This window comes from Scomber japonicus, chromosome 10 (genome assembly GCF_027409825.1).
Source record: "Scomber japonicus isolate fScoJap1 chromosome 10, fScoJap1.pri, whole genome shotgun sequence".
Classification (NCBI taxonomy): Eukaryota; Metazoa; Chordata; class Actinopteri; order Scombriformes; family Scombridae; genus Scomber; species Scomber japonicus.
In genome coordinates, this window is record NC_070587.1 from 19,497,504 (window position 1) to 19,569,592 (window position 72,089).

Genomic DNA, 72,089 nt, shown 5'->3' on the forward strand with positions numbered 1-72,089 from the left:
TATACGTGTTTTTTTTAAACTTGCGGTGGGGAAACGTAATGGCATTTTCTAGTCCAACTCCTGGTTAGCTGGACTAATTTTTTTTTATTATGTGCAGCTTCGGGGCATGTGAATGAAAAGATTGATTGTGTGAATGCTGTTTCTGTCAGCCACAAACAGGCAATGAAATACCAAGCACACCTGGAGCAGCACTCACTTTTGACAAGCACATACCAATGTAAGCCTCTATTAGGAAAACAATGAAGTCTATCATAAAACATTTATCGTAGATAAAGTGCCTGAGAGTGCTTAAAGGAAGAACATTATGGCATCACATCTACAATAATTTCAGAAGTGGAATTGTAACAGAAAGTAGGTACAAAGATTAAGAAAAGGTGTAAAAAAAAAGAAAAAGATCTACAGTAAGTAATTTCAGCGGATACTGTCTCTGGGTTTTAATCTGATTATTTGTGCAATATTATTATCAATGCACAGTTATGAGTTAATTTTCTGATATTTTTATATTAGATTCTATCTTGCAAATTAGGAAGAGCTGAACCCTCACATAAACAAGAAAACAATCACTTTTTTATTGCACACAGTTTTCAAAGTCATGATAGCAGAAAATAAAGTTGCTTTGTGAAGCATTATGCAGCTTTACTTTTAATGCCATATCAATCATATTACAAAAATAAAGAGCGTGATCACCATTAAAAATGATTAAAGCTCTGATTTTACATTTTTAATATAACAATCATTTCAGTTCAAGTATGATTTCTTTAGTGCAATTAATCAGTTAAATCACAGTTTACTATTACTGACAGAGGGTGGTGCCACTTCCACCACGACCTTGCCCAGGTTTTTTCCAGCATACATGTAGTCTACAGCCCGGAAGACCGACTCTAAACCTACAAACCTCCCCTCCTGTGACAAATCCCCACGGTCCACCTCACACACTAGCTTCCCCTTGGCAAACAACTGCGTCATGCTACCCAGAGCCTCCTTGTAGTCACTGATGAAGTGGGGCAGGAAGAAACCCCGCATACTGGCTGACTTCTGGAGCAGCTTGACTGGTAGTGTTCCACCTCTGAACTCTGGGATCCCCGATGCAGTCTGGTACCCCGAGATGAAGCCAATCACAATCAGCCGGCCTTTATTTGCCAAACAATTCACTGCAAGCTCCATGACGCTGCCTCCAACTGACTCATAAACCACATCTATGCCTTTTGGGTACTCTTTCCTCAGCGTCTTGGCCAGGTCCTCGACGCTGTAGTTGATCGGCCTGTCACAACCAATGGATTTAAGGAAGCCGGCTTTTTCATTGGATGAGCAGGTCCCGATCACGTGACAACCAGCCTGTTTGGCAAACTGCACGGCGAACTGTCCCGTTCCTCCTGCAGCCGCTGTGACCAGGACGGTCTCACCTTTAGCCAGGTCGCCCAGACGTTTCAAGGCGATGTAGGCTGTGGCACCGCTGACCAGCAGGGTGAGGAACTCTGGCTTCACGGAGGGGACGGGCACAGTTTCCTTGGCTGGCACCACAGTGTACTCGGCAAACGCGCCGCTGCCGAAGTAGGCCACGGTGTCCCCGACGGTGTAACAGGAGCTGGCGCTGAGTCCGAGGCCGACGACCTCACCGATCCCCTCGAATCCGGCATCGAAGGGAGGCTTCACCGATGGGTCGTAACGGCCTGCAGTGTAATTAATATCAGAGGCGTTGATCCCCACAAAACTGAAATACAATCAGAGAAAAACAACATGGGTTGAAAGGTGAGAAAATAAAACTGTTATATTACGAGGTGATGAACAAAATTCATACAGAAAATTCACAATATCTTTTATCTGGTCATTAGTGTAAGCACATATTTCCTGAAGTCCTCTCCGAAGGTCAAGACTTCCTTCTCTAGACACGTCTGTATGGGGCAGAGACGCTTTGGTTTGTTTTGGCAATGATTCCTTTTTCTTTTGAGGAGAACAGTCCTGCACTGACAGGGAAAGGCTTGTATCACAAAACACACTGCATGATGTCATGATTCATTGTCTTCAGAGACACCCACAACAAACTGCACTTTTAAAATCTTAGATAGTTGCTTCTTGCCTCAACACGAAGACGGCTGTTTTCATCTTTGGTAACATGTTGGAAACAAATATGTGAGAAAGGAATGTATAAATAAATCATTTACTGTCTTTTAGAGCGGCATGCACGCTGCGCCTCATTACTGTGCATGTCACACGTGTACTTTGAGTCTGTAGATAATGCTTCTGTGGTTTATAGATGGGTCACGATGATATAACAAAACACCTTGATTCGACTGCTTTACCTCTATAGAATCAGCTTCCTCACAAAGAGAAAGATTATCTTATCAACAAAACTTACAACTATTTGGATGCACACAACTAAAAATACTGAGTCTGATACTTGTGATGATAAAGTCTCAATCTGTTCAAACGTAAACCTTTGAAAAAACTTTTAAAACTGATAACGTAGCTTTCACAATCACAGTGTGCTTTAAAATATGATATCATACAATGAACTTGAAAGCCCAACACATTACAGTGACATAGTTGCAAATGAAATGAATGTGAGGAATCAACAATCCTACACAAGAATACTGAATTAAACTTGAAATATTTAATCCATGCTTGTGTTTTTCATTTATAGGTAAAAATGATATTCAAAATTATGCAAATCATTTATTTTTAGTGCACTGTTACATGAAAATGAATTAAAACAAAATGTAGAATTTTGGACCGAGTGCTCACATATGTTAGGTTTAAAAAAAACATCACATAAAAGCATATCATATAATTTGATGCCACTTTCATCTCTCATATAGACGTCATGCATTTGTTAAGATTTGTGACTAAAAGTGAACACGTGGACCAGATTTGATATCAGGAGTCTTGAGGATTGAATGCATTTTCAAAAGAACTGTGATGTCATCAATCAAATCTAAAATAATGAAATAAAGCGTAAATCTTTTCTTGTACGTGCACCTTTCTTTCGCTCCAGTCGTTTCAATCATCAGTTTCTAACTCTGAGATTCCTCAATTAACACTGTCGTATTTTATATTTCATTAAGATTGCATTGGTGCTGTGCAAGGCGCTTTGAGGCGGCTCTTGTTTTGCACCAGAATCCCACCAAGCAAATATTTATTTTAAAACAGCTTCACAGATCCTGGGACTGTGATGCCTCACAACCTAATGGTCAAAGGTCTCATTTCACAAGCAACTGATCGCTGCCTTGCAAAACAATAAGTCACTAATGTAATGTTTTACACTCAGTCTCATGGAAAAGTGAATTTTATTGGCAGTAAATGCCACAATAAACCCTAAAGTGCATTTGTGTTAGGCTAATATAACATTTAACCTCACATCAGACATACATATAGTTGATAATGTAGTGACAAATAAAATATGGGTTAAGATATCACCTCCAGCTTGGATTAAAAATAGAATCCAACTATTTTTAAAACAGCACTGATTCATGTATTTTCAATCTTACATGAGCCAATGTCTAATTTTATATTATTTATCTTCTTTTTTTAATCATCTTTTAGGCTGCCAGGAATAAACGGTGTGTTATCCTGACTTCAGGTGGGTTCACTCTCCCTTAACAGTAAATACACTGCTGTGTTCTGCTGCTGTGAATGAGAGAAATGATGCTGCAATTCCCGCGCCATGTAAAACTGCATCTCCTTCTCCATCATCTCCATCTCTTAATGCCAGTCTGAGCCCCCCCATGACTTTCTCTTTGCAGGTTGGTGACGTAGAGAGACAGGAGGACAGAGAGAGAGAGAGGGAGAGAGAGAGAGAAAGAGAGAGAGATGCCGAGATGGATTGATAGACAAATGCAGAGAGGGCGGAACTTGGATTTACAGTACAGCGCTTATTCCTCACGTATTTTGCCATCTTGTGATGATGATGATGATGATGATGATGATCGCAGGTGCTGGACATGTGTAAATCGAGGTAAGCTGAGACCTTTTTACAACTTCTCACCCATACAGCTGGTGATCGGCACCAAATAATGATCTGCAAATAGACTCATGACACGCTCCGGGTCATCTATCGTTATTCCTAAGGCGCGTGGAGGAAACAGTAGCAGCTATATAGATTTCTGACCACCTTTCCAAAATAACTACTTACCGATTTCTCACCAGCAAGTCCTTGTCTCCGGGTGTCGGAACCGCAACCGTTTGTATAGAAGCAGCCTCTCTGAAATTAGGACTAAGCTTGGTTACGACCAGCTTTTTCATAGTGCTCGGTATGGAGGATCCTTTAAAATCCATGAAGTGCGCTGAGTAGGACATATCTATGATGAAGCGCCGCGCAACCGCATGAACTCCTGAAAGTGCGTCGGTTACTCTGCGCCCTCCGCCAATTACTGAAACCGCTCTCCTTCCGTTTCTCACCAACAACAGGCTGGACATTGCTCCGAAATGTGGCAAAGTTCACGGACAAACTTGAAGTGCGTGTGTAGCAGTAATAAGCTCAGCAGCCATTAGCCTGCGCTATAGGCTGTCCCTCTGCTTATGCAGGCCGTACCGTATCGGGCCGAACACAGCCGGGCCAAACGCGCGTTTAAATAAAACAAATAAAGCCTGTGATGCTTTACAGCTTGTCTCACAGTTACTTAAGCAAAAACAAAACATGCACGTAATCGAGTATAAAGCATTAAAACGTTGCTCTGCCGCAGCCTTGTAATAGCACAGCAGCGCCCCGACTTGTCGTCGGAGTCCCTCCCCTTCCCGGACACAACACTCACTTCCTAGTAAGGTGAAACAAATCAATCCTCATCTCCTAACACATCCTCAACCCTTTTTCCACCCACGAAAGCGACGCCAACCCCGTGGGATCCTTTCAAACCTTTAGAAATCCAAAATAGCCTAATAACCCATAGCGTGTTGCGCATACGCGTTACCGTTTATTTGCGTCTCTGTTCGGAGAGCGCTGTTGCCGAAACACGTTTGTGCCCACATGTACACCTGTAACCGGAGTGTGGATCAGCGATTTGTGAAAGTGTGTGGTTCGCATTCCACTCCTCTTGTAATGTTTCGTGTGGCAGTGTTATCATCTATTGTCACCTGACTGTCATCTTCTGGAAGCCTCTATCCAAAAATCGTGTCACCCTACTTTAAACCATTGAACCCCTGTCCCACCTCCAGAGGCAGTCGAAGTCCTAACTCGTGCTATGTCACTGCCACGATTTTATAATATAAAAAATGTCATGTAAGTTGTAACAACATTGTACTTGAGTAGTTTGTGATACATGTTCATGTAAGTTTGGTTTTAGTTTGGTCTCCAGATAAGTTCCGTGCGGATTCTTTTCTTTGTCGGAGGTTCGGTTTTTTTTGTAACCAAAGGGAGCGATAGAGGGAGAGAGAGAGAGGGGGGAAAACAAGACAATTAAAAAGATTGACAGGTAGGCTCCTCTGTCAGGGGTGACGCTTGTGGAGAGGGGAGGAGTAAAAATGTAGCAGGAAAAGCCACTCGATGCGTCTGTCTATCAGTTGAGACTGTCTGAAACAGCTTCTGGATCCTCCGCGTTTCCATTTTTTCTTTTTTGGGAGACCTCGGATCAGTCCCTGGAGTTTCCCCCCCTTTTCCTGCTATTTTTTTTAAAGAGACAAATATTTTAGTCCATGTCGATCTGATCTGTTGTTGGCGAAGCTTGGATGCGCCTGCGTCTTGTTTGTTTCCCCTCTCTCTCAAGTGATATCCTCTCCACCGCATCAACCACCCCTCCAAAAAACCGACTCTGTCCAAGATGCGATGAGATGAGCGGTGGAAATCATTTCCACGACTCTTAAAACGTAGGTAAGAGAGAAAGCTGGTCGTACCATTTATTTTTTTTTTCAATGGGAGAGAAAGAAGGAAGGAGGGGAGGGAGGAAAAAGTCTCCGCCGGACTGGTGAGGCTTGATCCGGGCTGAGGTGGCGTGGTGGTGACGGGACTGACATTAACCCATCTAATGCCTGTCTATCTATTTTCTCCTCTCCCCTTTCTCTCTTTCAGGTCTCTGGCAAAAGAAGAGAAGGAGACACAAGGATACATTACTTATCAGAGGTGTGCGGTGCGCTCACACGGGACTTATTTGTTTGGTTACAGCCAGAGTTTATTTATTTTTTAGTTTTGGTGTGCGTAAAAAGCGCAGCAAACTATCGTCCCCCTCCAAACAGCACTGGAGATTAGGGGGATTTTTTTTCCGGGGGAGTGAACTGAAAACTTGGGTTTCAAGGTGCCTGCCTTCTTGCTTCTGCTTTTTATCCTGCCATGAGAGAGATGAAGGAAGATGATCTTTGATGGACATGAAGGTGTCAGGAGCTGGCCGAATCCGTTCGTAATTTTTGAGCTTATCGTCGCTGGAGCCGATCCAGCTGTTAAGTCTAAAAAAGCCAAGCCAGTGTGAAAAAATAATTCTAGTCATCTTGAGCTCCGAGATCAAAACCCCCTCCCCTGAAAAACGGGATGATTTTTCAAAACTGACAGACTTGATTTCTTTGTAATTCCTGCATGAGAAGCACCGTGGAAAGTGACGGTCACTATGCCGAGGAGAAAGCAGCAAGAGCCGCGGCGATCAGCAGGTATAACCCACCCCTCCATTACGACCATTTCCCATCCCAGTAGCCAAGTAGTTTTTATTTACATGTGCCAAATGAAAATATCTCCATCCACATCACATTTGTTAGTTGTGCTGCATGCAGCGATTTATTTTACAACTCTGTTTAAATTAGATTTGTTGTGTTATTAACATAGCGCACAACTCACCCCTGAACCACACTTTTAAATGTGTCTAATTGCGCAAATGACGCACATATCTGCGCAATGCCACTTTGAGAATTTTTTTCCCCTTCTTTGCCAGGAAAGTTCTCTTAAGAATGGTGAGATAAACTAAATGGCATGTTATGGGGGATAAAAGGGAGCTTTTGAGGTTCAAGAGTGAGTAATGATGAATAATTGACTGGGGAAGAAGGGGGAGAAAACTGGTGAGAGCCGGTTTTTTCCTTTCTTTCTATTTTATTAGAGGATTGCCATCCTTGATTTGATGCGTGATTGATCGCCTGTCATGTGGCAGTCTTTGATCTATTCATCCCTGATAAACATCAATAAATCCCTCCATGAAGACAGGCATGCCTCTAGAAGGTTTAGCCACTCAAACACACAACCCCCTGTTGTCTCAACAAGGATCCAAAAAGGGGTGAAAAAAGTTGTGAATTATGTTGGAAAATAAGCTCATTTTATTTTTAAGGGATAGTACTAAAAGCAGATGAAAAGACGGTGTATGTGTTGAATAAATCACAGGAGAAATCTACCCAAACACTCTTTTTTTTAATCAGGTGTTTGGGTCCCCTCGAATGCCTTTTCTTCTCACTTATAAATGTTGAGTTTTTTATACGCATTTCCATCCAAATTCACCCCACACTCACTGTAAGAATCAGCCCAGTAATGAAATCAATATCCAGTGCTGGAGGGGAGTATAATATTTGCTATGTGACCAACTGATGAAACCAGGTGTTGGCAGAGGACCGACAAGGTTGACTTCTAGTGGTTTGGATTTGGACTCCCCCTTTTTCCTCTCGTCTCCCTGCAGCCTTTAAACAAATGTAAATGAGTGACAGGGGTTTCTACCTCTGTGCTAATGAGGCCGAGCCTTTGAAGTTAGGCATTAACAACTGGAGTGAACAAAAGACAGTTACAGAATTTTAAAGAGATTTTGAAATATGAGGTGCAAAGCGGGTCGAACAGGAGGGCCAGCCGACGAAGACTTTGAACTCAGTAGGTTTTATCATTTTAAGCAGGGGAGCTGCTGATGATGGTGATGATGATGATGGTGATGAGGAGGAGGATGAGAAGGAGTGTAGGATGGAGAGAACATTCAACCGGTGATCGCTGTTGACTTCTTTCTCCCATTGCATCTTGTCTTTCTAGCAAAGCATTGTTCATATGATTTCTGGCCCACACTGCGAGGAAAGGATTTAGATTTAGATATCGAGGCTGACTTCACTTTTTCTGAGTGTGTGTTCTGTGTGTGTGTGTGTGTGTGTGTGTTAGTTTCGGCTGTTGTTTTGGCGAAATATCCCTCTGGAAAAGGGTCAGCCGTGGTGGGAGCAGAGTGACTCCTGTTAGGTTTCTGCATGTAGATGGAGGCATGAAAACATGACATCCCGTTGACCCCTCCCTCCCCTCTCCTCTCTCTCTCTAAACACACACATACACGTTTTTTTAACACACACACACACACCATTGATCCATTACACTGTCCACTGAGTGCCATGTGCATCATGGGTTGTAATGGTCAATCACAGCTTGGCAGACGGGATGTTTTCCATTCTTCCATGAACATGATGGTCGGTCAGAGATAACGCCCCCCACCCCATGCTCCCAGTAGCAACAAATAACTAACACACTCTCACACACACACACACTCACTCACACACACACATACAATCCAGACTAGCCTGATGCTCCACTGGGAGCTGGTACTGACCTGTGGCTTCCTCTCTGTGCTGCTGCTCAGAGAGGAAATTGCTCATGGTGGGACTGAGCATGGAAATCAGAGCTCAGACAATTAAAACAATAGCAGACTTGTCTCAACAGGTTTCTTTTTTTCTCTCTCTCTGTCTCTCACCTTGTATCTTTTTGAAGAATACTATTTGTTACCATTTTTGTGTTAGTAATTCAAGGCCATAGGCTGCATAAAATATATCACTACACCAGAAGCGGCGAAAGTTGTAATTGTGAATTCTTCAATTGAGAATTACAATCAGTTGTGTAAATTTTACAATTATTTTCCTGTAACATTACATTTCTTGGGCAGCTCTACATTAAATATTTATCATGGCCTTTTAATAACAATGACATTTTTGCATTGCTTGCTCTCCTTCACATTTCAATTTTTCTAAAAATTGTATCACTGCTTTCATATTTTTTGCAGCAGTAAAGAAAATTCTGATTTTGAAACATTTTTTTTTTTTGCTAAACTAGATATTGCATTATTTTCTCAAGGATTACAGTAAATCCATAAAAGATATGAGACACATTTTTATACAGATGAAACTTACACTTACACTTGTTATCATTTTATAGTTTCCCTTTAGAAATCCAAACAGCAAAACCATGAAAAAAAAGCTTTAAAAAAATCTGCATCAGCAACTGTGTGTATATTTTCCCCCACTTCTTTCTGCACTGATGCATGCTCCTGTGTGTGTGTGTGTGTGTGTGTGTGTGTGTGTGTGTGTGTGTGTGTGTGTGTGTGTGTGTGTGTGTGTGTGTTATTACACTTGTAGCCTCACTTCATCATTAAACGACTCAATTTAAAGGTGACGAGGACAGGATGGAAGGCAGGAACAATTAAAAGGCAGAATGGAGTGACGCCGTCTTTCATCCACGGCGGGGTTAGATAGTCTTACAGGAGGAAGACGAGGAGGAAGAGCAGATAAGATAGTCACTCTTATTTCTGCAGAGCACGATGGTTAATTATAAGAGAGGCTATGTGTGTGTGTGTGTGTGTGTGTGTGTGTGTGTATGTGTGTATGTGCATATATGGGGAGTGGTGGGGGTAAGGTTGCTTCCCGTTGGCTTCATTAGAGAGAGCCCTAATTATCTGTGGAGCTGATGGATTTGTGACAGGCCCTAACGATTAATGCTGACAAATTCAGTAAGGTGTCAAGTCCGCAGCTGCCTTGATGTAATCAAGTTGATATTATACAGTCCCCATAGCCCCTAGTGCAGCACCAACTCAATTTGCCTGTGCAGGTGACAAATGGACTTTGCTACCTGACTAATCACGTCAAGAGACAATGCCAGTTAATGACCTCAGTGAGCCCCCGCCACCCCCACCGCCACCACTCTTATAACCTTGCAATAAGCAAGCCAGACCAGCCACAAAACATCTCAACCCCCCCACTCTCCCTTTCTTCTCTTTTTTATTTTCTACCGTTGCCTTTTTGCTTTGGTCTCTTTTTTAATTATAGCGCTCTCGTGTCAGGCATTTTCTTAAAGTTTCCTCGTGTTTTTGAATGGAATGTGAGGGTGGAAAATTTTCATCTGTTGCAAGAGATTTATTTATTTTTATATTAATGACACGGCTCAGGGCTGTTCTAACCACTTGATATATAAGCACTCCAAAGTAATCCCGTGAACCATTTTTAAAATATAGACATTCTGTTGAAGTGTTTACACTTTTGCGTGTGTTGCAGCTCTGCTAGTAAATCACCACCACATCATAACACGGTCTCCACGTAGTTTGGCTGCATGAAAGTGAACGTCCTCCCAACTCGGTACTGGAGCCGCTTCGCTGAAGGCCTCCAGTTTATTCCGAGCTGGAGAATCACAGTGCCCAGGGATTAATGATTTTGCATGCCCAGGGTAGCTAAGATTACACAGCGACCTTTGTGCTCTTTCTTGACGATGCTGTTATGTGATATTCTCCCCTCGAAATAATCAGTATACTGAGATTTATGTGCCCCCCACCCGTCTGTCTACACCAACGTCCTGAGGAGTACAGCAGTGTATTGCCTGTATGTGAGTGTGTGTGTGTGTGTGTATTTTTTCACTTATAATGTTGCCGGATTTTAATACCACTCTCCTTCCTGAGAATTAGAACAGTCCTGTTTTGATGAAAAGTTAATTTTCAGCAAAGGAACTAGTGTTTTGGCTTGAAAGTTGGAGCAGCTTAACTTCCGATGGCTTAAAGGCTCCACGGCTTCTGAGAAGTGAGAAGTTTATGTTAGAATTCAATGAAAAAAGTGTGTACATGTTTGTGTGTGTGTGTGTGTGTGAGTGAGAGAGAGAGAGAGAGAGAGTGAGAGAGAGAAGAAGGGGAGAAAGACAGAGGCAAAGAGAGTGTGTGTGTTTGTGTATGTGTGTGTGTGTTTGTAGCTTAGCACTGACCGGTGTTAGTTTTCCCGGAATGAATAACTTGAACGAGTGTAACGGTAACCATGCCATGTTAGTCATCCTCTTTAGCAGGGCCTTGCTTCAGATGGCCTGTCTGCCCCCCCCCCCCCCCCACAGGAGCAGGAAAACAACCTCCTAACAGCAGCCCCACATATTTCTCACTTCTGACTGTCATATCTGTTCACTATTCCCAATCAAAAGGAGGGATATCAGACAGAGCAGGAACACATATTGATCCACCGCAGCCAGTTTTATTTTTCCCTCCTTCACTTGTACTGTATGTTTCCTGGGCGTTCCCTGCGAGTGTGTGTTTGGCGGTCGGGCTCGGCTAGAGGTTACTATAATTGGAGCGGCGGTGCCGTTAGCAGGTGGCATCGATCGACCTCGTCGATAGCCACTTTTGCTCCAGCGCCACCCTCCGAAACTAATAGTTAAATTTACATCTGGGATTTGAGCCAGTCAAAGGTCAAACATGCTCAGCTTGCACTTCTAATGCGTCGAGTCACTGCAAGTGCCCCTATGTGTGTGTGTGTGTGTGTGTGTGTGTGTGTGTGTGTGTGTGTGTGTGTTTGTGTTTGTGTTTGTGCCCATTGGTTACTTAGTTACATGCATCCACTGCCTTTATAATCTTCATAAAATGTTATCTATTTGCACAGGCACCATAAATGTGTTATTAGCTCATATATGAAATAGTAGAAAGATCAACATGAAAGGTTTTTTTTTGTATTGATTATTAATGAATATCTAATATAATGAAATGGAAGGTATTAGCGAGGTTTAAGCGGCGTGTGTTAAACTTTTTCTGTTCACACAGATAAGGATATATTTCACATCAACAGTAATGCCCCTCCTTCTCTCTCTCTCTCTCTCTCTCTCTCTCTCTCTCTCTCTCTCTCTCTCTCTCTCTCTCTCTCTCTCTCTCTCTCTCTCTCTCTCTCTCTCTCTCTCTCACCCTCTCTCTCTCTCTCCCTCTCTCCTTCTGATTCTTTCTGGGGCATTTTCAACAAAAGCTGCCCTGAGGGCACGCTGCTGCCATCACTAGCAGTGTGTTGCCTTTGCCGCACTTTAGACACACACAAAAACACACACCGTCAACCATAAACACAGACAGCCAGACTGACAGACAGACAGACACACACACACCTACACCTAATGCTTAAGTGCAGCCAGCATGTCTCTGTGGGAGGTCATAATGGAGGTGGCTTAGTATGATGGGAAATCATATCATTAAAGCAGCCAGATGTGCTTTGTTGCCTGCCTTGCAGCACATAAAAACAGCAGCAAGTCATGGGATCCAAAAAAGAAAAAATCCAAGTCTGAGAAAATCAAGTCTGAAACAGATAGAAAGCAGCCCTCTGGGACTGGGCTGACAAGCAGTCTTACTCCTGACTGCCATAGAAAAACAATTTCCCCCCAAATAAAGAATTTTTGTTCTCATTTTTCAATGTTGCAGCAGCATAACAAACTTGTTTTTTTTTTACCTTTTCGTGAAATTCAGATTGGACTTAAAGCTTTGATAAACACAGCGCTGGTGCTGTTATCTGCTCTTTGTTAAGTGTGCTTAATTACTATGTAATATTTGTGTTGTGCTGAGTAATTACATTTTGTTAAGGCTCCACAGTGGGGATGTAAGGCTTAAGAGCTCATTAATGAAAATGTGTTGATATGTTGTGCTTTCTTCGTTTTTTTTTTGTGTTTTTTTTTCCCGTTTTTTTCCGGCAGATAATTTAAGACATGAGGAAGATAAGAGGGGAAGCGTTTCAAGAGAAGTAGTCGTGCAACATTTAAGGCACAAAAATTGACATCTCAAATTTTCTTAAGTAAAGTATTACATTTGCCGAGGGTAAATTTGCTCTCTTGATCAGTGCCGTGCCTCCTCGAGAGGCTATGGGAAAGTCTGCTAGAGCCAAATTTAACATGTTACTTCTATCAATAAAAGATGAGCAATTACAGAATATTTTGTCTAATAAGTATTTGAATTCCTCAGCGCAGAAAAAAAAACATGTAGCTTACCCACTCATTACATCAGTTAGCAGGGGGAGTGAGAGGCAGCTCTTTGATGCCAACAAACAAACAAGACAAACGAGATGGGCCCACTACAGAAGAGCAAAAGCCCTATCCAGGGACACCCAACCCCTGCGCACTCCTCCCTCTCCTCCGTCTCTTCTTCCTCTTTGCCTCTCTACCTCTTTTTCTCTCTCTCTCTCTCCGTCTCTTTCACGCACCTCTCATCTCTCCACTCATTTCTCGGCACTCCCTCTCCCTTTATTTTGTTGCTCTTTTCCCCTCTCCAGCGTCTTTCTCATCTCACATCTCTCCCTCTCTTCTAGATAAATACTCGTTTTTTTGCCACTCAAAAGCAAAGAGAAAAGAGAGAGAAGTTCTAGTGGTAGGAGAGGAGGGGGGGTGGGGGGGTGGGTGATGGGGTGAAAGAAAAACGGGGATGAAAAAAAATGTTTTTTTTTCTTTTTTCTTTTTTAAACTGCGCTCCCTGTTTTTCTCTCCTCATATCAGTTGTGCCTCATCAGACAGAGTTAGGTGGAGATCGTAGAGGAAATGAAAAACTGAAAGGGAAACAAATGAGGGAAGGAGTGTAAGAGTTTAACTGCGCATTCTTGATTTTTTGGGAGCTGCTTTTCCTCCAAATAATGAATCATCTCAACATGGTTTGACTGCATGCAGCAGTGTGAAGAAATAGGTCTGTTTTAGCATTATTTGTCGTACATTCTGTTGATAGAGAGAGAGAGAGAGAGAGAGAGAGAGGGGAGAAGAATGGATGCAGGGTTTTGCTAGCAATGTTTAGTCCCTAACTGCAGCATCAAAGAAGGTGGTGTTTCTGGGTGGGGGTCTACGGGGGTGGAAGGATGGCATGAGGAGGGGTGGTGTGGGAGGGTGAGCAGCTTTTAGGACGGGTATTAGAGCTGACAGATGAACGGGACGATGGACAAATTCTCCCGCAACAGCTGTGACTGCCGCCATTATCCTGACAGGTGTCAATTAAGAATTACTGCCCGGCCGGCCGAATGCCCCCTCCCTCACCACCACTACCACCCTCCCGACTTACACACACACACACACACACACACATACACACATACACACGTCCCTCCATCCCAACAACACCCCCCCAACCTCCTCCCACCCCATGTCCAGCTGTCGGCGTGCGAGAGAAATAACACTTTACCCTTGTCAGTGTTGTCACAGGCCCTGCAGCCCCGGTTCTCTCCCTCTTTGAAATGGCAGCCCAGCGGCAGACGCTCGCTGATCAATAGCTCTGCGTATTAGTGATCATGGTGATGTGTCTGTAGGTGGATGGGTGGGGGGGGGGTTGGGGGGTGGGTGTCCTGTTTTGACCGTTTATTTAAAGTGTGACCTACAGTTTGTAGCACCGCTCTGCTGTCAAGTGGTAGCCCAAACCAGAAAGATGCAATGACACCTGCAAACAATGGTTTGACTACACAATGGTAGCTAACACAACTACCAATCTAAGTAAAAACCCTGTTAATGATATGTTTTCATATCACTTCCATAGCACTTCCATCAGATTGTCACTGCTTTAAAAAGACTTCCAGTATGCTGTTTAATTCAGTTCTGCAGGTTAAAAAAAGAGGCCCTGTCATTACATCACTGATATGTGTGTGTGCATGTGTGTGTGTGTGTGTGTCTGGGTGCATTTGTACAGTGTGCTTCTGCAAAAAAAAAAATGCCGGCTGCAGAGTAACCTAGATGCCTGTTCCCTTGATCCTCTGTTACTCACTCTGTTGGCTAATATAGGGCCGCTTTTATTCCTCATTGTAAAGTAGGGAGTTGAGGTCAATGAGTGAGAAAATGAACAGTTGCCATTGCTCATCTCAGTGGCTCCCTTCCAGTAAACCCGCTGGCTGACGTGCACATTTTGGGGTCGGCAGGCTTCTGGCTTTGCAGCAAATAAAAAAAAAAAAAAAAGAGGAAAAAAAGGGAAATTTAAGGTGTGTTCTCCATATGCCATAATTTCTGCATTTTTTTTTTTAGGGTTTAAATCAGTGCGGTGGCATGCAGTTTTACATCCCTTTACTTTAATTAAAGTATAATATAAAGTATTATGTGTATAAGACTTGTATTCAGTTAGCCAAAGTGGAGAGAGAGGGATAGGGAGCTTATATAACTAACTAATAGAGAGGTAGACATAAAGTTTAGTGTTAGATTTTCTGTCACATACCCTTATTTCTAATTATAACCCATACAATTTACCCTTACAGGCACATATGTTCTATGAATTTTCAAGTTATTATGTGCTCATGTGCCACGCTGTTGACACTGTGTAGTTATTACTTGGCTTCTGTAATAAATGCAGTTTTTTCGGTGCCAGCGCAGAATAAACATGAGAAGCTTCAATCAGTAGAAGGAAGAAGCAAAAAACAGCAACGCGAAAAAAGCAACATGAGAGTGAGTTGCAGAAGGCTCCCCAGGAATACGCAGATGGATTTGCATGTTCACTTGGGAGTTACAGTTTTGGATTTCCTCCCTAGAAATCATTTGCCACAGAAAATAACCGGGGAAGATAATATCAGTGTTATTTCGCTACTCCTGCTTTATTTGCATATCTCTTGTTTTAAATAAGGCAACCCCTCGGAGTGAAATTCGGTTTGTTTTTCTGAGTTCCATTCTACATCACCTTTTTTTTTTTTTTTTCCTCCCCTCATCACAAACCTAACCTATCCCCCCTTTCTCTCTCTCTCTCTCTTTTTTTTATTTCATTCTTTCTTCAGGCCTACCTCCTCTCTTCTGTCTCACACTGGCACTAGACTGCTCCGAGCCATTATCAAACCTGAGAATATTTTCCATCCCCATGCAAATCACCCACCATGCTCTCTTATCATTCCTGCTTTGCCCCCCCCTCTCTCTCATACACACACACACCCCACCCCACCCCCAAACGGTTGTGTGTAATCAAAGTAAACGGCAGCTAAAGCTAAAAGGGAAATGCTCTTTGTGGAGATGGATGGAGGGATTAAATATTAACCGGATGCGGCTGACTTAAGGCAAGTGTTTTACATAGCTGCTCCCGCCGCGGATGCCGCGCATTGATCCCCTCGCCCTGGCGCCTTTACTTGTTTGGCTGCCTGCCGTTAATTTTTCACCATCATCTCGCTGGCCAGGCCTTTTAGAACGGAGAGGGAGGTCCAATGACTGGTTCACCCATCCACTGCACCCCGCCCCCCCGCCACCACCACCACCACCTTCTCTCCCCGTGCTTTAAAAAAGGGGGCAGGTGAGATGGATGATAGCAATTTGAAATTTTGTTTGTGCATGTGATCATGGAGATTGTTTTTGGTATTACCATGGTGTAACAATTCCAGTGATTAATTGAGGTGAATGCTCGACTAGGATTTGAGGAAGGTGGGGGGGGGGGGGGGGCGGAGGTTTCAGGTTCTCCACCTTTCTCGGCTCTTAAATTGTGAATGTGGTGTTTATCAGCTGACCTTGGAGTCCAACAGTGTTGCCTTCGTACACATACACACACACACACACACACAACCGCACACTCCCAGGATCCTGCCTCTACACACTGCCCCTCTTGTCACATCACTTCCTTCATTTCCTCATGCCTCTTTCTTCCTCTCCTCCAGCTGTGATTAAAAGAGAAAATCAAACCGCTCAAACCAAACTTTGGGCAAAACGGAGACTAAACAAAAACAAAATGGCTACAGTGGCTTCACTATGTATGTAGATGGACATTAGTGGTCGGAATGTTCTCCCAGTAGCAGTGGCGCTGTGTGTTTTCAATGTGTTTGTTGTCTACATGTGTATAGCAATATCCTGTGGGTCACAGAGGCAGCTTGTTAACAGGGGGGGGCTCATACCAAAAGTGGTTCAACCCCCCACTAGCCCAACCACACACACACTCACACACACATACACACAGTTGTTGCTTGGGTGCTGTTGACGGCATTGTAAAGGCCTCCTGGCATTTATAAATGCAGTGTTGGTCCTGCGGTGGAGCTCTACCCTGCAATAGTCCGTCATGGTCACCACTCATCACTCAGCTCTAATGATGCCTATTTGTCCCGCCCCCACCTCTCATGCAACCCCACCTCCCCCCACACACCCCTCACTCCCACTCCGGCCAGAGTGCACATCTGACGGGGTCGTAGGCAGGTCGTGACCCCCAGGTGGCCGCAGTCTGGACCATCGCTGCACTTCTCCTATGTGTTTTTTTGTTTGCTCTCTTTCTCTCCATCTCACAGTTTCTCCCTCTCTTCCTCAGCTGGCTTTATATTTCATTTAGGTAGATTTGAACCCTTTTTTTAACAGCAGACGTAGATATTTTTAGGGACTGGAAGTCACACATAGCAGATATTTACGGTGTTAATTTGCCGATTTTCATGCCACTAAAAATTACAAACATTTTGTGTTTTAACCAGAATTACATGATACTAAATTTCTCTCAGCCAACAAACAATAATAGTAGTGGTGATAATTATAATAACACCCAAAATATTGTTTCCTTGCCTTTAAATCCTATCAAAATGACTCATTCCTATTAAATGTGCTTAAACAAGCTTTGAATGGCGGACACAACACTTAGAAAGGGTCATTTTTTAGTAAATTAATAAATAGGTAAAGTGATTTATTGATATTACTTACACTACTCTTTCTTTTCTGTCTTTGTCTCTTGGATCCTCACCAACTTCTCCTTCCTTTTCATGCAGCACCCCCCCCCCCCCTTCTCTCTCTGTGTCTTTCTGTGTCTCTCACTCTTTAGCTCTCCTTTAGTCAAAGTAACCCTGGTCCCCATAGCAACACATAGTGAACTCTTACTCATTAGTGTGTACGCAGCCTCCTGAATGGCCTGAATCCTTTTCCTCATTCCTGTGATTTCATACCAACACATCCATCACCTCATCATGATATTACCGGGTGAGACTGAGAGATATCCCCAGTGATGATATTTAGACATTTTTCTTGATTCCAAATCAGTGTGTTTGTCTTGAAGTAACGTGCAGATTGTGTGTGTGTGTGTGTGTGTGTGTGTGTGTGTGTGTGTGAGAGAGATCATATGAAGATTGAGAGGCGACACTGGGAAACGTCCCTCCGTCACGCCTGACTCACGCTCGGCTGTTTTTTTTGGCCGTTAAATCTCCAGAGCGCTGATAACAGGTCAGCCGTTGAGAGAGAAACGAGAGGGAGGAGGGGTGTAAAGAGAGGGAGGGAGAGAGAGAGATACAGAGAGAGAGAGAGAGAGAGAGAGAGAGAGAGGGGGAAAGAGAGTAGAGTAGAGTGAGGAAGAGAAAGAACCAGGATATGATTAGAGTAAGAGTAAGAAAGTGTGTATGCAAGAGAGGGGAGGTGGAGGGGGGGGTGGAAGGGAAAGAGAGATTGGTCTTCTTTATGCTGGCTCACCCATTGCGTGGGCGGCGCATGTAGTGGAGGGGTCAGTGGGATGCTGTGATAGGCTAATCTGCCAGGAAGGGAGGCTTAGGGCAGGCCTCACGGGAGCAGCTCATTGGCTGGACTCATTTGCCCTGTGAAATAAAATCTCATTGCGTCTTTGTTTTCATTTTTCTTTTCACCGTTTGAAGATTGATAGTGCGGGTATTTGCTCTGAAATCTCTTTTCGAGTGTGAATATTTATCTGCCTGCATCTATACTGTGCATGTGTGAATGTGAGTGTGTCTGTGTTTGTGTGTGTGTGTGGCATACTTTTCTTAGTTCATCCCAGTTCCTGTGGGAGTGTGTGTGTGAGTGTGTGTATGTGAGATGTTTCCAGAGCTGTGTGTGCTCGTCCTCCAGTCAGACACATGGATGACAGATGACCCAGTGGGAGACACCAGCCATCCTGCCCAACCGGAATCTTGCCTCCCTCCACCTGCCCCCCCACCCTCCCCCCTTGCCTACTAAAAAGTGCGTACTTTGTTTACTTCCTCGGCTTTTAGCCATAAATCCTGGATCCACCTCCGATGCTGCGTTGCCCCCTTTTCCTCGGGTTACGGCTTTCTACACGATCATAATAGCTGTGTCACTGTGTGTGTGCATTTGTGTGTGTGTGTGTGTGTGTGTGTGTGTATGCACGGTAGAACAAACCAGCAGTAACCTGGCTGCTTGCATGCCTGTCCCTTGCTGTGGGGTGGGGGGTTGGGGGAGGCGGTGGGAGCTTACTGGACCAGAGGAAACCTAAATCCTCATATAAAAAGGCCATGCACTCAGCCAGGGCTGTGTGAAGGAGGGAGGGAGAAAGAAGGGAAGAGAGAGGGAGACAGGAACAGGGGGAGAGTGAGAGAGAAGGGAAAAAAGTTGATTTCCTTTTTCAGCAGAGCCATACATCACAGGGCCTCCCAGCTGCAGTGTCACAAGCTGACAGAATGACATGTGTCATTTATCAAAGGGGCCAGGCGGGGGCCTTGGGAAACGTGCACCACAAAGCCTGAGAGAGTTCATTCCAACGCTCAACCCTCCCTCCCTCTCCTCTCTCCCTCCCCTCGCTCCCTCATCTCTCTACTCCTTCAGCCCGCCCCACCGTTCATTCTCCTCCTCGTTTTCTCTCCTCTCTGCCTCCCCCAACCACCTCCACCCTCCCAACTCACTTTGCCTAGTGCCAAAAAAAGGGCTCTGTAATGTTTTCTGTCTTCCCTGTACTCACAGCTGCTCTGTGTTCATGTACGTGTGTGTGTGTGTGTGTGTGTGTGTGTGTGTGTGTGTGTGTGTTTGTGTGTGTGTGTGTGAATGCAGGCTTGCCCCACTGAGAGCAGGTACTTGCTATACCTTAAAGCCAAAGTCAGTACCACTTACAGTAATATCTGCAAAAATGAATCACATTGAGAGAGCATTTAAAAACCAGTGTATCTTTCAAGCTGATAGTTTAGTGAGCTAGAATGTTTTTAATACAGTCATTCATAAGATTATCACCCAATGATGATATTAATATTTTAGTCCTGAAGTTTAGGTGCTGAAAGTTATCTAATGCAACAACTTTACCTTTCCATGTGGGTCACTGAATTTACACTCTTTCATGTGTGTGTGTGTGTGTGTGTGTGTGTGTGTGTCATGTTCCTCTGGGTCAAGAGGTTGTTTCTCTTACAGTTGCTGATTTGGTTAAAGATTGTTTATCTTTTTTGGTCGTTATTATTATCTCCTCTCTAAGAATGTAGCTGTTAGCACCCTCCCCATATCATTCTTTACTTACTTTGCTGTCATTTTCATTCATTTTATCTCCTCATGGCCTGGAAACATTTATATGCACACACACGCACACACACACACACATATACTCTCCATACCTGCTACTGAAGAGTTGTTTGACAGAGAGATTACAGCTTTCCAGGCTGGTCGGGCCCCAGTCGGAGGTCCGCGGGGTCACGGCGCTGATCGCTCGGGGCCCGTTTAAGAACGCATTACGTTGCCGAACAGCTTGTACACAGGAACGCCTGTTGTAACCAATGTGTCAGTTACAATAGCAAGCTGTGTCAGTCCAGTCATGGCATGCCTATCTACAACTTTTTTGTGTTAATGTCTTACCTAACCGCATGCACTCCATTTCCAGCTTCCTCTCATCCATCATCGGTTCACCTTTCATCCGAACCCCTCATCGACCCCCATCATCAGCCCCAGCTAGGGTTAACTCCATCCCAGCCACTTCCAGAATCAATAAACTATCTCACCTGGGTGCCCTCCCCTTCCCCGCACCCAGGCCAGATTAAATGTTAAAAGAGGCTATGTTTTTAACACCATAGTCTGCCTCTTTACGTGTACTTAGCAGTGTAAAAAAAAAAGCAGGCCTTGTTGCTATATTTGTCATGCGCCATTTTAGTCAAAACATTTATACAGTACAATTAAGTTAAATCAGCATAATTTATCTGGAAACTTCATATTATGAAATCATATAAAAGTCACAAAGTTTCAGCGGCTGCCAAAATTAAATATGTGGAAATTTCCATTGGCAAAGTTATTTGACCTCTGACCTGATAGAAATTTATTACGATGGACGTTTTTCTCCCATTACAATGCAAAGTCATGTAAATGCATGCTATACATACAGTTTTTATACATATTGCATGCACACTCTTCTTTGAAAACTGTGCCCGCCCGCTTATACTTTTTGCTTTCTAATACCAGACAGTCAGAATCCAGCTAGGTCCTGGCAGATCAGACTGCCCTGAAGAGCAGCTGAAAAACTCTGGATGAAATTCTCTGTTCAATAATTAAAAATCCAACTCGGGGCAGCACGAGCTGGTGAGCAGACAGAGTGAGTGAGTGAGTGAGGGGGGCGGAAAAAAAAAGAGAAGGAAAAAAAAAGAGAAGAAGACGTGGGAGAGCCCTCCTGACAGTATAATGTTTCCTTGCTTTGTCTGCGGGGGTTAAAAGACGTGGTACATCATTAAGAGGAATATTCAGTGGCGGTGTCACTGAGAGGTGACCTTTCCAACAGGTCATGGATAGTTCACTCTTCAAACACCCCTCCCGCCCCCCCAAGCCCTCTAAATCCTTCCCTGCCCCCTCCTCTGTACACACAACTAAAGGTATGAGCTCAATGCTTCAGTCACACAGTGAGTTTCAGTCACAGTGGCCATTTTGATATCTTTGTTTTCCTCTTGATTTTCATGCAGAGAGCCTTTTTTTTTAGCTATAAAAGATTTTAATTACTTGCAATTTTCTAGTAAGTTCAGTGTAAACATAAATGATGGAGCTATACAACCCTGCAAATGCTTGGGGAAACATATTTTGGCACCTATGAACGACTCAGCTCATCTAGATGCTGCGTGTGTATTCAACAACATCAGTGTTTACATGGAGAATGAGTATTATATAAATGCATAGAGAGTTGTATCTGCTCAATCCTTGTAACATGATTACATTAATGAATGCCCTTTATCTCCTCATACCTTGCACATTTAGCCTATTCATCTCTCTTCTTTGTCTTTTTTTTACCTCCTTGCTCGGCCCTGTCTTTGCATTTTGGCTGTCTGCGTGTGTTTGTGTGTATATGTGTGTGTGTGTGTGTGTGTGTGAGTGTGTGTCAGGGAGGTGGGGGATTGGGAAGGCAGCCCCTTTTCATTTGTCTTCATAAGCCTCATTTATTTTTGCAGCCAGATGTGAGCTGACAGACATCACTCAGTGGCTCCCTTCCCCTCCTCTCTACCCGCCTGCCTCCCATCAGCACCCTTGAGCCCCCCCCCCCCCCCCACCCACTCACCCTCCTACTAGGGGGTCAGATGAGCACCCCACCACCTCCGTCTCCTCTACCAACCCCCCCTCCACCATCAGCATTACAGAAGATGGATGTGTCTTTAAAGCAGAGATTGATTGTGGATATCAGAGTTATGGCGCCATTCATCACGGCCGATATTATTCAGACGAGCGGGATTGAACAAGGAGGTGGGACTCCCGAGCCCATGGGTGGGTTCTAGAGGGGACAGCGTGAAGTTTAATAGATTGTAGATGAGAGTGTGTGTCACGGTGTGTGTGTGTGTGTGTGTGTGTGTGTGTGTGTGTGTGTGTAAAAATGAATGTGTGTGCTTATGCTCATGTACTCGTTTGCACCTTCATAAGTCGGCCTCACTTGGGAATTCTGGCATGTGTTTGCGTCTGCCTGTTTCTCGTCTTTATTCTCTTCTGTGTGTAAATGTGTTTGTGTGTGTGTGTGTGCGTGTGTGTGTGTGTGTGTGGCTGTCTGCATTGATCTCCAGTGATGTGATCCTCCTTCAGAGTCTGTTCTCATCGGACTCTGATTTACGGCTTCATTAGGATCCTTGCGCTACCTCCCCTTCTTTTTGTCTCCCTCCTTTTGCCAGGTCACTCTCAGAGAGACACACACACACACTCACAGGCAGACAACACACACTCTGTAGATGGAAAGCTGCAACTAAAGGACTTTTCATCCCCAACACTTTGTATAGTTTGTTTCTGTTCTGTTTGTCATCTTTATGAATAATCTCTTATTATTCAGTAAGGCTTAGCACCTCATTGTGCCCCGTGAGCTGAAGTGCTGTGGCGGTTTTGGAGGTGCTTCCCTACCCCTCCGCCCCCCCCCCTGCCCCACTCGGCTGAAAAGAGCCCTCATTGTGTGTGTCGTCTTTTATGGTGCTGTCTGAAAGAGAGGGATGCACTCCAGTCGGCATTCAAATGCACGTGGTAAAGCAGCCAGCAGAGCAGGACAAACACCACAGGTTGTAAACGCTTTGAAAAGGAGTGTGTGTGTGTGTGTGTGTGTGTGTGTGTGAGTGTGAGTGTGTGCATAAGGATGTGTAAATGTGAATGTGATTGTGTGTGTGTGTGTGTGTGTGTGTGTGTGCATGCTCTTGACTGAAAGGTTTTCACTCTCTTTACCTCCACTGTTTTTCTCCTGATACAGTTCTCCACTTACTTTGCTCCTTTTTTTTGTCCACCTGTCTTCTGTAGTTGCATGAAATGACTTTCTTCTTCCTCCACTAAGAAAAGAACCTCCTAAGTTTTTACTACCCGTGTTTTTAAAATCCTCCCCATCATTATCAGGAGTCAAGTCATGCAGAAATGTAAAAAATAAGAAGGTAATCACACTTTGTGCTGGTGCTTTTGTCGTCAGTCCGTGATGGAAATGGGTCTAAATATGAGATTAGAACCTGCCGGTGACTGATGCTATTAGGCAGATATGCCATAGACTTTACTATCTCCCATGAAGGATTAGCGCAAATTATACTGGGAGACAGACTTGATTTCTCCTCTGCCTGGCTGGATGTGGGCATTTGAGGCACTCTAAGTTGACAGCGTCTGTCTCTGCTTAGTTCTCCGAGACAGGTTGTGTGACAGCTGATGCCAGGCGAGGGCTTAAAAAGTGTGTATGTGTGGGTGTCTATTTGTGTGTTGGACGTCGTTTGGTCTGTGTGCGCAAGTGTGTCAGTGTCTGCGCGTGTGTGTGTGTGTGTGTGTGAGAGAGAAAGTAGGAGAGTTATAAACTGACAGGCGAGTGTGTTTGAATGTGATTGCGCGTCAATGACGTTTTTTTTTTTCGTTTTTTTTTCTTCTTCTTTCAAAAAACAGGTTCTCTTTGAGTAGGGTGACAATTGGGAAAGGCTAATTTTAAGCTTGGTGGCTTCCTCTTTAATTCTACACACTCTTATCTACCGTTATTTTAAATAATTAAACTGTCTGTAAGACTGTCCAGGTGATGCTGTTTTTGTAGCTATGAATAAGTAAGAAAGCTGGTCAGACATCTGACCAGGTGCTGGATTTCACTGTTTAAATCCATTTGTAGGAATGCTGATAAAAAAAAGTCTAGATAACAGGAATTGTAAGTTTCTCTTTGCATTCAAACCCTCACTTTGCTTCATGACAGCAAGCCCATGGCATCCATCATGTAGTGCGTAATCTCAAATTGAAGTGTTTGAACTACGATGTTGATATAACTGGAGGAAGGTGGTCGAACGGTTTGTTCACCTCTCAGGAATGTTTGAGGGAACATGCAAATGCTCCCTGTTTTAGCCCTGCTGTCTCCTCTCGGCCTGCTGATTTAGGAGGGTGACATGTCCTTTAATGTTGGGTAGTAAACTGGAGGGGTGGATTTATAGGCTCAAGCCTTGTTTTTCCCCCACTGTCTCTGTCTGTTGGCTCTTATGACGACTGAGCAAACTCCACCTTCGCTGCATTTAAGATATTTTTTAGGCTACAGCAGTTGGTTTCCACCCGAAGACCTCTGACGTACAGTACTGTATGTCACAGAGAAACTGGACAGAGAGACATTTTCCCAGTGTGATGGGACCCAACTGCAGTAAACTCTTGGGTCATTTTGGGTTTACCATTTCATGAATTACAGTTTAATGACAAGTTCAGCCTCAGAACAAAGACATTTCCTGCACCAAATTCCTGACCTTGCGGCTTTTGTTGATGAATTTCGCTTTGCTTGACATTTTACTCGTGAAATGCAACAAAAGCAAAGCCTAATCGCAGCAAAGCGACAAATCCACCCTCAAGCGCAACCAAAGCAAGCGATCTTTTACTGCACGTTTGAAAACACTCATATATTCACCGGCAGCTCATCTTTTTGATTCAGCTCGTCCTTACTTTTCCTTCACCCTCAGATTTCTGCTCTATCTTCCCACTCATCATCCTCCTCTCTGCTCTCTCCTCCTTAGTTTGTGAGGTATGATGCACAGCAGTGCTTCGCTATGTCAGCAGGATTGAAACAGGTCAAAGAGTAGTGTGACTCAGTATATAGGTGTAGGATTGGACCGATATATATTTTAGCTGATACTGGATTCTTCTCTGATATGTTGGGGATAGGATTTGGGATATGAATGTGTTTGTTATGTTTTTATTTCAGGTGGCTGACCGGAGAATGCACCTCACTGTGGTGTGGGAGGATTTACTCACCAACTTAAGTGTGTAAATCCTGCAATGAAACCTGCATTCCCTACCTTGACGAGCCGCTAATTCTAAAAGAATGTCATTAGTTTGGCTTTTGGGAGACTTTCAGAGAGGCATTTTTTAAACTGGCAGGAATACATTTTGAGGTTGAAACTCTTAACTGGCAATCTGTCTAATATGATAGAAGTCAAACCCAACACTAGTATCAGCATCTTAAGAACCCATATCGGTCTCCTCTACACAGGATGCTCCAAATCAGTCTCATCCTCTCCTCGACACAGTTTGACTGATCAGTCTGAGGCCTAGTTTGCCTCTGCCAGCATGGGACTCGATGTTCGTTTCTCTATTTATTTCCACGGCCCATGCGTTTTTCCCCATATAAAGACAGTCTATGTCCGACCGTGTCACTGCGTGATGGATTGCATAGTCCTCTTCTCTCAGGAAGAGAAAGGGGGGATGGTGGAAAGAAGGAGGGAAAGAACTGAGTGAGAGAGGGAGGAAGCGGAGTGGTGCGGTGCGGTGCAGCAGTGAAGGACATGGCAGCTTAGCGCTGGCCAAAAAGACTGTGCTGAACACCTGCTCCTGTCTCCAACGCCCCTTCAACCTCCTCATTACCTGTCAATCTATCACAAGGCAGCCAGATCAAATGTCTGCAGCAGCCAGGACTCGCACAGGGAGGGGGGGGTTGGCGGGAGGGAGGGAGTGGAAGCAAGGAAAGAAAGAAGGGAAAGAGAGGGACAGATTGCATGTCTAGGAGAGCAGAAAATGAAGGGGAAGTAAATGGAGCAGCTGCGTGTGCATATCGAGAATCTGTTGATGATTTGGAGTAAACTTTGCTCAGAGTGCAATTATTTAAACTTCTGGGGGTAGTTTGTCCTTTTGCTAAATTTGGTATACACACAATGCCGAATGCATGTCTATAATTATGTAAATGTGCTTTAGTGTTGTCAGTGGAGAGTTAAAAGATTATGGACAAGCCATGAGAAATCAATTTTGTAGTTAAAAAAGTCAGATCATGGGTATGCTCAGGTGCAGTTAATAGCTGACATTTTATTATTAAATATATAAGACTGGCCATCATAATGGCTTCATGGGTAAGTTGTGTTCTTGCCATACTCCCTTCTTCCTGTGGTGTTAGACCCACCCTATAGCACAGTCTGGCCTTTCATTGGCGCCTCTGTGTAAAAGAGGTGAATCTCTGACAGACAAGCGCCTCTGTAGGGAGGCGGGGCCTGGGGTTTCAGATTACAGCCACAATGCTGCCAATGTGTATCTTCGAGTGCATGCGTTTGCCTGTGTGTTGTGTACATGACAGAAAGTGAACGTGCACATTTGCATACATGCAAATGTGCAATTTTATGAACGTCCTTATATAGATACAGGTTTATTTTGTGTGCCAGTGTGCTGGAGTGTATCGGTTGTGTATGTCTTGACATGAGAGTGTGCACTGAATGTGTGTGTGCTTCAAAAGGCAGATGAATTTGAGCTCATCAAGGTGCATTAGTGCACACATGACCAGTCCCGGTCCTCTATTTCTGATCCCTACTCTCTTTCTCTCTCTCTCTCTCCTTTCCCGCTCTCTCTTTCTTTCCCAGTCTTTCTGTAGCTCTCTCACCCCTCTCTCTCTCTGTTAGTGTGTGAGCTGTGGTGATTTACAGTAATTATCCATCGTGGGGTCATCTATCAGGCTGGCCGTTGCTAGGAGATGGAAGCAGCTGCTGCTGGCTGTTGTCTTGTCAGGGACATTGTATGTGTGTGTGTGTGTGTGTGTTTGTACATACTTAACACTTGTGTGTGTTTCCTGGGATTTGGGTCCAGGTTCGTGCATGAGTTTATGTGCTTGTTGTGCTTATGTGTGTATTCATTGGCAGTGTGTGTGTGTGTGTTTATGTGTGTGTTCAGGTGAAGTGGTCCATCCTGATGCGGGGATTTAAAAGCGCAGGTGGTGGTGAAGAAAAAAGGAAGCAAAGGAGTCGATGGATTGAGAGAGGGATTATAGGAAGGAGGGAGACTTGGGTGAGGGTGGGGTCAGAGGTTGAAAGAGGCCAGGTGGAATTTGAGTGTGTGTGTGTGTGTGTTTGGAGGGGGGGACAGGCAGCTTAAAAGGCACAGGTGTGTGTATGTGATAGACAGGGGAGCTGTATGATAAATTTATCTAGGCAGATGGAAGTTGGAAGAAGTCGGGCCTTGGGGAGTAGTTTTAGTGGCGGTGAAAATTGTGAGATTGGGGCTGTGTTTGTGTGGGGGGGGTGCAAGGCGGAGTCTGTTTTCTATTGGTAGGTGAATGTGTCCCACAGATGGGCGCTGGTTGTGTTGTAATCCACCTCAGCCCATTGTGTTGAAGCCGTCTCAGGTTTCATGATCCATGCAAGCCATTCATGTTCAAGCAGACTTCAATGTTCCTAAATCCTACACACACGCATACAGGCTCTCTCTCTCTCTCACACACACACACACACACACACACACTCAAAGGTCAACCGCAAACATTATAGTCTTAACATTCTGCTTTCCGCTTTTGAGAAAAATTATAGGGGAAAATATGTCAGAGGTGATCTGGGACTTTGAGATAAGACAGAAAAATGTCATTGTCAATGTAAAATAGGGTCCTCTCAGTTTCTGCTCTGTGCATTGTAATAATAATTACAGTATACAAGCCATCATAATAGTTATTATGTTTGCATAAAAACTGGCGTAAACTAAGTTCTAAAATAAACAAATGTGACAGCATAAATATGTAAAACTGCAACAATAAATAAACAGTTCTCAATTCTCAACCAAAATTGATAGTAATAATAAAATAAATTATAATACCAAAGAGCTAATTCACAAACTAATTAAAAATACAATTAAAAATGCATGCCTATACTGCCCAGACTGAGAACAACATAAAAAAGGCTGCTGACACATTTGACTAGTACTTCTTTTTGCTTCCTGTTAGTTTCACTAAAGTTTTATACGCTTAACCTGTTGGCACATCTGTAAAAAAAAAGGCAGCTGGATATAAGCCACACGTCTATATGAGTCACGGCAACTGTAAATACAATCTCTACTCTCGGCTCTCCATACAGGCCTAATTAGCACCAGTTAGCATTTGTCATTGCGTTTAGGGGTGAAGATTAGGAACACCTCTCAATTAATCTGCAATCAGCCTGTTTGTTAATTAGCTAACCTGTTCTAAGTGGCCTTCAGGGCTCTTGTGTAATTAGCTAAGCTGCTGGGAAGCAGACCTGTGTGTTGACATTGACCTAAAACGTACACACACACACACACACACACACACACACACACACACACACACACACACACACAAGCATATATATAAACTGTATAACACACACAGTTCTGCAGACATCTCCAGTCATGGTCAAGAGGGACAAGAACCCCTGACTCCCAATAAATTACATACAAACAGAAACACACCTTCCTGTGCCGTCTGTGTGCTCAGGAAAAACAAATGCTTAAGCACAAACCCCCCCCCACACACACACACACACACTTTCAAATATACTTTATTAGTTGTTGCAGGCACACCGTGCTCATCCAAATATACATATTTGCACATAGTCATGCTCGCAGCGATACAGTTACACTGATTATTCCTCCTTTCACTCTACAGACAACCTGCATCCCTCAAAAGCATTCTTAGAAAAGGCGGGAGGGAAAAAGAAATACGTACTGTACTCCATACTCCCATACACGTACACTCTTTTGAACATTTCATCCTTTTCAAGTGCAACAACATCCCTACCAAAATGAACAGCTTCTCCATTGCTGTGTCGAAGCTTCTTTTTTTTCCCCTTGCTCACTTCAAAGCCATTTGTTTACTCTGCTGCCTCCTGACATTGTCTGTGGTAATTAAAGGAGCGCACTGAAATTTATGGTTTAATTATACAGGCCTTGTTATGCAGAGAAGACCAGGATGGACTGATATGCTCAATAAAAATAAATAAATTCCATACGGGTTTATTGAACCCCCTGGTTGCATGGAGGGTGCAATCGTTTCAGCCACTCAGGTGTGTGTGTTATTGTATTTATGTGTTCATATGTATGCATATGTGTGTGTATGTTTATTTATGTATTGCCTCACAGGACAGCAGCATCAGCTCAGTGCACAGTGTGAGTGGGTGAGAATGAAAATTTGAAAAAAAAAAGAAAAAAATAGCCAGATGAATTGCAATCGATTGGCGCTGGTTCACTGTATTGATCCCTCAGCATGTTAAAGCCTGCTGTACTCCATGAAGAACACTCAGTCAGTCAGTGTGGGCTCACACCCCCCGACCCCCACCTACCCCCTTAACCAACACACGGCTGGATATACTGTAAACTGTCTCCTTGTGTTGTTACTGCATGCATGTGTAAAAAGCGGAAATGCTGGTGCTTGCAGCCCAAGTTTGTATATGAGTGCAAGTGTATGTGTGTGTGTGTGTAGGTGTCCCTGTGTGTGTATACGTGTGTGTGTGTGTGTGTGTGTTTCTGTGTTGTGCATGCACAGTAATGGAGAGTGATCTTGGCTGTGGCCCACAAGCTGCTTCTCTGAACTGATCTTTGAGTTGGGTATAAATAGCGCTCATTCTATAAATAAAACAGCAGTACCTTTCACACTCACTCTCTCTTTCTCTTTCTCTCTCTCTCTCTGTCTTGAACCACACACACACACACACACACACACACACACACACACACACACACACACACACACACACACACACACACACACACACACACACATGCCTCTTGGTTCTTACACATGCCTGAACACAATCATATGCACAACATTCTCTCACACGGGTCTCTCATTAATCCATACATAATTCTCCAGAGGTCGGATAGAAGGATGTCTGTGAGACATATTGACATATTTACATGAGAGCGTGACCTGTACAAGCTTAGCACTAGCTACTTGTCTGACCTCTGACCCCTCCTTACCCCGCACAACAATAATCTGATTAGATGTATGCCCATCATAAATTTATAAAGCATACCTTGTGGTATTTAGCTGATGCTTTCATTCAGAGTGACCTGCAATGTGCACAGGTACCTGATCAATATCTTCCCCAAAACATTAACAAAATGGCATCAGCTGGTAAAGACACTGAACTTGGCTAGCCGAGAGCTAGGAAAATATTCCTCCATATCTGTCTGACCAGCAGTGACAGACTATCCAACACTGCTCTATGCTGGCAGGGCAAAAATACACTAACAAATGGTTTTCTCTAAATAATCTGTGCTGTGACTTAACATTATGCTATTGGCCTACTGTAACAAATCATGGCTTATTTTTAAAGTGTTTGCATGCAGCCACGAGTGCAAATGATCACCGGGTAGGCTGGTGGTTGACTCACTGAATATCTGCCAATAATACAGAATTTCAACACTAATCCTGTTTGCACAGCATTTATTCACATTTACACCACTTTCCACGTCAGTCCATTATGTAGCTATGTGTCTGAAGAACAACGTGTCCCATCCGCTGCTGTCTGCTGAGCTCAACTCAGGCTAGAAGTGTTTTGAAATGGGGTGGAGAGCGGGGTGAGAGATAAATTGGTACAGCGAGCTGGAATGCTGCAGCAGTTATTTAAGGCCCTGTAGGTGCTGCCTAGGCCATATGCTCCCATTATTCCGCTTGGGAGGGGCCCATGTGGGCGTGTGAGCAAGGCTGGAAAGAAGAGGAGGAGGAGGAGGGTGGGAGAAAAAAAAAGAAAGGGGGGGGGGGTGATGGAGGTGTGTGAAAATGAGAAAGGTAGCTGAGGTATTATTTTAAGGAGAGCCCCCCTATCAAGTGCAAGGAGGAATGTTACGAACGGGATACCGGGAGAAGCCTGAGATGAGATGAGAACGAATTAGCTTCTAAAGTAAATGATCGCCTTCACCCTCAATATCCGGCTCTTTCACCACCGTCTTTGCATAATTCATCTCGTCAAATTTTGAGGTGTGACAGAGTATAATTCATGAACTCCTGAACTTTTCAGGTTGAAAGCTTCTCTTGGTCAATCATTTTCATATCATGGAGCTGCACTGCATTGGATTCTGTGTGACAGACCTCCTCGCAGGTGCTTATTTTGTTCCTTTTTTTATCAAATCCAACAGGATTCCTACAACTTATCATCTTTTACATACCTGACTGCTGCAGTGAAAATTAAATGTGATAAGTATAACATGAGGTAAACATGTTACCCCCCCCCCCCTTCCTGCAGGCATTGGATCCCTGAACCCAGCTGTTAAGGAATCATTTAAATTCTTCTCCTGCAGATATAGCTTGATATTTGTCAGTTAAGGAAACAAGGACCAGATAGAGCTTTGTGGTTAGCTTCGCATATCTTTCCCTCTGTTGTTTCTCCCTCTCTCTCTCTCTCTCTATCTCTCTCTCTCTCTTTCTCTTCTTCTCCCTATCTGTACAGTCTCTTGTCAAACTGAGGCCCGTGTTCCTGATCAGGGCATTGCTCTCATGTTAGCCGCTTCACGGGAAGCACATCCCAGCATTCCCTCTGACACGCCGGCAGCAGCATTACCATAATTGGCTTTTCTACATGACGGGACAGAGGAAATAATAATGTCATTTTATTTACAGCCCTCTTGTCCCGGTCCGAGAGCTATCACCCCCTCCTCCCTTCTCCCTCCTCCTCCTTCCTCCATCCTCCCTCCTCACCGCCGCACTCTTTCTCGTCTCTGCACATACACTGACATACACTCCCCCTCCTCCTCTTCTTCTATCTCATCTCCCTCTCTCCCCATCTCTCTGTGCAGGGCGCGCATGTCTCGTTCTGCCACGGCGTGTAGGTCAAGCGATGGCTTTTTGATCAGCTCCTGTCCAAAGCCATCAGGGTTGAGAGGCACGTAATGGAGAGCAGGGTGACAAACAGAATCTGGGGAAGGAATAAGACTGCCAGTTTCCTATTAGGGGCCGGCCTAAACGGCCTCTGCCCCCCCACCCACCAAACCACCACCACCTACCCCCCCATCATTCTCTGCCGCGAACCCACTCCTGCACTGCCTAAATCACATGAGTGAAGGGGCCCGTGATTGGACATTAGTGCCGCAAATGACTGCTGTGATTGCCCCCTCTTCCCAAACTCACATCAAATAAATAAAGAAATGTGTGTAAATAAATAGAAGGAAGGGTGTTGGAGAAATGGGGCTGATAGTGGTGGAGGTGGTGGTGAGGGGAGGCTGACTGGTTTCATCCCCTTCTTTTCCTTCTCTCTCTCTCATTTCATCGCCTTTCTGCCTTTCTTATCTGGTTTGTTTGGCTTTGACAGCGGCCAAATGGTGAAGCTCCGTGAGCCTGACAGAGAGTTTTATTGATTTAACAACCAGCAGACTCTCAGCAAAGAAAAGGGAGAAGGCAAAAAAATGGGTAGGGCGGAGAAAGATAGCAAAGTTTTGAAAAGGAGTGATGTGTTTCTGCTTTACTCCATGCCAAAATGCTGACGTGTTCCATGGTTGTATTTCATTTGGTATCATTTACAAAAATCAAGTCATACACACAGTCAAGCTTTGTGGGAATGTTTTAGAGATGATCTGTACGTAGGTCGAGCATGTTGTCACATTGTGAGGCCCAGTGTTGTGTTGAGGCAGGATACAGGGCGTTCACCACACTCTTTTCATCTGAAAAATATCATATCAAACTGTCTGTTTGTTCTGCACAACGGGGCTGCACACACTCCGCTCTGGTCTGTTCTGTGAGAACTAGTGTTAAATGCACAAACCTGAGTTTCATCGGGACAGATTGGAAACGGAAAAGCTGTAGTGACGCCCCAGCATTGTTTAATCTGTATATATTAGGTACAAATCAGAATCGAGGGTGCTTCACGGGTACTTCGGTTGGGGTAGTCCTCCAGGTACTCTTTCATTTAAATGAGAATAATAATAAATGAGGCAGATGAGGAAAAAAAAACACTTCAGCTCTTTCAAGCTCTTACATCTAATCAAATAAGGGTCTGTAGCCCAAAGTATATTTGGTAGCATGAGACATGAAAACCTTTGATAACACCTACTTTTACAGCACCATAAAGTGGGTATGTCAATCCATTTGTGCATTATGCATTTTTAAAAAGGGCTCTTTATAACATCCAAAGGGGCCAGTACTCTTTTTGATACTTAACATATTTTACATCCCTTTTTATTAATAGTGCATTAACCATATGTGTAGGTATTGGGAGATCAGTGATACATTAGGATGCTCATTCTGGCTTTCTTGGTGTGTGTTGTTGGTGATCTGGCGTGGCTGGTGGCGGGCTTGATCGCTGCTGTTTTTGACAGTGGGTCTGCGGTGCTATCCTGGCCACGCTGCCGCCTGTCTCCTTGATGGCGGCACGTCCCCGAGCAAAAGTGACAGGCGCTTTGGCGCCCGTGCAGATGGCCCTGCTCACAGCCATCACCCACTCGGCAAACCAAACCGCCAGGGACGGCACGCCAGCCTTACCCCTTTCCAAGCCCACCCCTTACTGCTGGTGTTGCTTTGCATATGAGCATACAGGACAAGAGAAGGAGGTTTAATCTGGTCACCAGTCAGAATCACACATTGTCAAGTAGCAGTGATTGAACAGATACAGTTGATGTGTAGCCCTTAATATTTTTCCTTCCTCGTGCTTCAGACTTGCGCATACTGTCAGAACAGAGAAGCATGTCAAAACGGATGCAGATATTTTATTTCAGGATAACATTTATGATGTTTCATCACCAATGTTGTACATTTATGGTTTGCGAAGCCGTCCACTTGCTGCCTGTGATTTTTACAGATGTCTGTCTCTGCCAGTCTTTTGTCTGTGTGCTTTTGATATCTCCCTCTTTGTTGTTTCCATGACAACATGGCAGGACAGGCATTGATTGACAGGGATCGTCAAAGGGTTCCCTGGCGACCTGCTCATCGTTCGAAGCCCCTCCCTGCTGCAGTCTGTGTTTTGTCACTCACCCAGGGATATTTCTGATCTGCTGCTTCTCATTCCTGCTCTCTCTGTGTGTGTATGTGTGTGAGTGTGTGTGTGTGTGTGTGTGTGTGTGTGTGTGTGTGTGTGTGTATTAAGCACTGCCAACTATTGGGGTTTAGCTATTTTTTGGCTGCAGCTGATCTGAGTGACTCAGATAGGTAATTCCTACTGTATGTTTGCACTGTTGGTGCAGGTTTGTGAAGAATGGATAGCCGTTCTGCATGGTGCCTTGTATATTAAATGGCTGATATGTATTGATAGCCTCATGTTCTAGAAGCGGGTTAGTGTAGGGGAAGGCACTGTAACAGAAGACACTCTGCAGATGTGTTGTACAGAGTACAGCACATAATGCTAATCTGCTGTGTTAGGGATTTTCAGGAGTTTTAGAAACTGTCTCGGTCTCAGTCTGTCAGTGGGATTGAAGCGCAGCCAGGTTCTCCTGTAGTGCTCTCATTTCACTGAAATCCTGTCAGACGTTGGGGGAGTATGTTGCTCATTTGGAGAAGGGTGTATCAGTAGCACACACTGAACTCAGACTTATAGGCAGTATTATGGTTGTGGGTTCAGGTTTGCACTGTAAGAGCAAACATGTATGAGTGTGTAAAGTACACACATAGGCATGGGAAGGTGAGCATGCCGGCAAAAACGCATTTGCAAACAGGCACTTACCGAGGCACTCACACGCACACGCATGCACATCATCACACAGTCACAGTGGATGGTGCAGCTGCTCACCTCCCCCACCTCCTCCACCCATCTCCTCTCAGGCAGCAGTAAATGGTGCCAGTGTATATATATCAGGTATTATGTCCACTTAGATTATGATATGACAGGTTAGCGTGCCGTTTGAAGCTGACAGCACATCTGTTTCATCAGGAGAGACTGATACTGGCATCTAGGACACACATCTCACCATGCAGGAAGGAGATAAAGGAAGAAGCTAGGGGGCCGTCTTTCCTGTCTCCCTGCCTCCCTCACCCTCTCTCTCTTTTCTTTCTCCCTTTTCTTTTACAGCCCCCTCCCCGCCTACCAAACCCACCACCTCCTGCTCACTTTTTCTTCCTCCCCCACGTCTTCTTTTTATTCACTTGTTTTCCCCCTAACCACCTCCTGTCTTTCCTACTTACTGATGCTTACTGTGTCTTCCCGAGTATGCAGTTGCATACACACACAAGATCTGGCCTTCTATCTCATTTGCCTGGTAAACCTGTTACACCTCAGCCTTGTTTAATTCCCTTTCTCCACTACTTCATCTTTGATCGCATGTTTGTGTCTTTTTGTTATTCATTGTCCATGCCATTTTGGATCATAGAACAGTAGAAGACTTTGCAAATGCATATTCTATCTGCCCCTGACTCCCTGCCTCAGCCATCACTGTGGCAGTTTCAATCCAAGAATCACTGTTATGTCAGTTTTTGTGCTTATTAGCTCAAGTGGAAGTGACCTTCAGCTCATCGGAGTGGGATAGGAAAAGCTGCAATATCCAAATTAGTGAGTTTTTTTTTGCTCTCCCTCCCGATCAGTTGCATAACATGAACATGTGAGGAGCTGAACTTCATGGACTGGATGAGTGAGAGGCAATAAAGCTTGGGGAAGAGAGAAAGAAAGAGAAAGGGGGAGTTGAACATGCAAGCATGCAGCTGGCTAACAAGGCCAAACAGCCAGTCAACTCCTGGGGAACATGAGGCATGTGTGGAGGAATAGGGAGTTGGGAAGGAAAAGGACAACTGTCAGAAGCTCAGTGATTTATTTTTCCCTTGGAGGCTTTTTTCACCACAGGCTTTCAGAGCCACATGTGTGTAAAATACACACAAACTCATGCATGCATGCATACAGACACATACACACACTCACATTGGTTGAGAATAAAAGCCTACATTTCCCATCATTGAGTATTCATTCCATGTTATTTTGACAGTGGTCCTGTTAGTGTGCTGTAAATCTTTAATTTCACTGAGCTGACCTCTTTTTCCTCTCTTCTTTTCTCCCCTTTTTTTTGTCTTCTGTCTGTGCTCCAGCGTACATGCCCGAGGACGAGCTTAAGGCAGCCCCTCACGATGAGGAAGAGCACCTGCAGGACGACGGCCTCTCTTTAGACGGTCAGGACACTGAGTTCCTGTGCAATGAGGAAGAGGAAGATGTAGACGGAGGCCAGCCACCTAGTTACAGAGACTCTCCACTCAGCAATGGCACCAACCCTGATGCTGGATACGGGTCTCCGCTCAGTGATGCCAGCGACCGACTTACGGACTTCAAGAGCACCTCCTCCAGGGACGGTCATGACCGGGAAGGCACCCCTTTGCCCTTCCGCCCCAACAACGGCCTCTCTTTCCAGGATAGCCTGGCTCAGATGAAAGCCGTCTATGCAAACCTCATCTCAGATGCCTCTTGGTCCAGTATCACGATGGACATCATGAAATCTAAGCCTGCAGCAGCTGGCAGTGTCAATAGTGCCCTTGCCACTCCAGAGCCTGCTTCTACTGCCCCTGTATCCACAACAACAACCATTAACAAGACCAGTGGGGTTAGCATGGCTAACAGTCACCACAATGGCAGGAGCTCCAGTGCCACTGTCAACCACACAGGCAGCACAAGTGGCAATACTAATGGCACAGCAGCTAGCTCTGTTAGCAGCCATAGTGCAACCAGCAGCAGTGGGAGCAACACTGGTTTAGCTAGTAATGGTAGCGGTGTAGCCTATGACTGGCACCAGGCAGCACTTGCCAAAACTCTTCAGCAGACCCCCTACCACCTTTTACCAGAGCCCAGCCTCTTCAGCACAGTGCAGCTCTACCGGCAGAACAATAAGCTGTATGGCTCTGTCTTCACTGGTGCAAGCAAGTTTCGCTGCAAAGACTGCAGTGCTGCCTATGACACTCTGGTGGGTTTGACGGTTCACATGAATGAGACGGGCCACTATCGAGATGACAACAAGGACAAAGAGGAAGATCAGGGAAAGCGCTGGTCCAAACCACGTAAGCGCTCTCTGATGGAGATGGAGGGGAAAGAGGATGCCCAGAAGGTGCTGAAGTGCATGTACTGTGGCCACTCATTTGAGTCTCTGCAAGATCTCAGTGTTCATATGATCAAGACCAAGCATTACCAGAAAGTGCCTCTCAAAGAACCAGTGCCAGCCTTGGCCACTAAGCTGATGCCCACTTCAGCTAAAAAACGAGCTATTCAAGATGCTATAGTCTCCCCATGTTCCCCAGACTCTCTCCATGCAGGTAGTGGTGGTGGCAGCCTATCTCTTGGGGATATTGGCAAAGATTCAAAAGCAGCAGCTAACCCCTATGTTACGGCAAACAACCGTTATGGCTACCAGAATGGTGCCAGCTACACATGGCAGTTTGAAGCTCGTAAAGCCCAGATCCTCAAATGCATGGAGTGTGGGAGCTCTCATGATACACTGCAACAGCTGACTGCCCACATGATGGTTACAGGTCACTTTTTGAAGGTCACAAATTCTGCATCTAAGAAGGGCAAGCAGCTAGTCTTTGATCCTGTGATAGAAGAGAAGATTCAGTCTATCCCACTGCCGCCAACCACCACCAGACTCCCTGTTCCCAGTAGTGTTAAGTCCCAGCCAGTGTCCCCTGCCCTCTCCTCTGGTTCAGAGGAAAAGAGAGAATCATGTGAAGATGAAAAAGTGGTTGAAGGTGGTGAGCCAATGGAAAGAAAAATCAAGGAAGAGAAAGACGACTCAGGTGAGAAATCTGAGACTGACGCCACATCATATAAATATCTTAGAGAAGAAGATTTGGAAGAAACACCCAAAGAAGGTTTAGATATTCTAAAATCCCTTGAGAACACAGTATCCAGTGCCATCAGCAAGGCCCAGACAGGCACACCCACATGGGGAGGCTACCCTAGCATTCATGCAGCCTACCAGCTGCAGGGTGCCATGAAGAGCTCCTCTACTATTCTCCCCCCAACCATCCAGAGTGTCCAGATGCAGCCAATGTTTAATAGTGGGCTTCGAGGCCTGGTGACTGACCCCAACTCAGTCATCCACTCACCTCGGAGTCCTTCTTCCCCTACTCCCCTCAGGAGCAATGTCACTGCCATGGAGGAGCTTGTGGAGAAAGTGACAGGGAAAGCTGCCACTGTGAAGAAAGAAAAGGAGGAGAAGATGGTGAGCTTGGAGCGATGTCGGCCCCCGTCATTAGTAAAATCCCCCTCTCCGGCAATGAAAGAGCAGAGAGAGCAATTAGCATCTCCAAATGACCTTTCTGTAGGTAAACTATCTGGTATGAGAAGTAGCAGCCCAGGCAGTGTAGATTCAGAGCTCATCTGCAAGAAAGAGCCCAAGGAGAGCCTAGTAGATGTCCATAACAACCATTCAAAGAACGGTTCTGAGGCATGCCAATCCCCAGTAACTAATGGCAACAGTCTCGGCATCATCACTGATCACTCACCGGAAAGTCCTTTCATCAACCCTCTCAGTGCACTCCAGTCAATCATGAACACACACCTGGGTAAAGCCTCCAAACCAGTAAGCCCAGCTGCAGACCCACTATCTATGCTTTACAAAATCAGCAACAGCATGATGGATAAGCCAGCTTTCAACCCAACTCCTCAGGGCAAGGTAGCTGAGCCCATCAACCACTATCAGTTGTATGATAACAGTGACCAGCCCATAGACCTGAGTAAAAATAAGGCCCCTACTAATAGCAACAATAACAATAACAACAGCAGCAGTGGGCTCTTGACCAACAATAGTGTAAATGGTAACAAACCCCTCATTTCCCTCCCTGACACAGTCTCATCCCCTCTGAGAGAGAATGCTCTGATGGACATTTCTGATATGGTCAAAAACCTCACTGGAAGACTGACGCCCAAATCTTCAACTCCCTCCTCCATCTCAGAGAAGTCAGATGCAGATGGCAGTGCATTTGAGGATGCCCTAGAGGATCTGTCCCCAGTACAGAAAAGGAAAGGGAGGCAGTCCAACTGGAATCCCCAGCACCTCCTCATCCTACAGGCACAGTTTGCCTCCAGCCTGAGGGAGACCTCAGAGGGCCGCTACGCCATGACTGACCTGGGCCCTCAGGAAAGGGTCCACATCTGTAAGTTCACAGGCCTCTCCATGACTACCATATCCCACTGGCTGGCTAATGTCAAGTACCAGCTGAGACGGACTGGGGGCACCAAGTTTCTCAAGAACATGGACTCGTGCCAGCCTGTGTTCCTCTGTGGTGACTGTGCCTCCCAGTTCAGGACTCCCTCCTCCTACATCAACCACCTGGAGTCTCACCTGGGCTTCAGCTTGAAGGACCTGTCCAAACTGTCAACTGAGCACCTACGGGAGCAGCAGGCTGCCTCAAAGGTGATCACAGACAAAATGACATTCGGCAGCCCCCTGTCAGCCTTGACCACGCCAGAGGACGACACAGGCTCTGTGTACCAGTGCAGACTTTGCAATCGGACATTCGTCAGCAAACACGCAGTCAAACTGCACCTCAGCAAGACCCACGGCAAATCTCCAGAGGACCACCTGGTGTTTGTCACAGCTTTGGAGAAACTGGAGAAGCTAGACAAGATGGAAAAGGTTTAAGTGAGGTCTCAAGTTGAGGGTAGAGACTGACAGCTGTGGAACTGACTAGAATTTCATTGCACTAAAATGACATTGTTCACAGTTACTGCACTGGGCCGAACTGAGCCGCCAGAAGAAAAAAAAATCAGTCTTATTATTTTTGTTGTGATAACTGCCTGACTGGACCATGTCTTTTCATGTTGATTTGTTTTTGTTTTGCCAAGCTTTTTTACACTTATTTTGTAATATATTTATATGCTATTTGTCTGATCTGTGCATGTATTTTAGTGAATCAAGGTTAAACACAAGATTTTAATCTTTTCATGGCAAAAATACAACTACTGCTTCAATGGTAAAAGTGGTGTGTGGAAAAGAATTGGGGAAAGAGGAAACTGTATAATACTTGATATGAAGAAGATGAAAATTAAATGTATACACCAAAAGAATGAAAGAATATCCTGAACGACTGAAGTAGCACCTTAGACAGTTGAATTTTGAATTTGTAAAGAGAACATGTTTTTAAACATCCTGCATTTGTCAAAATCAGATTGATTTTTAAAAGATTAAGGATTATCATTTCCCTCGGTCCTTTTTTGGATTCCTGTCATTGCAATGTTTTTGATGATGAATGGCCTGCTCATAAATCTGTCAGTGTATTAGAAAAAAGATGATGTGAACATTTGGAAAAACTGAAATGCTGCTTCTGGTTACGAGTCAATCAGTAAAAATGAATGGCCGTCAGTATGCAAGTTTGCTCAAAAAACTTTTCCTTGTTGTGAAGTATCACCTTATAGCAATTTTCCAGTTGTATGGTTTGTTAAAACTTTCTCTTTCTAAATTGTGTCGCTTTATTCAACTGTAAAGAGAACAGTCCATTACATGTAAATGATTACCAGTGAAATGTCAGTACTCCATAAGACATATCTTACCATTTGAAACAGCTCAACATTCTTTGTATCTTAAGGTGTGTGCATTCTCTAACTTTTATATTGTCATTTTATATACAAAAATGATAAAAAATAAAAACAGATGATGTATATAGATATATGCTGTAGAGCTACAAAATGTCCTTTTTTAAAGAAAATACAAATTTAGCTTCTTTGGCTTGGTTTACAGAAATGATTTTAATTATACTTGCATCCAATTTGATGCATGAAATGGTGTGGAAAATAAATAAGCGATGCACAATGACTATACATTTCAATGTTTTATCGACAATATTGTAAAAAAAAACAAAAAAACTTTTTAGCACTGATTAGTTTGTTTCATTTATTTCTCAATTGTAAAATAAACCCCAAAGCAGTTGTTAACAGTCATACATTTGTGGTCGTGTGTTCATTTGTCATGGTGGTGCACCAAATCCAACATGTATAACACTATAATACTCTGTAGCATTGGCTTTGCAGCAAATTAAAGCAATCACACCAATCTCAAATCCTAACCCAGTGTAATAAGATTTCTTTTTTCGTTTACACTTACTGCAGAAGTGAGATTCAAAATCTCCTTGTCTCACTGTAAGAACACATTCTGTGTTCTGCAACAGGCTTTTTGTTATGTGTGCAACATTTTAAGAGATAAAGAAAAGTCACTGGTGTCATACTTAAAACTGATGACTGAGCCGCATCATACCACTGATGATTATTATAATGATGAAGATGACGGGGGTGATAAGCCTGTAAGGGTGCCTATTGTACTGTAAGAACCCCATGCTAGGCTTGTGACTGGCCTTTGGAGGGCCCGCTCTGAAAGAATCAGTGTTATATTAATGACGGCAGTGTACTTTCGCCTGTCTTCTTGGAACAAAATCAGATGGGTGTCTGTTCTGCTTGATATAGCCTCCTGACTGGCGACATTGAACCAACCAATAATTAACTCAACTATTCAGATGATAAACGGGCAGCAAGCTGTCCTCTCCTCTGATCAACTGCAATGCCGTTAACAAGAAAGTACACTGCTTATCTCTACTGTGAATTTAAAAGTGACATATTTTTGTGATGGGAATACTACAATCAAGGGTACAATTAAAACTGAATTATAACTTTAAATGTGTTATCTCAGACACCACTCGTCAATGTGGTGTAAAGATGATGATGATGATAATATTGACCTAGGTGCCTTTGGTTTAACACACTTGCCACACTTAGATGCATTTTAGCAGCTTTTTTCAGATAACATGACATGAAGTGTGATTTTGGTGTCATGAGCATGAACAGGACCTTGCTGAAATTTCTTCTCACAGCAGTGATTGTCTGAGGTCAGTCAAAAAAGTAGTTTTTAACAGAAAAACCATTGACATTTCTCTTTCCATTTCACTGACATTGTTTCCATCTCTTCTCAATGAATGTCTGCATAGTTGCTTGCAGAGCATGACAGAAGATTTCTGCACCTTTTTGAGAAATCAAACAGCTACATTGCCAGAGTCCAGCACCAGCTTTTATGGCACTTTGGCGACAGCTTTTTCCACACAACTTTCAATACTTTCTCTTTGCTTTGTGTTTTTTAACAGTCTAATCTGAGCAGTTCTGATTTCACTAAATGTATACCACTGCCTTAACATTCAGCTTTAGCGAGAGCTGAAAGAGACTCGTAATGTACAGTAACCTCCAGATGACCCCCAGCTAAAGGTACTATAAGCAGCAAGTTGTGGGGTTTTCTTCCTCAGGCAGCCCTGCAGGTAAAGTGTCTGCATCAGGAATTTGATCTCTCATCTCGCCCACATGTCTCAAGTTTCTGATAGAGTACTTACAGTACCACCCTTTGTATGGGTGAAGCCATGCTGCAGTGTTATGACTTCCATTCCTCACACTCACAACATGTCTCGTGTCGGCTGAGTCAGTCACACACACTCACTCTCCCAGCTATATTAGCATGAGTGTCTTTGTGCAATTACACACCTCCTCGATCTGGCTGCACCTCACTGTGTTGATACATGGATTCACTGACAAAGGAAACACAGGCAGAGGGCAGATTAGCCCGGCTGAAGATGCAGCTTCCTCGGAAAGGGGCTGCTAGAGTTGGGTTATAAAACAAACAAGGCAGATAAACAAGCAACATTTGGAGGAGATAGTGTTCCCTGCACACCAGAAATAAAAAACACCTTGTAGGTTTAATACCCCACAGCTAAACCTGTAATTTTGCTGTGCCGTCAGATAGCTGCTGAGCCGATAGAGACTCTTTCCTGCTTTGTTAGAGATCAGTGCACTGTTTCCTGTGCGTATTCTATGTAAATTACATGCGATAATCGCCACGCACGGCACAATGCTGGTTCCCGTGGTGCAAACGGAAACCGAGGGTAGATAAACGCAGGCTGGGCAGATTTGCATAGCCTTTGTGTTTTGGGCGCTGCTGAACGTGAGCCCTGAGGATTGGTAGGGATTTCCTCAAGGTTTTGTATAAGTAAATGCCTGCTTCCTCTCAGGGCTGGGACCATTATGTACAGCAGACAGGGGTGGGTGTAGACAGAGGGCACAAACGAAATAACAAAATTACCTGGGCTGGTGGGAACATAGGGAGGGAGTATTAACCCCCATAACTCGTGTCTGCCTTTGCCTAGATAGAACAGGGATACACTGATGTTAGCACTGAAATGTGTGCTCTGCTTTACACTTTGATTCTATACATTACATCAAGCCAGTTTGACCCATAGACCTGAGATACACAGCATATATTTGTGTCATCTGATAAAGGCAATGATAGAGAGGTGTCACTCTGTTGTTACAGTCACATAGAGGAGAATGTAAATAAGGAAGGGGTATGTTTATCCCAGTGCATGGGATGTTTGATCTTTTCTTCGAGGTTCACCTCTAAAGCTTCAAGGTGTGTTATTACCCTAAATGTATGTATGCTCACTGGAAATACACACACACACACAAACACACACACCTGTGGTTTCCTGACAAGTCTTTTGTAAGGCTTCATATGTCGTCGTTCCTGGCTTGTATATGATAGCAGCATGAAGATCATTGTCAACCATGAAACAAAGACAAAGCGCCTGCTGAGGATCTCAGTGTGTGCGTGCCGTCTGTAAAACCTCCAACTTTGTACACAACTCCGATGTATGGTTTAATACCCTTCCAAAATACCTCAAACCAAACAAACAATGTCTGACGGAGAATCAACAAACAAAGCAACACCGACTGAGAGCCTTTGTACTGGATCAGAAACCAAAGTCGGAGAAATCTGTTTGGATCCTGATAAAACGCTTCATTGTGGAAATTTCATTCAGGAAGAAGTTATCAGTATTCACGTTTTGCGCAAGATACCTGCCTCAGTCTATTTTTATGTTGATTTAAGTCAGTTTGTGGACTTGATTCAATTATGTTGCTCAGCTTCATACTGTAAAATGTGCAGGATCGGTGACAATTCTACTTTCTGTACACACTATGGAAGATTCTATATAGACACAGGTTATGTTTGCAGAGCTCTTTTTGGAGCTATGAACACTTAGGATTGTGCAGTCTGTATTCTTGTTATACTAGTAGCATTACAGAAACTTTAAAAGCTAATTCTGATTGCTGTTTTCATTTCAAGGAATCAGTTGCTGCCAAAAAATATAAAAAATAAAAATGAATCACACTAAAAATCATTAAATACTTTTTTTTGTTTTTACCACAGCAGAATTCTGTTGGGAAATAAACATGTAATAATAAATGTAGACTGGTAAAATCAGTTGTATTACAGGAGTTCTTCAAGGATATCACTAAGTCTGCAATTCTTAATTGGCAGTTGTACATATTTTATCAAATATTTCCTGAGTTGAAGGACCACAGAATGACTCTTGGGCCTTGATAGCAACATAAGTTGTAACACTATAAAAAAAGCACATTATAATATTTTAACTAGAAAGTTTTTTTCCAAACAGCTTCAAATGAAAATGTCTTTAAAGAGCCCTTGTATTGTTGAGCAGAGCATTTGATGGTTAAAAAATGCAGGTTAAAAAAAACCTTACACAGCACACTTTTTATTTACCAACACAATTTATTCATTTTTTATTTCTTTTTATTTTATTTTATAGGCCTTGTGTTGATTAGCTTGAGGGAGCTGAAATGCTGTGAAATTTGGAAGAAAAAATAAAAATAAAAAAGACAGTCAAGCCACATCATTTCAAAGACCATCACTTTACAGTATAATACTCATGTCAGTGTAACTGAGAGTGCAGCGTTCCAGCTGGTGTCAGTAGTAGTGTATTTGTATTTTTTTGATGGACACGCGGCAGTCTTTCATCAAGGTGGGTTTATTTTGTGCTGGGAGGGTCGATGTGACAGAGTTGTCTTTGGAGAAAGATTGTGTTTGACAGCAGCAGCCTAACGGATGTAGGAGATCATCTCAGTCTGCCAAGCCTTTAGTTATGATGTGGTGGTGGATGAGAACTGCAGGTGTGTGTCACTAGGCCCTTCATCCATCACAAGCCCGGACAAAGCATACTTGGGATGAAATGGTTTCTCCATCTTGTTGGATGAGGGATGTGGTTTTACAAAATAAGATGCAATACCTTTTTTTTCATAGACTCTATTTTTCCTTTTTTTTTTCTTTCCTCTTTTTTTCTTTCTTTTTGGGAAGGGGACTGTTTGTTTTGTTGTGTATCTTGGTTTCTTCTTCTTTCTTTTTTTTAGATAGATATATATATATAATGGAACATGCTTAACCTTTTCATGAAATATTTATATGAATTCTTAATCTGAGATTCAAATATACCATTATAAATATATCTGTTACATGTTTTTTCATTGCATATCTTCTCTGTATAACAGCTAATATATCTCTATTTGCTTGATCACCTGGGGACATGTCTATAGCTACAATAATAATCCGTATATGAAAGATTAATGACATATTTCCCATTATCTAGTGTGTATATGTATGATTTAGTCATTGACCTCTCAGGGGTTTTTTTTTAATATGAGAACTACCATGTCCCTGTCATTTCCTATTTGAAATCAAAGAGGTCAACATAGAAAATGTCTCAAAACCAATTTGTGTTTCAAAAAGACCCTTGAGAAATAGTGGCTGGTGTTGTGTTTGATATGCACAAAGACACTTATCCCTTATCTATCTTTTCAGAGAGAAAGAGGAGATAGAGGGTGAAGTGCTCCAGGAATCAGAGCTGCCTCCATGAGATATGATGCTGCTTGATTTTGATCATTGACATTTGCTTTTTCATGCATCCCGAAAAACAAGGCCTCCCTTCCATTAAGGAATTATTCAAATGACCTTCAACAGTGCATGTTTTCCTACAGTTTTGTTGTGGGAATATGAGAACACATACTGACATCTCAATTACTTATGCAAGGCTCAGAGTAGGCCCAGTGGATGCAATCACCGTGTGTGCAATCCTCAGTCACTCCGAATCACAGAGGCTCCCGGACAGACACACATAATTCAGACAAGTCAGACAGGATTTGCATACAAAGACTAAAAACAAAAAAAAGAGCATAAATAAAAAATGCACCATCTTGAGAGGGAAGAGAAGGTAAAGATTTGAGGGGAGGGGAGGGGAGGGGAGGGTGATGGAGGGAGGGGAGACTGGTAAATTGTTTTAAAAAGGTCTTACATGTCATGTTGTGTATGTAAAAGGGTTAGACCAGTATACAGAGCTGATACTGGCATTTCATTGAAAAACAGGATTAGTTTAGTCTTGTATACCTCTGAATAAAGAATATAATACAGGTATATTGATTAAAGCATAACTGATGAACCCAGATTAGATCATTATCATTACTGTTTTCCTGTGTTTTAACTGATCATTTTTTTCTACATGAAACTGGACATTTTAAATTATTGAAATGTGGCCCTTCATACCGTTACTGACCTTCAAAATTCCTCATTGGTTAAACTATGCGAAGGCCCTCAGCCATCAGCCAACACAGTCTCACACTGGACCAGACACTGTTGTCCATCTTTATCCCCTTAAAAACTGAGTTTTTTTTCCTTCCGCCCTTCTGGAGGTGACACGCTGTCTCATCGTCGGCTGATGGGTAGGGGGGTGGTGGTGGAGGAGTGGGTGAAGGGGTGGAAGGGTTGGGGTGGTTGAGGGCAGGCGGAGAGGTGGGGTGGGGTGGGGTGCATTGGAGGCTAACCCGGCATCACGTCATTAGCGTTGTGCTGCGGAGATGCAGGGGCACCCTGACACATGTCACGGACAGCCAGCCGAGAGCCCACGTATGAAGCTGACACGCTGCGCATAATTTATCCCGTGACACAATCTGCATGCCGAGTTGTTGATCTGTTGTGTTTGGTTTGGACATGGGCGCTCTGGCAGGGAAGATGGGGGTGGGGGGGTTATTATGCAGGTGGGGGTGCAGGAAGAGGAGAGAGAGGGCGAAGAGGTGGCAGTGTGTATGCGTGTGAGCATGTGTGTGTGTGTGTGTGAGCATGTGTGTGTTTTCAAGAGGCGCTGGAAGGCGGCGTCTTGGTGTAGCACACACTGAAGTGGCGACACACATTTGTCATGTCCACTGAGAAGCAACATATACATAAACAAGTGCATTCAAATTCACTAATGCAGACACCCAGACTTTGACACACAGGCACCCACACACACCCACACACACACACACACACACACACACACGCATACACACAAGCACATTAACGCTTGTGATATGCAGGTTGAATCACAGTGAAATCACAGCCATTATCTTGTTCTTTAAGACATCTGTTCATGAGTGAGAATGACTAATACTGTTGAAATGACCCTCTTTCATATAATTGGATGTGATTGTATTCCAACCTTCAGCTGCAGTGAGGTGTTAAAACACAGCTGACACCACTGTTCATCACACTCAATAAAGCATATGTAGATGAGTGTGTCTGTTTGTTGTTTTTGTAAATACCTTAAAGATATAAAAGCAATATTAAACCGGTATGACTATAAAGGTTATGGCACATAAGGCAGGAAAATGGCTAGATTGACTTAGAATGAGCGTGTGTGTGTGTGTGTGTGTGTACAAATCATTACATATTTACATTAATATTTTCAAAAGATATCTATTCATTTACAGTTAGCTTTTAGTGATATTTGTGAATTGTGTATGTGTATGTTTGCTTGTGTGTCTCTGTCTTTGATTGGGGAAGTGCTCATCAACCATCAACTACACCTGCCCCCCTCCTCGCCTGGCTCGTTTACATGAATTATGCATATGACCAGTCTCGTTAGAGGAGCCCCTCCCTCATCATGCTCCTAATCCCTACTGTTGCCGCGGTAACCAGACATGACTGTGAGGTACAGTACGGGCCCTCGGGGGCCTTTTTCTGGACAGGCCTCATCCAGTGCAGGCATAGATGAGAATCCGTAGGTCCTATAGGCCTGTAGGTCACCTGTCCACTGGTATTACTGTACTGATGCCGGTGGATGATGGGAAATATTAATTTCAGTTCAGCTCAGTATGTTGTCATGAACCCTAAGGGCTATCTAGGAATAGTGGCAAGGGTAAAGATGGAAACAAAAAAGTATGCACTAAGAATTTCAATGTGCTGTCACATAATGAGGGTTAGAACATTGCAAAGAAACTTACAAACATCATTTTATGTTGGGCGCTGAACCCAAGTAATCAGAGTTGAAGGCTGTGCTTATGCCCTAGTGTTTATGCCTGTTTATTTGGTGTAAGTAAGAGGCATTTTGTGCATTTTTTCTTGTCAAATCAGTTTCTCTTAGTCTCCCTCTTAAGTGAGCAATCTGTAACTTCACTTGTCAAACACGCAGCTATTACCTAACAAACATGATCAACATGGAAATGGAAATCAAGGTACAGTATGCACCATTTTTAATGTCACCAATCTCCAACATACAGTAATAGGTATATAACATCATGGATTTCAGATGTAATATAATCCTTATGAGAAAAGCCTTTTTTGTGAACACATTTGTGGGTTTGTGTTCATTTCTAAATGACTGTAAGACCGTGCTCACATTTATGTCCTGTTCTATTCGCTGTGTGTCTTGTAGCAGTAAGTGGCCATTATTTTGCTTTGACACATCTTTGCACATATAGCACAACAGTCCAGTGTCCCAAGGAATTATGTCCACATTAGGCAACTCTGCAGCTCATGATTTAGATGCAGTAACAATGTTCAGTGCCAATGCTGGAAGTTGAGAGTCCTTTATGCGGCAAAGCAGAAACTCAGGGTTTGGAGGTTGGAGGTGTATAAGCATGTTTACTTCTGACTCTGGGAGATTATCACAACCCAAAATTTAATGCTTATGTTTTTGTTTGTTTGGTTCTTTTTGTCAATCTAACCTTAGCCTGAAGTGTTTAAACTTAGTCCCATAAACACAGTCTTCCCTAAAGCAAAAATATCTAAATTCCATATGTTTTAGTAAAAAAAAATGTGATCCAAAAGGAGCACATTCATGTTGTCAATTGGTACATTGTTCATCAGACTGTATGGAATTTAGACCATTTAGCTTTAGGATTTTAAAGTAAAACTGTGTTCCATTTACAAAGCTGTAGTTGTTTTCTAAATGTGTAAATGTAGTGCCAACAGAATAGAGGTTTTCTTGTGCTTACTTAAGACTAAACCTGTGGCCAAACAACACAATATCTATTTAGCACAAGACCCTTAGTAGAAAAGACAAAACATTAACTCATATAGGACAGGATAGGATAAGATGATCTAACCTCTATGACCCTGATGGTTGTTTCTCTCTGACCGCAGCTAGTCAATATGTTTTTCATAATATTACTTTACAATCAGATGGGTGGCCACAGGAATAATTCCAATGCGGTGTGGGAGATTTTTTTTTTTTTTCAACAGTCTGGAAAACTTGCAGTGAATGTTTTTGTTATTTTTATAGCTTTTAATGGAGAGTTTTAATGTTCTGTAAAGCTCTGAATGTTGTTTCCAAGACTTATATAAACTGATCATTTCCCAGGGGATTTGGACGTCAGGGGCATGCATTGTACATTCATCTCTTTTCTTTAAAGAACTATAATGTGTTTGTTTGGAAGTAGTTTCTCGGCATTAAACCCCCACCCCCACCCACCCACCCAGCTCGATCACTGTTCCCTGGAGGCGCCCAATTTACACTATGTGGTTGATGACAGACTTGGACTGCAATGAGGACAGAAGACTATCAAAGAAGGCCTTTTTGGTTGCTGAGAACTACACTATAACTGTGTATTTGGGCTTTGTCTGGCATGAAGGCAGTGATTGTTATTTCAGATTTTTATGTGTTGACCATGGATAAGTGTTAATTTGTGGGAAAAAGTTCAACATTCACACTATGTATGACTCAGCACAACAATTTTATGCAACAGCTAACCCCAACTTGGTAATGATGTCAAGCCATGATAAGGTATTTGATGTAAGTGGTATACAACTGACTGTTTTACAACTGTTTTTTAATAATCCTGTAGTTGGTGAGATAACAAAAGTGAAACCTATTAAAGTACTAGAGGACCCTTGAGTGGCTCTCAGACTTAACTTTTAGAGGTCTACTGTTAGTTTTACAGTACAAAGGCAAAAATCAAGGGAAAAAGAAACAGAATGCCGCTGAAGACAACTTGCACGCTATCACCCTGTTGTTATTTAGTCTATTAATTCCACAGCGCCAGTTGGAGTTGTCCATCTGTTTACTAAAGGTTAACTGCCTCCACACTTATGAAGTTCTCACAGTTCTCACAGTCCTCGCAGCGTACAACTTGCAGTGGCTTGTCTCTGACGCATCTGAAAAGTTTAACTTCTTCTCTGATAAAAGAGTAAATGACAGGTTTTGTCACAGTATGTCTGGTATAAATAACTGAAGACTCAACCTGAACTTGAAAAGAAATGAAAGGAGAGAAAAGAAGTAAACATAGACACACATAAGAAATGTACCTTCATAATTTCTTTTTCTTCTTACAAATGTAAAAATGATTTGCATGTTAGACTGTCAGAGAGAAGACTGTTTATGATATATTTCAATTGCTTTTCTTATAGAAGCCTTCAGATGAGTGAAAGCTTTGGTGAATGTGGAGAGTACAGATGGGCAGACAGTCCAGTTAATGGCCATGCTGACTGGGGCCTCATCACCATAGTGGTAAGAAGGTAGGAAGCTGCAGCTCCTAGGTGTTGTTTAATAGACAGCCTGTCACATAGTTGTCACTTCTCCAAGATAATTTCACTTCAGCCATTGTGTGTGTGTGTGTACTGTATGTGTATTTTCAACAGCCATTACGGACAATTTCCAATAAAATACACGGAATGATCGAGAAAATATGCCAAGGACACCCTTTCTGGGTGTTTTCACAGTAGTTGGTTAAGAGATATGATGTCTTTTTGGTTTGTTTTTCCGAACATGAACACACTAATAACACCAAAAAAGAAAGAAGCCCTGCAGAGCTTTGTTTTGACAGTGAATCATGTGATCTATCTCTTTAAAACACACTGTGAATAATGGCTTAAGGCAAGTTTTTACAAAAGTTCTTCCCCATACCAAATTTCTGACCTAAGAAAGAAATGACTGCTCTCTCAAGGCACTTGTTGATAATGTCAGGTTTGCTTGGCAATTTTTCCATGTGAAACCCAGCTGAACAAATGGATAAATGCAGTGAAGGTGCAATTGATTTGGTCCAAATGTGACATTCTGGATTCTCATGTGGCAAAATGAACCTGACAAACCTTCAGCAGTAGAAGCAATTACTATAAACACCTGAAATGTAACTGATAGTTAAACATCAGTAAGCTGTTTGCAATACACAAACACACAGGAGGAGAAGAGTTTAAAAAGAAGCTGGTTGCCATGGTGACTTTTTTGCCCCACAGAGTGTGTGTGAATTCTGCTTCCTGTTCCTGAACTGTGGATGGAAGTGACACCATGTGACTACGCCACCAACACATTTTCTCCAGGGCTAGCCCCACCCAGCTTCCAACATCCGGCACCCAGTTACCCCCCCCACCCATACACCCAACCCCACCACCGTGCTTCTCCTTTGTTAAGCCAAGCTCGGAGTGCCATAGACACAGATGAAGGCGTGGAGAAAACACATGCCAAAAAGGCCCCCCTGCCACTCTCACTCTTGCACAGCGACAATGATAGGCTGTCATCACACAGCGATCAGCACTGTCACCCACAACATTGGCGTGCACAAACACTCACACGTATACAAGTGCATGCATGCACACAGATGCACACATACACACACACACAACTCCAACATGCATTTACACAGGCGTACACACACACATACACAGGACCCACGGCTGTGAAAATCCGCACCAGCCTCGACAACACTGACAACCAAGTCACTGCTGTCACTTCAGTTATTTTTACACTGGGGCCTGACAACACATCAAAAATCCCTCTCGCTATGGGAACAACATGAGACCACTGCATCAAGCCCATTAGACGCCACGTGTCACATCAAATATCTAATTATCTGCTATTCAATATTCCCAATTAAGTTAGAGATGTTCACTATGCACATTCACACAATAATTTACCACAGTGCGGTGTATGCAAACTGAGATGATATGGCTGGCCTAAAAAAAACGAAGAAGAAGAAAAAAATCACCGCTGCATTGCTGTCCTGGTGACAGCGAGAAGGCTGAGGTGGATCCTGGAGAGAGTGATCGCTTGCTGTGGTTCAATCTTGTTTCCTGCAGATAAAATCTGACCACAAACAAAGAGAACGAGAGACCTAGAAAGAGGGAGTTATTCTAGTATTTTTGTCCAGGCTGGTGGAGGAAGAGTTAACTTTTTTGGCCCTGGCTGCTGTCAGCAAGCAGAAGGCAGCTATGTGATGAGTCTGATTGGCGGCCGATGGCGGTGAGATCAGTGGCAGGGCTGTGCGATGGATGCCATCTTGGCCGGCTTGTGATGTGCAGTTTGTCGCCCAGGCTTCACTAGGAAGGAAAGCCTTGAAAATACTGCTGGCTGTCACTCAAAGAGAAATGTGGTGTAGTTCCAAAAAAAAAAACCCTTCACCAACTACCTTTTGTGTTTGCTATCTCTTCCCCTCACAGTCGCTAGGACGTGATGCACCATGTTATAGTAATGAAAAGGTGTGAAAACTCTGCTGTCGGTGGTAATCAGAAGGCTCGCCATTACTGGAGAATCACTTGTAATTTTCTTCTGTTTTACCATTAAAGTAAAAACAACAACAATAAAAAAATATAAGTTCTCATACAGTAACTGAATGCCTAAACTAACAGTATTGTAGCATTTTATGATCACATATGGTTCAAGTTTGGATTTAGTTAACAAAAACTAAATTCACAAAAAAAAAAAAAAAAAATCTCTTTTCATGCACTTTATAAGGCCAATCATTCACCCTGACCTCCTCTTTAAAAGGGTTTTATGGCTTTATAACAGCATCACACTTCTTGCACCTTTCCTGCTCTTTATTCACATGCTGTCAAGGAAATTTAAATACAGGTACTTTTAAGCTTTTAAACTAAAAATGCAATGCTGTTATGTTTTCTGGTTGAGGGCAGAAAATGAAATAAAATGAAACTCATGCATAAGCAAATCAAATTTGAAAATCATCAATGCCCTGTTGCTGTTTATGAAATCAGCTGGTTGTTATCCTAAATCCATAATATATTATTTCAATTACAAATTAAATGTGCATTTTTATGTTTCAAATGGTTGCAGATTTGGCTGTGTGGAGAATACAAATATGTGTCCAAGCCACTAGTCAACTGGCTCCCTAGACTTCAGGGAAAACCTCTAAAACACAATACCCCTACCCACCCCCAAAACTGTCACCCCATTTTTCCCCATTAGCCCCTTGTTTGCCATGACAGAGTGGGATTAAACACAGTGTAAAATGTTACACTTCGGAGCAGCTCCCTATTTAAATTTAGTGACAAAACAGGCAAATTAAGCCTTTGCCCCATGCAGCCTTGCCCTCTCCCTCCGCCTCTTCCTCCCTCCTATCATCCAACCCCCCCCCCCACTTATATGTTCGTAGCCTGAAGCAAGGATCGCCGCCTCATCGCAGACAGTCGGAAGAGAGCGGCGGGGTCAGCTTTGCCTGCAGGCACGGGGCCCCTTGGAGCCGCAGCAGGCGCTCATTTCAACCCTTAACCAACATCTACAAGAATAGAGGCCCTGGCTGCATCTGCTGACCAGGAAGTAACACCATAACATCATCAAAGCAAAACAGATAAATGAGGACAGGATCAACGCCTGACATAATGAAAGAGGTTACTTTGCCATTAACCTAAGATTGTACAGAGTGGACGTTTAAGACATTTTAAAAATATTTGCTTAGACTCAAAGAGGTGTCCATTTAAGCATTATTATAAATAGCACACACATACATTTACACTGCATGTTATGATCAAACTGCAGCACACTCCTGCTAATGACAGCAACGTAAGATAATACATCTTTCAGTGTATTTGATTGTTTGATTTAAATCTAATATTTTGTGTCCCTGCAAACAACAGTTTTGTTTCCTTTTGATTAGCAAGAAACACACTTGTTTACCTCCATTGAATAAAGTGCAGTTATTACAGTACATACTACAGTATTTGAGTCCTATAGGGCTTCTTTTTCAATCTGCAACATGTTGCTAGAAACAATATAATATAAAATGTTTATAAGGCAAATTATAAGCACATTGCTAGTGGTATTTAGTATGTAGTCAGTAATCATCATCTAGTAAACAGTGACCAATAAAAAGCAGCATATTTTCAGTAATGACACTAATTTATATTTCCCCTTACAAACACTAATGTAACTGTTGGCAACACAATTCACAGTCGAAAGTCTTAGGTTTTCGTTGTTTTGTGTGTGTGTGTGTGTGTGTGTGTGTGTGTGTGTGTGTGTGTGTTGTTTTTTTTTTTTGCTGGTTATAAAACTAGACGAAGGGCATATCTATATGACTTTGGTCCTTAATGAGGCCTGTTCTGGCTTTTTAAAAACCGAGACAAGGTCCTTATCAGACGCTTTCTCCCTGGGGATTGTCACCCTTTGCGGAGTACGTTTCCACGTAAGAGAGATTTCCCTGACACAAAGGCATCTCTCGTCTATCTGCAAAGCTTCTTGAAGTGTTTATCCACCAGAACTGACAGAGAGCTGACTTTAATTAGCACCGTCTCCCTTTTTACCCCCCCACCCCCACCCAACACACACACCCCACACACACACACACACCACCACCACCCCCATTCTCCACCCTCCCTACCCTCGTCAGATTGCATAACTTCGAACTGAACCGTATATTTGGTTTTTATTCACTGATGTTTTTGAAGGACCGGTTCATAGAGAGAGGGAGAGCGAGCCGTCTGCTCTCCTCATTTATGGCACATAATTAAAACCAAATGACAATTCCACTCTGCTATTTAATTAACCACTTTAGATAACGCAAACACACATACACTATGGTACAGAAATTCATATACACTTCACACACACATTCTTACAAGTGTGTGCTCATACACACACACAAACCACATCCAGAAGACACACACATACACAAACCAAAGCGCAGAAACAGGTCACACCCCCCAAGTCTTATTAAACTCCCTCATATTTCAATCTGGGGCTTTACTGACTTTGATAATATTGGAGAAGGAAAGCTGCCCCTCCCTTAACGCTCTTTTAGAGGTGGGGGTGGGGTGTCAGTCAAGTTGACACCCTGTAAATACTCTTTCAAGCTCCTGTTTCAGCTATTACCCCCTCTGTCCAATCATTTGTGAGTTTTTCTCAGTGTTAATGATGAAGGGTTTAATTCATCATAACAGTATTCGCACAACCTCTAATTAGCAGCAACACTCGTACAACAATGCCAGCGTTATCTCCTCATGCAAATGAGCTCTCAGTCTGTTGCGTTTGCTAATTTTATGAAACGGCAGGGCGATAACTACGCAGCCTGTGCTAATCTTCCCTGCGTTTAACCCTGGTTTTCTTTTTAATCCGCCATCCATAACAAACAAACAACAAACAATAATCCTATTATCGGCTTGATGATTCTTCTTCTTTTTACTGTTTTTTATTTTACTCCAATTTAATCTCAATTATGGGCTGAGAAAAACATTGACAGACATGCACCTTCTCTAGATATTTAGATCTTTACTCCAGATGAGCTTTTGAGCTCATCAATACAAGTCCCCTGATAGAGGCCTGGTGATAACATCCATACAATATTATGTCACTGAAAATGAACGGTTAATTATTTGCCATGTTGTGCCTTATACTACTGTGGAGCCTGGAGTATAATGGATAAAATTCAATTAGCACCAGACTGAGGTGTATTAAGGCATGTGTACAGTGTATTTTATCTGATAGTCTGAAATGATATTTGTAATGCTCATGTTTGTGATCAAAGCTAGGCAGTGTGTGTATTGTGTGGGTGTGGGTGAGGGGTATGTGTGTGTGTGTGTGTGTGTGTGTGTGTGTGTGTGCGTATTTGGGTGGTTGGGTGGTGGGGGTCTGGCTTGTTATGGCCCTGGGTTCACTAACCTTGTCCATATTGACAGCTCCTGCTATTAGGGGCCACAACTGTGAGGGATCCCTGTGGTTAGATTAGTGAGAGATGAATGCTCTATGCCTGTGTGTGAATACATGAGTGTATTAGTGCATGCATGCGTGTGTGTATGTGTGTGTGTGTAAAGGCTTTCGCAGTTTTTGATTACCCTCTACCTGTTGTGATTGTGGGAGGAAAATATCATGTATTGTCTCATTTGCCTCAGCGACACAGCAATAACGCTTTCAGCACCTATGGTAGTTTATACTCTAATTTGGCCATTCAAATACACTTAAAGTCACAGTATGATAATCATCAGTTAGACATGAATAACATCACTAAAACAGGCCTGCTTATCAGATATTTCAATGACAATATCAATTGAGCATGTGCCTAATTCAAAAATGTAACAGATACTCTGCTTTGACAAGTCATTTTCACTGACCTTAAATCAATCTTCATTTCACAAAGCCATACATACCTATGTCATGCCATATGCCATTTTTATGTCCAATTTACAAAATTACAAATCAGGCTGTCACAGAAAGCAGAGTAGCTGTGGAGCCTCCGGCTATCTTTAAATTCTGGTTGACCAACACACTGAAATATCGAAATAAGCTACAATGGAAAACAACATTTTCTTGTCCTGGTAACTTTTCTTTTAAAAAACAAACTACTGGTTCCTCATTTCCTTAACTAACACATGTTCCCAATGTGTCCATGGAGATTTTTAAGCCACTAAGTTGTGCATCACAGGTTTTGAAAAGTTACAGCCCTATTTAAAAATGATTACTTTTGAATGGTTTTTTTTCAGTTTTAGTTGTTAGAGTCAAAATTGGTTGGATAATCTTAATTTGGTAAAGGGTGTGGTAATGAAAATATTCAACACCATTTTCTTATGTTCCTAAAACACAATAACAAATAAATAAATAAAAATACGCGATTGGAGTCTACACAGTTTTTGTTATTATTAGACTTGTGTTAAAATGTAATGACATCAAACCAAAAAGCTGTCAATTACAAATGTGCATTCATTAACTCAGCACTGAGTACCTGTTGATGTGATGCCTTGAGATGATATGTCAAAGCACTGTGTTTGCCTAACTGGGTCAGACTAGACAATTACAGGGCTTTAGGGTGCTGGTGTCAAGGGTGAGATGTTAAAGAGGGGGGTGGGGAAGTGGTAGAGAGAGAGGAGCATCTAATGGATTGAGCTTGTGTTGATATGGCTTCTGCCGACATCCTTCCTCTCTCTGAGCCCACCAGCCATTCCCTTAAAGATGTAATGACATCTCATAATTAGCATAATGTCCCAACTTGTCTGCTGCTTTTAGCTGTCACACTGTATTTGTCTGAGCCTGGCCAATTACAGCAACGATGTTGGGGGGTGTGGGGGTGGGGAGGGCTACAATGGGGGTAAGTAGATGTCCACATGATCAGCCACATCCCACTGGCTGTTACTCACAATAGGAGAATAATGTTGATAACTTAAGACTTGACAATAGACTGTAAATCAGATGAAAGGCGCTCATTGAAAACATTTGAGGTCCTTTTATTCAATATATGGAGAATGTGGATCTAAGTAATGTGATGAATGTGGCGGATGGGGTATAAATGTCACTGGTCCTCTGCAGTTGCCTGAACTAAATCCTTTTAATACTTGATTGTTCCTTGTGAAATGTATCTTTGAACTTGACAGCAAATCCAAATAATGAAAGAAGACATGAATAAAACAGAAACTTACTTGATTTTTTACAAATTTTATGTATTTATATTTTTATTTTATTCATTATTATTGAATGAATTGTAACTACTAATTATACATGTTTTTCAATGTGTCATTGTTCTTCGCATTCTGTTATAATCTTCTAAATGTTTGACATGTCAGGGAAGGGCTCATATTTCATTTGTTTATTTGTTGTTGGAAGTCATTTGAAAATATTAATAAAGATTTTGCAGGGGGGAAACAATCTGCTGAAATGAAGCTGTGTTGCCTGCACGTGCTCAGATGTTCAATGGAATCTGGAGTTAAACAGGCTAATATGATCATGCATACTGGCTTTGTCTTAAAAATGAGATATCACACAGTTAGCACCATGCAGCTCTGATTTGATGGATGTGATTACATATTTACTGCATACATGGATAATAATAATGATAATAACAGTGGCTATGGGTAACCTGCAGAGGGACATGGTTCAAATGTGACATTTAAACGCAGTGGGTGAATGTTATGATAGATTTGACTGTCTGGTGATGGGTGAAATTGGAAATTGGTGTAAAGGCCCAGTCACATCAGAAAGTGGCGCAGTGAAATTTATCTGTGTATCTTCGCAAAATATGTGTCTCTAAGTAGATGATAAATTACTGTCGCTGGTGGACTAATCGCTAACACACTAGCCAACCAGGCTAGTGCTAGTCAGTCACAACAGCTCTTTCTATTGCAAGTTTTAAATAATAAATTTGAACATGTAAAATATTGACTAATGACTGTTTCAGTGCAAAAAGTAACATTTACAGAAATTTAAAGCCACATATCAAAGTTAATTTTCTTATTTCTCCACACCAAACATTTTTCTCTGTGATCGAATATAGTCTCTGTTTTATATAACTACAATTTAATAACATTGGATAAATTGGATTATTGTGATATATTTCATACTGTCATGTTTATACAGAGAGACAACCAGCTTGTCAAGGAGCTAAATAAACCTGCATCCAAAGTGTCACACGCTGAAGCTGTTCTATTCATCAGACTTGTTTTAATCCATCTCCATATGATTCCTGCCCTCTCCACCATATATCCAAGTCACAGCAGCCTTATATATAATGTATCTGAAACAGAAAAGAAATGGAGGTGACAGAGTCAGTAGTTACTATGATCAAATATCATAGCTGGAGGCTAACTGGGCATCAGGGCCCACTGACAGACACAATCCACAGGGAATGGAGGGAGTGAGAGAGAGAGAGGGAGAAAGAGAGGATGTCTGTAGTATAAGGTAAAGGATGGCTGTGTGTCGGTATAAATCACCATTGCGCAGGCTAATCTCTCAGGGTCTCTGGCAGGATAAATACTTTGCTTATAGATCCAACACGCCTCAGTCTCCGCCACTCATTGGGCACGCTCAGTAGGCACAAGGCCTCCCTGGGCACGGTGCTGGCTTTCCCCTGTAAATCATCCCTCATTCTCATCTTTTTTCACTCCCTCCTTTCAACATTGAGAGGCTGAGAGGCCGGCTGGATGACTGGAAGAGGAATGAGAGAGATATCATTCTCATTCCTCTTTATTTCCTCTCGCTTCTCCTCACCGCAGGAAAAAAAGAAGGAAGTCTTCCTCAGTAAGACCAATCTCATATCTGATTTATTTTTCTTGGAATGAGAAGGTAATTTTGACAGCAGGGACGAGATCATTCCTTTTCTTACTCATGCAGTTTCACCTGTCACAAGGTTTTTTAAAACGATTATTATAAACACGCTACAATATCTTGAAACACGGCAGAATATGCAGATTTTTTCTACCAGGATCTAAAAAAAGTAAAACAAGAGGAAATCTAATCTCTATCTTTTACCCGGTGACAGATTCTTTTCAGTTGTTTTACAAAAAATAAAGACTTCACTGAAGAGACTTGTTGAAAGAGATACCTTTTTGCAATGTACCAATCATTCAGTTCTGCCTTTTTTCCTCCCTTAACTTTTCCAGGATACAAGTGGCAACGCTGAAATAAAATTAGCCTCATTCCATTGTTTCTGCAGTGACAGGGAGCATTTTCTCATTTCCAGTACAGTTCACTCTATTGTTCAAACCCTTACATTTGCAACTGCCTTGCTCTCCATTTTGTACATTTTGTATTTGCATGTCCCCTGCTTCACCCCTTTCATCTCTGTGATGGCGAGGTAAAGACATCCTCCCCCCCTACCGCCTCCCCTCACCTTCCTCTCCCTCTCCTCCTCCCCTCTTCATCCCTGCCTTGTTCCCTCTCTCGATAATCTGGCCCTGTCTGTAACAGTGGAGGTGCTGCCTGATTGAAACAAACGGCCGCTGATTGCTGATCAGCCAGCTGTAAAGCCTGGCAAGGATATGAGCTAATGAAAAAATGGACCTGATTTGAGAGGCACCGAGCGTCGCTCACCCTGCTAGCCCTGCTGTCCCCTGCTGTTACCCTCTATCCCTCCATTCCTCCCTCGTCTTCCTCCCATCACCCCCTCCACCTCGCCCTGTCTGCCTGTCATTGTCAGCTATCTTTACTGGAAGAGAGAGAGAAACAGAGACAGAGATGTAAAGGATGGGTTGAGGCCGGTAATCGAATAGAGGTAAAGTGGAATTAGCAGACCCGCAAGGTTGCAAGTGGAATTTTCAAGCGTCTATTTGTGTATGTATGTGGTTGTGTGCTTTTCCTTCTATCTTTTGAGACCCAAATGTCCTAAAAAGGATACAAAGATGACAGAATCCTGCCAATATGAGGACATTTCGGCCCTTTCTCATGTCTGCAAAGGGATGACATTTGCAGAAGAAAATGCATAATTTAACAACTGGTGTAAATGGCTGAGCGTATTTTACTAGCATATAAATTATATTAAGTAAATGGATAAAAAACAGAACGAAATAATCACTATACAATATCTGATATGTTAAATATTCTTGCTTTAACATCCAACAAGTAATTTTTGTAATAGGAGTACAAAGGATGCTATGATAGCACACAAAAGGCGATTTGTGCTCATAATGGACCACTTAGGCCACAATGAACATCTTGTGTTTGTTTTTGCACATTTTGATAATTTCCCCTCCCCATTTTGATGCATACAAAGGCACAAAGTAGCACACTCTGACCCCCTCATCTTGTAGGGTCAGCGCTAAAGTGGGCAATAATTGCCAGTGGCAACTCATTAGAATTGGTGATTTGGTAAAAGTAAAGTGGAAAAATAAGAGAAAACACACAAATAAATGCATGCATATACACATGCTGCATACACAGAGACATATACACACAAACACATGCAAAAAAAAGCACACAAACACACACACACACACACACACACACTCTACAATGCCAAGGCAATAAATTAAAATCTTCATGACCTTGTGTACACAAAATTAGCCACAGGGCCAACAGACTTGCATTAGAGCAGTGCATAGTAACAGAGAAGAACTCTAATTGGGGGTCATTATTTAAGCTGAGAGAGGGAAAAGGCTGAAGACTCTCATTTTCACTCCTCTTTCTCCTTCTTTTTTATTTGACAGGCGCAGTAAATTAAGAAAGTGGTGATATTTAATACCTTTTAACCTCCCTGAGACAGTTTTCTGATCAATTACTAGAGCAGGCTGTAATTGTTAGCCTGGATAATGATTCCACATGTGAGAGAGCAGCGCTAAGATGAAGCCCTGAGTGCAATTACCTTAAACCCCTCAAGTGTACTGGTGTCTGGAGAGGACATTAGGGAGAGTTAGTAAGACAGGCCGAGAACCTGCAGAGAGAAAGGCAGCCATATGAAGTAGAAGATGATGAGAGATTATCTGACAGTGAGGGTTGAAACCATGCTCACAAACATAAAACATCACAAACTGATCAAGTTACGTGTTGAGGCTCAGCTTTGCTTGCTTTTAAATTTCAGTAACATACAAGGTGATTTGAAAATTAAGCAGATTAGAGTAGCAAACACAAATGTCAATATGCTAATGTGCTAAACTATGATATGAACATGGAAAACATTATAACTGCTAAACATCAGCCTGTTAGCATTGTCATCATGATCATCTTAGCATGCCAGTGTTATAATGTGGCTTAAAGCACTGTCGTGCCTAATGCTTAGTCTTGTTAGCATTTTTCAGCTCATTGTTTTAGTTTTCTGGTCCACATTTTTCTTGTTTTGGTTCACTCACTCTGTGGCTCTCAGTGTTCACAGTTGGTGCCGTTTCTAAGGAATTTGATTGACCTCTGGCAGTAAATAATGGAAAGAAATAGAAAAGGTGATAACAATATGAACATGATGTAAATCAGTGTCTGTAAAAGATGAGACACCACTTCTCTGTATGTGTTGTCATATACTGGCTTGTTGGCAGTGTGTTAATACCCATATGTGTTTGTTTGCACATAACTTCTGGGTTATGGTTGAATGACATGTCTGCCATCTTTTTACTGAACAACCTATGTGGACATCCTCTTCTTAGCTGGCAATATTATATGTAGCCAAGCAATTTTAAGATCAAATTAGACCCTGTGAAATCTCGTGCTTGCCCTGACATACCCCCAAACACTAAATAAATCACTTTTTTTATTGTGGAGGAAACTGCATGGCTTGGCTGCACATGAAAGCACTCCCCTTTTAACAGCACATTTTCACACAACACTCCCACAAGAGTGGCTCTCTATTTCACTATTGGTTGCTTTCACTCACTCTGTGTGACCAAAAAGGAAATGTTAACACATTAGCTAGAGTTTAAAACAAGCTTTACTTGTAAGCACCCAGTCTGTGGTGTAGTTCTTTATAGATCTGCATGTTTGGTGTCTTGGAATGCAATGAAGTGTTGAATATTCATAATAAACAGCAACAAAGACTTGCCAAGTTTAACACTCAAGTGAAGGCACCACTGCTTAACTGAAATTCTTATACTTTTCTAAAATCCAGGGGCATATTGAAAATGTACTTTTAATTTTATTCAAAATATTTCTTTTACAAAATGCAGAGTATTTCCTATATAAATGGACAGTTTAAAGCTTGGTGTTGGAAATCACTTGATCCATCACAACTGACCAACCTGTTTCTAATGCAAAACCTGTGAAATGTGTACTCCACAATGAATGGGTTTTTAAAATGTAGGAAAGTACAGAAGTCAGAACATACAGTACATTTATCTTATTTCATAAAGTACAAGAGTACAAAAGAGCTACTGATTTAAAGCTTTCAGGGAGCCTTATTTTATTACTTTCCACCCTTGAACTGCTCCACTGTTTTGCATAAAGTGCAAGATTTATCTGGGGAGGTGGAAAGAATGCGAACAAATAGTGAAATTTCAAACAAACAGAATGCTTGATTTCTTCAAATATTGAACAGTTGGTGGTGTTATCTGGCTCGGTGACCCAGCGCTCACAGCAGGCAGAGCAGAGTGGCATGGCCTGACCTCCTGTCTGCATCGAGGCTGGCTGGAGGCTGAGCAGAGCTGAGAGAGAGAGGGAGAAGGGGAGAAGAGACAGGCAGAAAAGGACGAGGGCAAATAAAATACCAGACGCCTGCACAAGAAACACACACAAAACTAAACTAGCATGAACCCGCTGCCACCCTCCCCTCCCCCCACATCAAATATGTTAAGGCCATCTGTTTTTTTACACAAGTAAACAACAACGCACTGTCAATACCAACCGGGCCGAGTGAGTACACTTGTTTAATATTGAAAGAAAATAAATTACTGTAGTTGTAGATGTTAAAGGTCTTATATCTAGTATTTCTGAATGGTATGAATGGTATAGCTTATTTCTCTTGCCAATGGTATTGTTAGTACCAGCATTTTTGAATTTAAGACCACATTCAAGACACATTTTAAGAGCCACACTCTCCCTTTTCACGCCTCACGCCAGTGCATTTTTGGAGTTGCTAAAGAGGACAAATATTCTGTGGAAATATTTTTTCTTTCAGACTTTCACTTCTTCCACCATCTGTTAATATCAAAAACACTTGAAAGCTTCTCTACTTCTTTGCAGTGGTAAAACAGCACCCTCTTTGTGTTTTGTGCTGTAAAGCAGCGTCTCTTTGTGCTGTGAAGTAATAGAGTGAGCAGATACGTGTCCACGTTTTATGAAACACATTGCAACAAGTGTGCAAAGTGTTCAAAAAAACAAGTGACTTATTATCGATATGAACCTGAAAATAATAATTTACATTCTTTGGCGCACAAATTAAAATTGTAATATCCATAATGGCCACATAGTGAAAGCAGAATGTTAGCAGAGTGGCATCAGTAACTGCACACATAATACGGACTGAAGGCCACTCCCATTTTGAACAAAACAACACAAAACACGATCACTTAGGGATGAAAACTTTCTTTGATTGCAGTTTTCCAAATTAAGTGAGTAAGTAAGCAAATTTGCCAGTAAAATATAAGCCTTTGTAGACTTCTGTGAACAACTGTAATGTATAAAATACAAACCAATACTGCACCACGGTTGTCTACTGCTTAAGAAGTACGCCTATGCCACGTAACTGCATGTCAAATCAAAAACACAACAAAATCCTATCCTATGTAGAAAGGGAGTTGCTCTGGGGCTCATTTACTGTATGTAAATTGAAAATTGATCATGGAAGAAACAGCTGAAGTGCCCTGTGCCTGTCCCCCCCCCCCCCCCCCCCCAGGGAATCCAACGGCCAGAAGAGATAAGTCTGAACATACCTGGAACACCTTCAGGTATGCAAACCACCTCTACTCACCTTTCTATGCAAAAGGGCCATGGCTAATTTCTGAGCTCCCCTAGAGGTCCAAGCTGATGAACCTCACCCTATCCCTACGCTGAAACCAGACACTCTCTGAAAGAAACTAATTTCAGCCACTTCCTTTTGGTCACTACCCAAAGTTTGTGACCATAAGTGAGGGTTAAGATAAAGAATGAGTGATAAATTGAGAACATTGTGAACTTTTGATGCACCGATCCACCTGTCCACCTCACACTTCATCCTATCCTCTCTGGCGAACAAGACCCTGAGATACTCAAACCCCTTCACCTGGGGCAGCAAGTCACACCCGGCCCAGTCCACCTTTTCCGGCGAAGCACCATGGCCTCAGATTTGGAGGTGCTGATTCTCATTCCGGCATGCTGCAAACCGTCACACTGCCTGGAGTGAAGGCCATAGTGTGTTGAAGCGAACATTTATATATATTTGATGCAGGAATGGCCCAGGGTTCTCCCGTACTCCTACAGCACTGGCCAAGGTGCTCCCCCAGAGCACCTCTGTCCACAAAGCACACGTAGACTGGATGTGCATACTCCCATGAACCCTCAAGTATCCTTGGAAGAGTAAAGAGCTGGTCCACTGCTCCACAGCCAGGACCAAATCTGCATTATTCCTCTTGAATCTGAGGATCTAAAATTGGCCAGAGCCTCCACTCAAGCAGCCTGGCATATGAGTAGTGTGATCCCCCAGTAGCTAGTGCACACCCTCCAGACCCCTTTTTTGAAAATGGGAACCACCACCCAGGCCTGCCAGGTCACTATCTCCTGACCTCCATGTGAAACTAAAGAAGCATTCCAGCCATGGCAGTGCAACGATGGCCAGAGCTTCAGCAGCTCAGGGTACATCTCATCCAGACCCAGCACATTGCCACCAAGAAGCTTTTTGGATATGCCTGAGATCTCTGCCAGGTATATGACTGAGGAGAAACTCCCTGGCAGAAGAGTTGTCAAAGTTTCATAAATAAATCATAAAACTTAACATGGAGTCAAATGTTTTAAGATAAGATAACACTGTTTATTATAGATACCAATAGTTTTCTCAGTCATAAATCTATCAGTATTCCCCATAAAACTTTGAACTGATGGCTTTTTGCAACATTGTGCTCATTATATCAAACAACAGTCAGTTTTGCATTGTGGTTGAAATTGTGCTGATTATACCTTATGAGCACCTCTCTGTGGTGGTCAAACACAAAAAAGACAAACCGACAACAATTCACAGCTTCAGTGGTTGCAAAGTCAAGTGACGTGGTGGAACAAGTCAGTGAAGTGATGCTTCACATTCAGTAAAGTTGAAGTCCCTTGACTCTCCTGCCTTCATAATAAAAACAGTCGAGGATGATTTACCTTCACAGCCACTGAGATGATCCACGCAGCAGATGTTTTACACTTTCTGACCATTTATTTGTGGAGCGGGAAAGGGAGGGGGACTTGGGAGGGGTATAATTAGGATTTATGGAGTGAATCTGCAGAGTTGCAAAGGCGACTGATGATCCCTCCTGTAAGAAGTGTCTTTGTCTGCTAGGTGAGGGATAACGGACGGCGCCATGTTGACAAGGGCAAGGACAAGAAGCTAGATGTTTTAACGTTGCTCACCGGGTCCCTCATCCGCTTAGAACAGATGAGCACACAGATATGCGTCTATGCACTGCATGCCTTGTCAAACACACACATACACACATGCACACACACACACACAAAAAAACACAAACACGTCCATCTATTTAAGACACGGAGGCACTGGTGTCTGGGTGAATGCACAAATCTAAATACATGCATGCACAGTGACATATGCACATACACACATAATGCATAAGGGGTATATGCACTTATGGGTGCTGAACAAGCACCCTGTGTTTAAGGGGTAAATGCACTCACACATACAGTAAATATGCTTCCTCAAAGCAGCATACACACTAACACAGCACCACAGGCATAATGTGCTCATGACTGTTTAAAAAAAATGGTACCTGTGCTCAGGTCTGTGCATATCCAAGATAAAATATACACACCCTAACTTCAGTATATTGTCTAATGTCCTCTTGCCCAGCTTTTATATCTTGATGTTATGGCAGCATCAGATCACCCATAGTCCAACTCAAACACTCAGCATTTGACTAAAGAGGAAGTCCTTCTTATGTAAATGTGCTACTTTGTTGGAGTATTTTATTTAATGGCCAAGTTTCATGGCATCTCTGCTAAATTCGCCTAATGGGGAGTCAACCAGATGACTCACATTTGTATTTCAGTTTCTCTCTCTGAGCCTCTGGCCTCTAGCCTGAAGCTTGCCAGTGGTCATTAAATTGGTTATTTACAGTAAACAGCGCTATAATCCTGCCACAACCTCTCCCTCGTCCTTCCACAAAGCCTTTGCCAATGTTTGGTCGCGAGAGGAGCGAGTGTTAAATGGGTATTGAAGTGACGTTATCTGGATTTCTTTCTCTCTTTTTTTTCCTTCCGATGGATGTGGAGCAGGGTTTGTTTGTCTAAATGTTAGCACTTTGGAAGAGCTCCACAGCTGTGGGCGCCTAGATCACATTGGAGGTTTCACTGCACACACATAGACAGACAGATACACACACACACACACACACACACACACACACACACACACACACACACACACTGCTCACTCACACTCTGACAGGCAGCCATGTTGGGCTGGCAGCTCAACAACACAAAGCTTTTATCTGTCAGTGGTCAAGCCTGACTGAACCCCCGCTACATTATAGGCACTCACACTCACACACACACACACACACACACACACACACACACACACACACACACACACACACACACACACACACACACTTTGAAAAAATGCCATTTCTATTTTTTTTCTCTTTAAAACCTGGCTCAAATCTGCTCTTTTCCGGAAATTAGCCATCTGTGCTGCCCGTGAGTGACAGAATGTTCATATCAATCCTTCCAGGAGATGATGAGCATCCCGTCTGCACAGACAACACCCACACACACCCACAATGACACACACACATGGCCACATTTCCAGGAGCAAGTAATTTGCAAATTTGTTTCTACTACAGATAATGGCATGAAGTGAAACTTCCCTTTGAAACAGATGCATTTTGTACTGATTCCCATGTCCACTCATACAAATACACCACATTCACACTCAATATGACCACATGCCACACAAAACAGAGTGTATGTGGAGGAGAAACAGAGAACAGACAAACACACAAACACACTTCCAAGATTCCTGCAGGACAAAGATGGCTGGTGGTTAATGAATCTTAGTTAACACCATTAGATTGAAAGATGAGAGCTGTCCGAATGTGCCTTCCTGTGTGTGATTTTTTTTATCCTGTCTCTCTTTCTTCTTCCTCTCTCACTCTATTTTTTACGCTTGAATTTCGACGAATGGCTTTCATCAGCAAAGCGCATCTCATTAGCAGCGATGATGCGCCGTATGTTGATCATCATCATCTGTGAGTGGACTGATGAGCGATGAATGTCAGCCGTAATGGAGGCGACGACGCTGCGTCCCGTAAACCCACGGCGACACACTCACACTAATTACTCCATATAGCGCCGTTACTGGCAGCAAAACGGCTGCAGTGGCACCAGTAGGAACAGAAGTGGAAATGACAATCATAATGAACCATATCAGGTGCATCAGTTCACTAAATGCAAGCTGCGTCTGATATAAAAAATCACCACTATTGAATTCCTGGGGACAAAGTAGAGAAACAGTATCACTGATGACAAGATATCATTTGGTCTGAATATTGGAGGACACAAAACTATATTTTTAGAGCAAGCACTAGTCCTGTACAGTTCTTACCTGCAGAACCGGATCCACACACAGGTATTCTAGGCACATACCTTGGACCTCAATGCCAGTAGGGGGCCCTTTCCCGCCATGCATTTAAATCACAAGCAGTGCAGCTAGTGACGTGTTTCTCATCACCGAGTGGTTGTGCTAGCAGCTTGGAGATAAATCCAAATTCAGTATTTGAAAAAAGCACAAATTGTGTTTTTTTTTTTACAAATATTTATTTTATAAAATAAATTAATTTAAAAAAAATTTATGTAAACATGATTTGTTTTCAGGAAGGTATTTTTTAGCTGCAACACCCCAAGTGGCTACTGGGAAAAACTGGCTGTAAGGCTGAGTTGCAGCGCTATATCCAATTCTTATAACACGTGTCAAAGTCAGTGTGTGGGAAAATGCATTATTGGCTCAGTGGAGGTCATGATCCTAAGTTAGCAGCAGAAACAAATAGTCTAGTAGCTTCTCGGTATCTGCATGCTTTTGGGTGCAGCAAAGCACCAAAATAAAAATAAAAATAAGAAGAAGTAGAAAGACCCTGCAACTCAAACGCCCACAAGACAGCCTCACTTACAACAAAACACAAAAAACACAAAACACAACCACATGCAACAAGGATGGGCAGTGGATGAAGACAAAGCCTCAACAACAACATCAGCACCAACATGAAAGGACACAACTATGAAAAGCAGATAAAACCTAATTTATTGTATGTATCCCACGTATCCAAATATACTATTCTGAAAACAACAGTATTGCATAAGGATGTGAGTTACATTCAGATTTGAACATTAGTGTAATGGCTAGTATGACATTTGTAGCCCCATGTCTACCTATGGTGTCAGATTGATTTTGGTTGTGTCTAACATTTTCTTTAGTATGTGTGTTGAGCCTGTACTTCAGCAATACGTTCATAAGGGGAATACAATCTTAATATGCCTGCAATGAGCCAGTTATACCAACCATAATAGTAAAATGCATTGGTAATAATAGTACAATAATATAATATCCAGTCACAGTGACCATTTGTCTACATAGGAAATACTTTTGATACTTACTTTTGATACTTTAGTAATTTTTTCTAATAATACTGCTGTGCTGTTACTTGAGATTTTAAATGTATGACTTTACTTGTAATGGAGTATGTTTTGAGTTTTGATTTTGGTATTGTTACTTTTACTTACATAATAGTTCTAAATACTTTGTCCACCACAGCTTATTTGTGCCACTATTAGCTGCTTTGAAATGTATATTTAACAATGTGTGTTTATTGTTAGAGATAAGAGTGACTAAATTAAAGCTGTATCTACAAAAGGACCAGGCGCTACCCAAAGAACATTACAGTGACATACAAGTTGGATGCAAGTGCAAAAATAAAATTTACATTTATAACATTTTAGAAGTCGTTTGGAGCAAATTGCATACACACCCTAGCACTGTAATGTCACAAAATAATGTGGTAGGCAGCTACAGGTAACTCAGCTCACCACTCAAACAGGTTTACAGTCATAGCCAAGATTGAATTGGCATCTATAGACTATACTCTAAAGGTAAAAAAGATGAATATTCATTGATACATAGTACGATGCCACAGTGCACCGGTTCTTGCACATCGCAGGTGTTTCTTTTCACAGGTGACAGAAGGATGCCGAAATGGCAATATTTTTTTTCATTGTTTGAGGGCGTTTGTTTGTGATATCGCACCTCATGCTAACTTGCAAATTATTGAGAGCCAGGGTAACAATAGCAAACGACTCTTTTGTCCTCTCACCACTCCGGTTGCGGCTGCTGATGCTGTGATTCTCCTGAAATCCACTTTGGCTGTGACACAAATTAGACAGTCTGGAAAACACCCTCAAGGCTCCAGTCCTTGAACCAGTGGTCAGTCTGGAAGCTGTGGGAGATTTTGGCTAAAACAACTGTTATTGTTCAGCAAGTTCTAAATGTGTTCAAGTGCAAGTTAGTATTCTATTTCTAGTTCCCCACTTGTTCATGAGGGTACTGTCATGATTGAAATTCAATATTGTAGGACCTCTGGTTTTTCATTGCTTTTAACTTCTGTTGATTTATTAGTTTAACAAAGCACTCCAAAGCTAGAGGAAATGCACACTTCACTTTTGATTGTTAGTGATTTATAAACTGAAAGCTGAAAGATGGAATTTCTTATGCAATAATCTGAATATCCAAATGTTCTAACTGAATCAAAGGAATCTATCAAATTGAGCTTTTTTCCAACACCATTCCTTTCTGTTGCTTTCACATATGTGCTCAGAAAAGGCAGCTGGCCTTTCCGCTGTTGTTTTGTCTAATCTGAAGTCTCCAACTTCTGTGAGAGAGAGTGTTGGAAAGAAAGAAAGAGTGTACCTCCGCTCCAGTTTGGAGAGATTTATGAGTGGACCAAACCAAAGAGTGTAAGAGTGTATACTCAGAGAGAGTTTGGGAGGAGAGATTTACGATCCACCGTTTGGGTCATAATTCAAAGTTCACGCTCACATATATCACATTTTGAATCACATAGATTATGAGAGAGAACAGATTTATCATACACAGGTAGCACATGTGCAGTCTCAAAAAAAGGCAGAGAAAAGCAAAAACAACTCATGCTCACAAACTCATACACCAGATGGTTTTTTATTGTTAAGGCAACATAATCCTACTATACAGTAGGGTACACATCCATATTAAGTCCACCAAATCTGCTTATTTTAGTTCAAATGAAAGTCTAATCTGTCATATGAAGTTTCAATAATTCATTCATACCAATTTGTAATGTTTTACTGTGTAATTTGTCAAAAATATATCAAAAGTCTGGCATGGGTAATGGCTGTTCCAAATAAGCCCACTTCATAATTTGCTGATAAATAAATGTATAGTTTTACAAATCTTAACAATACAAATGTATTCTAGTCAAACCTGTAATCTCTTAGCTCTCTCTTACTTTGACTCCACTCTGATCCTATGTAGCCAAAAAACTATTTACAAAAAAAAATCTAAACTATAATGTAAATTACACTTCAGTACTTCATCTGTCAATATGTGTTGTCATTGTCTCCTATGTTGCTGTTGGCATTTGAATTTGGCTAAAATGTCTGGTCCCTGAATTATTTATAAAGTTTGCAGGTTCAATACTAATGTTCTAAGTATAGTAAATAAGTCAATTTCAGGATTTGCAGTCAAACAATGACTTTAATTGATTTTTAAATGTTAATCATATTCAACTAGTAGTCTGAAAACATTGCAAAAACATAATTAAAACATTTAAAACATACAGAAGCTAATGTGTTATTAGCCTGTAACTTCAGCAAATAAACAGAAAGATGGTGGTCAACACTTCTGAGGTGATTGTATGTTTTAGTAAAGCTATGAGTAGTAGTTTAACGTAATATAACTTATAAGGTGGTCTAAGCTTTATTTTATTTGTATGTTTCAATCTTTTACCCACCTTGTGGTTGTGTTTGCTTGCGTCTTATGCTAACAAATCTGTCATGACTTTCATCTTATTCATCATCTTATTATTATTAGTTTTTTGTTGTTTTCTTTTTTAATATAGATTTTCAATAAACTCATGATGGCACAGCTCTGCTTTGCAAAGGGTGAACGTTCACTCCACGTCCTTAGTCTTGTCTCTGGGTGGGAGGAAATGAGGTCAAAATTAGGGAGGAAAATGGTTCAAAGGTCTAAAGGGAGAAAATCCCCATTGAAGCAGACACATGAGCTAAAAGGGAACATGAGTGATTTCATGGTTAGAACGCTGAATGTTATTCTTTACACATTACATAAAAAAACAACTA

The 72,089-nt window shown here is 42.5% G+C and overlaps 2 protein-coding genes across 2 annotated transcripts; one reads left to right on the plus strand and one right to left on the minus strand.

Annotated features, from left to right (window-relative positions):
- Positions 1–545: 545 nt before the first annotated feature.
- LOC128365746 (prostaglandin reductase 3-like) lies at positions 546–4,698 on the minus strand. The gene is made up of 2 exons (XM_053326311.1): positions 4,130–4,698; positions 546–1,711 (listed from the first exon to the last, which is right to left on the minus strand). Exons 1-2 carry the CDS (start codon positions 4,411–4,413, stop codon positions 781–783), a joined length of 1,215 nt encoding a protein of 404 aa, XP_053182286.1. The 5' UTR covers positions 4,414–4,698; the 3' UTR covers positions 546–780.
- A 157-nt stretch (positions 4,699–4,855) lies between these two features.
- On the plus strand, positions 4,856–40,974 carry LOC128365745 (teashirt homolog 1-like). The gene is made up of 3 exons (XM_053326310.1): positions 4,856–5,796; positions 5,999–6,567; positions 36,147–40,974. Exons 2-3 carry the CDS (start codon positions 6,528–6,530, stop codon positions 39,683–39,685), a joined length of 3,579 nt encoding a protein of 1,192 aa, XP_053182285.1. The 5' UTR covers positions 4,856–5,796; positions 5,999–6,527; the 3' UTR covers positions 39,686–40,974.
- Positions 40,975–72,089: the final 31,115 nt, after the last annotated feature.

Excerpts from the sequence above, each read along its gene's own strand:
- LOC128365745 (XM_053326310.1), top strand. The coding sequence starts at position 6,528 with ATGCCGAGGAGAAAGCAGCAAGAGCCGCGGCGATCAGCAG. Across the intron at positions 6,568-36,146 it reads AGAGCCGCGGCGATCAGCAG|CGTACATGCCCGAGGACGAG; the intron begins GTATAACCCACC and ends TCTGTGCTCCAG.
- LOC128365746 (XM_053326311.1), bottom strand. The coding sequence starts at position 4,413 with ATGTCCAGCCTGTTGTTGGTGAGAAACGGAAGGAGAGCGGTTTCAGTA. Across the intron at positions 1,712-4,129 it reads GACTTGCTGGTGAGAAATCG|TTTTGTGGGGATCAACGCCT; the intron begins GTAAGTAGTTAT and ends ATTGTATTTCAG.